At 46.0% G+C, this 71,763-nt stretch overlaps 1 protein-coding gene across 2 annotated transcripts; it reads right to left on the bottom strand.

The window, feature by feature from the left end:
- Window positions 1-15,510: 15,510 nt before the first annotated feature.
- CD82 (CD82 molecule) lies at window positions 15,511-55,115 on the bottom strand. 2 transcript variants are annotated; one of them, XM_042038541.1, is made up of 9 exons: window positions 55,018-55,115; window positions 35,338-35,419; window positions 29,907-29,979; window positions 26,437-26,561; window positions 25,210-25,284; window positions 20,416-20,523; window positions 18,554-18,745; window positions 18,181-18,264; window positions 15,511-17,670 (listed from the first exon to the last, which is right to left on the bottom strand). In XM_042038541.1, the coding sequence occupies exons 2-9, from the start codon at window positions 35,398-35,400 to the stop codon at window positions 17,593-17,595; spliced, it is 798 nt and encodes a 265-aa protein (XP_041894475.1). In that variant the 5' UTR covers window positions 35,401-35,419; window positions 55,018-55,115; the 3' UTR covers window positions 15,511-17,592. The 2 variants fall into 2 exon arrangements, with proteins under 2 accessions (XP_041894475.1, XP_041894474.1); XM_042038540.1 differs by lacking the exon at window positions 55,018-55,115 and adding an exon at window positions 54,721-54,822.
- Window positions 55,116-71,763: the final 16,648 nt, after the last annotated feature.

The raw sequence follows: 71,763 nt of genomic DNA, 5'->3' as shown, positions 1-71,763 counted from the left end.
AAACAAGAGAAGGAAAACAAATAGTCCTATCTCACTCAACACCACCAGAGACTATAAAAGAAGGGAAGAGGGTTCTCCTGAGCTTGGTACATCCCTCTGCAGTGGGAAGGTCACAGGACAGCTTTTGAAAGTTCCTGACCTGGAGGCCTTCCTGCTCTTTGAGGGCCTCTCTTTCCACACAGTACTATTCCAGAAAACAGAGACCACGTCTCATAGTTGCTTTAAACACTAATTCAAGATCAAGGTATTAGAAAAGCTGTTAAATGTTAACAGGAAAAAATGTTTAGTACTTCTGGGAGTTTCCTTCACTTGGGAGGGGAAAGGTTAAATTAGTAGGTTCACTGATGAAGAAAAACCACTGTCGAACACAGCCTAAAGGATTATTTTACTGCTAATCAGTGGATTTTATTGTAATCTGAATTAAAAACACGCTGCTGGATATCAAAGCACAAAGGCTTTATCGCTGAACAGGGCTATCTGCAGTAGGGACCACAGGAACTGAAAAACAAGACTTCAAATGTAAGGCTTATTCGATTCAATTAATTCAGCCTACAGAAGAGAAGTTTTAGAGGTGACATAATTGCTGAATATAGGGATTTGCACACAGAAAAGCATTTAATAAGCGGAGGAGGCAAGCAGACAGGCGTTTCAGTCTTTCTGTCAGAGACATAATGTGAACCAATAGTTGGAAGTTCAACAAGAAAAGTTCTTTCTTATTTAAATAAGTTGTAATTTCTGGGAAGTCAGAACTACTACAGCATAACAGTGGAGGTCACCCTCTTTTGTAGTCCTTATGACAAGACTGTATATCCTTTAAAAATACACACTATCTGTCTTCAGAGGGAAAACTGCAAAGGGTGCGTTCAAGCTGGCTCCTTCGCTCATAAAGTCAAGATACCTCTGTGGGGCATTCACGCTTCAGGACAGACAGTGAATTCTGGGATGGGGCTGTTGGCAGAGCAGCCTGCAAGAGCACCTTTTGTATGGCTGCCAGCAAGTGGCCCAGGCGTTACGTAAGCAGCCAGCGCCCAGTGCCCCCAGCTACCCTTGCACACGTGAGACAGCAGCTTCATGCCACAAGGGTCTAGAAGGATTTTAAGATCAGTTAAGAATAACTCGCCCAATGCAGGGATCACGTATCTCCCTCTGAAACATTTGGCAGTGGCTAGAGACAGCATACCAAAGGAGACAGCCTCCTGAGCAGGCACAGTCTGGCAGGCACTGCATCCTTGGCACAGGCTGAGCAGCGCACAGGGTGTCCTTGGAGGTCTCCCATGCATGCAGCGACCAGAGCTGACCCTACTTAATTTATGAGCTCGTCTGAGATCACAGCCTCATGTATAATGGCTCCAGGCTCCATTGAAATGAACTTTATTAAAATAAATTCCAGCTGCTTGGAAGGAGTTACAGAAATGACAAAAAGAAGGCAAACTCCTCCATTCTCTAACTCACTGACAGCAGAAAAAGAAATAGTTACTGAACACCAAGCAAAATTCAGCTGGCTCAACTGAAGGGGCATGAGAAAAAGATCTAGTCAAAGAACAAGCAATTTTGATTAAATGGGATGGTTACAAAAGCTAACTTAGAACTCCCAGCCAGGCAACAGACTTAAAGCAAAGAGACAGAAGGACAAAGGGTCAGGAGGGCACCAGATAAAGCTTCTGACTGAAGGTGGGATACATTTTAATAAATCAGATTCATTTGCAAGGGGTCTTGAATGCTTGTACCTTTCCTGTTTTGTCTGTTCCCTGGCCTTTGGTCTGCTGTATTTCCTTCCCCAGGATGCCTGTGGGCTGTTAATGGAGAATATTAGGGAGCAGCACCAGGATGTACCTCACTCTGCATGTTGTTGCCAGCAGCCTACATGTTCATTATTGTCCCTGTTTGGTAGATGCTCTTTTTATCCTTGCTTGGCTCCTGGGGAATTTCAAGAGGATGAAACTTCTAATGAAGCCTGGCATTCTTGCCCGGCCACAACCAATCAGAATTGCAGTCTGGTAAGGATCTCAGAAGAAAAACTCCAGTTTTCTGTCCTTTCATGGGTCAGCAGTGAGGAGATTAGATCTAAACCCTACCAGAGGAGCAGAATTGCTCTCCTTTATCATAAGGTTGCCAGGAAAAGTGCAGTATTCACAACTCAGATGCTCAGAAATCTACTGCAGTGCATAGTGGGGAAGGATCTGAACAAATGGGATTAGCTGTTGGTTTAGGTGGGAGCTAACCTTCCTGTTATGAACTAGTTACATTTATAGAACCTACAAAAATGGGGTGTAACTTTCACCCCTCAGAGCCACCTCCCACTCCCACCTCATGTCTTGGCACTGAAAGTGCCCCTTGGATTTCCAGTATGAGCACCTAAGCTGTCAGGAGTTAGGGGCATGAGACATTAGCAGTGCTTATGTGCCCTTGTCCCCATTCCTACCCTTCTGCTTCCCAGCAATGAATTCTCATGACCTTCTAGCAGATGTCCCCAGTTTTAACCAGCATTGCCAACAGCCTGCTTTCCACAAGAAATTCTGGAGTGTCCTTACAGTCATTTACTGATAATGCTGGAAATAGCCTTTTTCACCTCATGTCAGGCATCACGGACACAATAATCAATACTTTACCTGAGGTTCCTAGATCCAAGACACCTACAGTGCAAAAATAAACTAGAAGTCTGGGATCTAGTTAGTTTCAGTGAAGTGGAAAGAGCACACCTCTAGTACAGTCAGCAAAGCAAAAACATTTGCCAGATAATCCCATAAATGGGGAAGAGCTGCAGATCTTCAGCAGTTTAATGGCCACTGGGGGAAGGATGTCACACCTCAGTAAGAACAGGTTCTACTGAATCAGATGAGAACATTCTCGTTCAGCAGTAATTTCACTTAATGTCAGCTCTGTAGCCGGGGTTTCATGTGAATACCGTAGCTGAAAGCCATTAGACTTCTCCCTTGTGCTATCATCAGCCACTTTTGGCAAGGGCTGTTAAATGGAATAACTTGCAGAGTGAGCCAGAAATAGGGCCTGTGGAACAGATTCTTCAGATCACAAATGCTAAACCATGGAAATGTATTGGTGACAAAGAGGGTGGAGGGGAAAGAGAGAAGTTTCCACATACTATTTTTTTCCCCCTATCACCACCACACATGTGGTCTACACCCCAACATATGTTAGCAACAAGTGTAGCCCAAGAGACATTCCAGATCTTACTCAAGAGATGAAACTTGAAAGAACCAGCCAAGTTTGAGATTAATCAGAGGGCAGGGTGACAGTGTGTGTTGCGTGTAATGGAGTCACCCATGCTTAGATTCTGCAGGCAAGGGGGCACAGAGACACCAATGGCCCTCTAATCTATAGTCTGAGGCTCTCTTCAGCAGCCACTGAAGGGTTCAGCTCCTAGCTCAGATTAGGTTTTCATCTCTGACTAGGCTGTCAGTTTGGGCACCCCAGGTGTGTTCCCAAAGCTAGAGGGATGAAGCATACTTTGGGGAGCACTTGGCTTTGAAAGAAGGTTCTTTGAATTTTATGGCTCCTTCCTTTCTTGCCTCTACTTCTGCCTCTCTCCCCACTACCACTGGACTGGTTTACCAATTTTCACAGAAACATTCTGAGCATGAAAGAAAATGTCTCTTCACTTAGCTAAATCCAAAGTATGCCAAGATAGATGGTTGCTGAAGAGTGAATACCATGTCAGGCCATGTCAGATCAGAAATAAGCAAGCTAAATGTTTTTAGCAAAAAAGAAATTAAATACAGCAAGAGGGTTACTGTGGGACACAATGCTCATGCTCATACAATTCTAAAAATTAAAGTTATACATACATGTTCAATAGATTTAGGCAAAATAAGTTTGTAAGTCCGATAGACTTGGAGACTTATATCTTTAAAATTCCTGAGAAGATATTACAGAAAATCGGGAATACAGATATATGTACTAACGCATTACTGGTGACATAAGTTAATTTAGGGAGACCTACTAGGAGAATGAGATAGTTTATATAAATGTGTTATTTTATTTATCACAAATGTTTGTGTACTTGATTTAAAAGACAGCTAAAGATTTACTGGGACCTGGGATATAGGCTGGGGAATTTTATAAAGCTATAAATGAAAAGGGAGCAGAAAGGAGAAACACATTTCAATTTTATATACCCAGTACTGAGACTGGAACCAAATGCAGAGCAACAGAACAGTGCTCCCAAAGAGCCACAGCTCTGTCACATGGGGGCCTGGCAGGTAACATATGGAATTGTTAGATGCAAAATGACCCACCAGTTTTTGGCTTCAGTAGAGCTCTTTTCCCAGTGGAGTAAGTGCAGTAACTAAATAAAAATTCATGGAATAGGCTGAATGATGCAGGTCCATATCTTATCAGAGCTGGTGCCTGTGTTCAAATGATGAATTAGTTTTGGCAACTGAATTTGGAAATTTATTGCTGTTTTTATTTTTCTTCAGTGGAGGAAAGACTAGCACTTGGAAAGGAAGCCTATAAATCTTAACATTAGAGAGGGGAAAGGGCAAGGTGTTTTACATACACACAGGGCTAGATGAGAAATTGTTTTTTCTAGACACAAAGAACAATGTGCAACAGATTTCTTTTGAAGATTTTTCACTTACTGAAAAATAGAAAAAATATTCAGTGCACATCCCCTTTGTTCTTTTAATTCCAGGTTTGATTAATTTTCACCAAAAAATATGTAGGCATTTCAACAAGAATAAAAGCCTATTGCTTCTTTTATGCAAAAAAGTGATTGCAGATTTTTGCCAAAAAGAGGAAATGACAACAGAAAGCAAACCCATTTATCTCTTTGGAAGATGATATAACCAGACTTTTTCTGGGATGAGAAGAGTTTGGGAATCACCTCACCCTTAGATGAAGTATCTGACCCAAACAGTGGTTTGCTACTCTCCTCTATGGAGCACAGATGGGGAATGCACAGTTCCCATGGGGAAATAGCCAAGTAGAACAAGGCTGTTGAAAGGGTGATGGGAGCAGCACTTGTAAATGATAAAAAATCCTGACATCAGTCGAAAGTAGTCTGAGGAGCCCCAGCCTGCATGGGAAAGAACAAGAAGATGCAGCAGATATTTAACTGTTCTCATAAAACTTTCCATTGGCTATTTGCAGTGATTCCTCCTATCCCCAGGCAAGATGAACAAAATTGCCTAATTAAGTCCACATCTTTGAATGTCCCAATTAAACCAGCTCCTCATCTTCTCTTGCTGAGAGGCACCCTGCATTCCCTCATTGAAGCTGGTGGCAGCATTTAATGTAGTATGCTGAGAGCTTATGGCTAAAAGTTTGAAGCTCTGAGAATCTCTCCCATGCCCTTGAATTTGGGATGGAGCTGGTAAGCAGCAGGCTCTAGAAGGAACATGGACACTTCGGTTTGAAATGAGCTATTAAGGAAGTTCATAAACTCTCTCGTAACAGCAGGTGACGACAAGAAGCCCTGGAGGGTAACATGGGCTGGCAGTAGCTTCAGAAGAGGTTTGCCTCTTACCTTGGCAAGCACAAGGGAAACTCCCTTCTCTGCCTCCTGTTTCCCTTAAACAAAAACAACTCCCCTCAGAGTATTTTGAAAAGGAGAATTAGTGCACTAAGATGACAAGGCGTTCTGCAACATGGGTCTGAGGAACTGCTTCCAAGAAAGAAATCCTCATACACACAGATCACAGGAACTTGAGCCCTTTTCATATCAAAGCAACATGCTCAGGGGCCTTCAAAGTGCATTCTCCATTCCAAGGCCTAATGGAGTTGGAAACCTTCAAGGAATGAGAAAAGATAAATTTCTGCCAAGGAGTCCTACTCCCTGGGTTTTTAAGAGATCAAAACGTTTCAAGCTGCTAGTTCTACAACTAAATATAGGATAAAATGGGATATTTTATCCCATTAACAACACTGCCTTCACACTCCTTTTTCTTCAAGTCCCTAGTTTAAGAAAGGTTAGAGCAGTGGGACGTGAGGAAGGGAGAAAAAGTACTGAAAGGAGAAAAACTGCTAAAAGACAATGCAATGACATTTTAGAAAATGGAAAAAACTGAAATTAAATATAATTGTATCACCGGAATATCAAAAATATCTGAGTTATTACAAAGCATAACTCTTGATTTCCAAGGAGTAGAATCAGCACTCTGATATGCTGTGTGACTCATAGAAAAAGCTTCAACTTTAAACTGTAGGATAATGGCGACAAGATCAACAGCTGATGACTCTGCAGCACCCCATATAAGCTGTTCCAGTGTGATTTCTACATCAAGACGAGATCAGCTTGTGGCTGAGGTAAAGCCTTAGATCATGGCAAACTTTTTTTTTCCCTGATCTTAGTTTTAAATCCAGTCCAGCAACCACTTGCCACATCAAGCGTCATGCACTTACCAAACCTTCACCAGCCTCTCTCTTAATACTACAAATCCTGAATAGCTCCCCAAAACTCCTTTTAGCTCCCAAGCTCTCCTGAATGCTGCCCAGCCCTAGCCTCACCTAAGGCTGTCCTGACTGGTACCTAAATATCCATGGCCCTTCTTGGAACCAGCCTTTATTCTTGCCCTGTAGGCAGAACGATAAATCCCAGCCCTAATCCCAGCTGCCTCTCTGGTGGAAAGACACCAAGCAGTTCTGTCACCCGTGCCAAAATTCAAAGCAGCCTTATGACTCTGTGCTCTCTCTAAATGCTGGAGTTAGGAATAAACTTGCTCCATACTAACTTGTATTCACAGACCCATTTCAATGGGCAGCCATCAGTAATATCCCAGAAACTACCCCTACTCTGAGACCTCTGGACTTTAGCAGACCACAGCTAAGACCCGCATGAGGTGGTTGCAATGAACAGTTTTTACTGCAGTACCAGAGGGCCTGCAAACAATAATGAGGCTGTTGTGACAAACACCCAGCTGAACTTGCAGGGAGACCTATTGCAGAGCTAAGTGAACGCCAGGGTTCAGGTTGGATTTATAATTCTTGTTCCAAAATACAAGCATGAAAGAGTTTCAGCCAGACTCCTACATGGAGGTTTGCAAAAGTAAGTGTAAACATGCCAGAAAGCTCCTCCGAGCCATGATTAATTGGAGGGATGAGGTGCCTCAACAGCCTTTGACTAAAATTAGGATTATGAATAGGAAGTAACTAGAGCTCCTTTTGTTCATGAATCCCAGAAATTTGCACAAGCAGGCAGATAGGGCTCCCAGACTTGTACTGTACTTGAGCCTGCAACATCAAACTCTTTTGAACACTGGATGTATAGCTGGGGTTAGACTTTACTTTTGGAAAAGAAGTACAAGCCATGACTAGTTCTTATCACGCCCTCAAAGCTTGCAGAAGAACAAGAAAACAGCAACATTTGAGAGCATAATTTAGAAGACAGAAGGTCTCAGCAGTTATGATGGAGCATCAGGGTGTGCAAGAAAACTGAGGAGAATGTGAGTTGTTTTTACCTAACAAAAGACTTCCATGGATCATGGGAAGAACTATGTTCAGTAGGATCTGACAGCTTGCACGGACACCACGCTGTGACAAAGCCTAGGCCTTGGAAGGAATCAGACTGCACTTCTGTCCCCTCTGACCAAGCAACAAAGTGCTGCTAGCAGGATGACCACAGCTGCTGGTTTTTCAGGTACAGTCCTGGAGCACTGCTGTGCCGTGGGTGCTGAGATCACAAAGACTGTGCTAGACCCTCTACCCCAACTGCCACCAGAATGTTTTACTTACAGTTTATTTACTGTCTAAACCTAAGCTAGCCAATAGGTTCACCTTCTCATCTCATTTCACCCCACAATCATAGGTTCTTTTTCCAGTGTTAGTTTTTCAGAATGGAGCAGTTAGAGGTGTTCTTATATCTGTTCCATCCCATGGCTAACAAATTTAGCCATATATTAATAAGAATTTCCAGTGCCAGAAGTTTTCCTGAACTAGAACCTTCTTGCATAAATATTCACCCTTCATTCTTAACTCATGTCTCACTTTATTCCAACGAGCAAGATGTTACTGAAGCCAAAGAATCCTATCAACACCAGCCTTCATTCATTCCAGAGGAAAGGGCAAACACCAGCTTCAGCATTTTCTGTCCTTGCAAGTAACTCTGCAGAAAAAACCCAGGGCTGTTAGAATTGCATTCACACTTTATATTCATTACTGTAAGCTACACTCTTCAAAATTCTGGATAAACCTGATGCAGCATGTCATGGCTGCTCCCCTTGGCACATCTCACAGCAGCCCTGCTATCCGGGCAGGCTTAGCCTCAACAGCACAAATACAGGCCCTTAAAAGAAAAATGGGGACAGCCCTTCTACTAGGGCCTGTTGCAGTAGAACAGGGGCAATGGCTTTAAACTGAGTGAGGGTAGATTCAGATCACATATAAAGAGGAAATATTTTTACAGTTTTAGTGTTGAAACACTGGAACAGGCTGGCCAGTGGGGTGGTAGATATACCTTTACTAGAAACATTCAAGGCCAGGTTGGAGGGGCTCTGAGCAACGTGATCTGGTTGAAGATGTCCCTGCTCACTGAAGGGCATTGGAGGTAGTAGACCACCAATCTAAACTATTCTATGAAGATTCCATGAAATATACTCCCCCTAACCCCCTAACCAGACTATCAAGACATTCACTGCTTCTGTTACCAGTCTGCTATAAACAGGTGAGCTTTACAGTTTTAATAAACTTCTATTTGTCCTTGCATGGATCCTAACCATAACCTTCCACTGTCAACGAGGCAGGCTTTCCTTTACTGATGGAATCTGACAAAAGCAGCTGTAAGCACTACAAGCCTTCCAGTATCCTGAAACATGCCATACTCTCAACCTTCTGGTCCGCGGCTTTTATCCTTACAGGAAACATCTCTGCATACTATGAACCAATTACATGGGCTACTCTAGTCCTCTTCCTGCAAACAACAGCTAGCAAAGCTCTTATAAGGTCCTGCTGGCAGTAACGGGAGGATTTGACAGAAATTCTCCTAGTCTGGGAGAATAAAGGGTTAAGCATGAAACAGTTACTCTTGAGATTTCTTCATTAAGTGAGATGCTAACAGACTAACCTTTCCCACCAAGCTGATTTCAGGGCAGAGACAAAGAGACTGCTTTCTCCTCTAGTTCTGCCTTACCCTCCCCTTTGCTGCTGGAGCATAGGAGTCCTCAGCATGGCTTGCGAGGAATTCAAGAGGAGAGGAGAAGATCTCATTACCATTTTGCTGCCTATTAAAGAGTGAGACAATCGAGCTGTGGTAAGAAATAAGTAGCTGTATGCAATTACGAGAATAGCCAGACATCTCATTTCATGTCAGGCAAGACTATTGCCTAATAGGAAGACAATATAATCCTGCTGTTGCCTTGCTCAGATGAGAGAGACTTGAGCTAATTAGCTCCCACTATAGCCAGGCATGAAATTGCCAACTTTATTTTATGATAGCCATCTGAACTGTGATGTGTTCTCTGCATCTTCTCATCCCAGAAAAGCTGGTGTAACCAGCTTCACTACTCTAACAAAGTGCAAGCTCCTCACTAATGGCCACAGTGATACTGAGGGAAATCTAAGAGAAAACAAGAGAGGGCTCCCAAATTCCAGACATGTCCTACCAGGGACCAAGGCTCCAGAGCAGAGGCATCTTCCTACCTCTGCTCACAGAGGTGAGGAAATTCCTTGCAGCCAAGGGCCTGGACCTCACAGTATTCTGCAGCCAAACTTTCTCATCAAGTTTTGGCATTCATCAGCCAAAGCAGGAGTTGCTGGGGACTCAAGGAAGAGCCAGCAAGCGTGAGAAAGAACATTCAATCTCAGTGTTACAGGAGGCAGGAGATTGTTTTCATAACATCTGTGGTGAGAGTGCATAAAGCAACAGACAGACTGCCAATACTTGGAACTACTCAAAAGGCAACTCTGGCAACCTCACTGATTGTTTTATAAACAATTGGTTTCAAACTGGTCCTGAAGTTAATGGGAAAGGCAAGAGAGTCACTTAAGGATAAAGGTGCTGTGGTTTCTGCATTCCCTGCTGACTACTTCCACAACAGCAGCGCTGCAGTGGAGTGCTCACGCTCAGGCACAGAAGTTGTGTCCGTCCATCTCACACTGCTGGCAAGGACCAGTGCGGCTAACCTCAACAGTTGAGCCACCTGCTGCCCTGCCTGTCTTGTAAGTCCCAGTCTCCTGAGAACAACTCTTCCAGAGAAATTGGCTTCCTACATCCCCTCCAGGGCTGGCTGCAACTCATCCCGCTGCCCTTCACGGCCAGACCACAGCCTGGCATTTGCTCAGCAAACCAACCTACCTGGCCATGCTGGCTGGCTCCTCAGGGCAGGGTGCTGCTCTGTGGGGGCCATTCCTGTCATTGCCTTGTCAGGGCAAACCCCACACCACCACTGTCTGTCCCAGACACCTCTCCCACCTCCAGACCATGTGCCAAGGCCTCCCCCTCCTCCTTCTGCAGTTCCCTCCTACAAGTACACCTCACCTTCCAGTGGCTCCCACACTGCCCCAGCCCACCTTCCACACCACCTCACTTCCACAGGTTCATACAGACCTGGTACTCATGTATTTCCACTTAAAAAACAAAACAAGACAAAAAAACCCACTCCAAACCTTCAAAAAAACACCAAACCAACAAACCACACACTACAGTAGCAGCGGCTGCATCATTTCAGTGTCTCCACCAGCCTCTTCCCAGCCTCACAGCACACAAGCAGACACATTAACTTCCACCAAGCACCAACATGATTCCAGTGACACACCTGCTGCCATGCAGGCACTGAAGTCAAACCCTGTGCAAAACTGTACTTAGTTCCCACGTGACTGGCAATGCACTGGTTTTGAGGAAAGGCATCCACTGATTTCTCCAGGCAGCTTCTCATACACCACATGGAGCACACCTCAACTGCTGCTCTGTCCTACTTTGTTCAGCAGCTCTGAAGAAATGCCCACACGGCTCTAGAGGAGCCTCTCCAAAATACAAAGTGCTCAGGTGTCAGTCTCTTTGCCCAAGTAAAAAGTGACAGGATGAGAGGAAACAGCCTCAAGTAGCACTGGGGAGAGGGGAAGAAGGGGGATTAGATTGAACACAGGAAAAATTTCTTCACTGAAAGGGTTGGCTAGCATTCCCCAGTCTATCCCACCTCAGAAGACTGATACACCCTGGTTTTAGGTCACAAGTTTACAATATAGCTTTATAATCCTATTTTGTTCAATTCCAAGTCTTTTACATAATGTTTACTATGAGGTAACCACTGAAAAAGCAGAAGAAATCCCTCAATCAGAAGTTATTCAACTATTTTCAGTCTGTTTAAGCAGAAGAAAGAAAAAAACCAACAAAACACCCCTGCACTTTGATTTATAGGAACTTACACCCTCTAGGGAAAAATGGTTTGGCCAAAAGAATTCCCAATCAGTGCTTACCAGAGTTAATTACAACATCATATTAAAAGAACAACTTCTTTTCGAATACTTAAGAGTATCGTGAAACAACCTCTGCCAAAATTAAAGGTCTGCACTGTACTGGGTTATTGTTCCAGGCTGTCTGCAGACATCACTGCATGAGTTATACTATTCTGACATCATTTTGCAAGTTCAGTGCACAAAGCACATGCCTGTACTATAACATGACAGGACCTCACATTTCCACCCTAGTAAACCCTAAATAGTTTCCAGAAGTGCTATGTAGAAAATACCCAGGAAGCATGCTGGGTAAGCCATTCAGATGATCACATGCTCTGGGATTCTTGCTGTCTCTGAAGAACTTCCATATGTCCAGTCTGTAACTCTAAGGAGGGCAAAAAGAAGGAAAAAGTTAGTCTGGTGCAGAGTCCTCTGATCTCTAGCACTGTCACAACTGTCGCTTTGGAACTGGTTACCTGATGGTGGCAGACAGATTCCAGAAGAACTGCAGACTGAGAACTTCCAGGAAAATTGTTTGGACAAGAAGAGACAACACGGAGAAGACTTAAGGTTATGAACAGCAGATAAATGCTGGCCAGAGACACCTGAAGGAAAAGGTCTGGCATTCCGGTGTCATAGTGAGGATCTGGGGTCCTGCAGGAGGCCTAGGTCTGATGTTGGTATAGTTCCTAACCTGGTGAACACTCTCAGAATGAAGAGCAGAATCAGAATAATCCCTGAGCTGCTGCCATTGCTCAAAGGAACATTGTGAAGCAATGGGAGTTACTAACATCTGGACCCTATAGGTGGGAAGGAAAACGTTCTCGTTTACTAAAGATAGGGCCTGTTGTTGTTATGGAAGTAGGTTTCCATACTTTCTGCTTAACTCTGGATTGTTGAGGACAGAGGAGTTACTCCACGACACCACTCATCAGTGAGAGAGTTACAGGAAAGAAGATGCCAGAGCGAAATTTAATTCAAGTGCGTAAAAATACCATCCTTGGAGCCTAAAGCAGGATTTTCCCCCTCAGATTCCATACCTTATAGAGCATCTATGTACTATGTGGAGTATTATCCTTCTCTTAAACCCCTATTTTAAATGGAGGTAATATTTTTTGCCCAGAGAACTGAGAATAACTTTTCTCCAGGTACACAGCATCCAATATTCTTCTAATCCCTCCCCACAAAAGCCAAACAGCACACAAACCCCAGTCAGTTGTATTATTAGGAGCACAGAGGAGAGAAAGCAGGAAATTTATACCTGTGCGAAGAAAGAATTCATGGCCAGGGTTACAGAATTTACTTAGGAGAAGGTAATTTCCAATGTTTGGCAGAGAACATTCCTGCCACAAGGCAAACAAGTTGCATGAACTCTGCCAGCACACACCTGCTAGAAATTGTTTACAATGGCTAAAGCACACTTAGTACCTTACTAGCAGCATTTTACTAATAGCTTTGGTTCACTAATTGCGTATTTTTTGCTAAGGGCCTTTTGCCAGTTTACAAATGTTTGAGGACTTCCATGCTGGTAGATTTTTACACTGACAAGCTTTTAGTATCAACCTGGTTTAAGATGTCATTCAGAAATCCTGGCTGCTAGCTGAGGTTTAATAAAAGGCCAAGACTAGAGCAGAGTCTCAGAGGCTAATGGGATAGAGCCAGACCATGAATAATTGAGGCTATGTTCTCCATTTATGGCATTGAGTGGTAGCATTTGTGGGAATCCCAGGGTCCTTCAGCTTTTCGGCAGTGAGCCCCTGTGGCTGCCTGTTCCTCTTTCCCCAACAACGTCACAGAGGCTGACACCACCACTTGCAGTCTGGCCTTTGGCAGCCAGAAACCAGGCTTTTCTGAAGTCTACCACATTCAGCCCAAATCCTGAACAAAGCTGGCAGGCACCAGCCACACCACCACACATGGGAGAATTACAGGGAAAAGAACAGCTGCCACATGTTAAATTTGAGTATGTGCCATACAGAAAACAAGATGCACTGCAACCTATACACTTACCCATAGCCACACTAACTAATGCAATTCCTCTTCCCTCTCCAGAAGAAAAAAACACCTCATGGAAAGAATTATAGCAGCTCGTGAGTGCTTCACGATCACACAGAATGAGGAACGTCACCAGTTCATTACTAGGGGCCTTGCTTCAGGCCACAGGGCGGTCACAACTCTACTCTTGCAATATTAATTATTGGCCTGGGACGGCTATAGAGCAGCTTATTGGCTAGCACAAAATGCTTCCATGTGCTGAGCTTCTGCAGAGGCTGGCGCTGTGGGCTTTGCTAGACAAACACTGCAGCTCCCCAGAAGCCTGAGTGCTAGTTTGATTTCTAGTTCCAGCAGCAAACGTTCACCTCTGGAGAGCAGCTGGGAGCCTGGCCCAAGGAGCAGAAGCAGATTTCATGCTCTCTGAAGGTCTGAGGACATTTTTCCAGGGATCTTTTTTAGATCAGATTTATAAGTATTCAATACTCTCTCCTTCCCCACAGACTGCCAACTCAAAGGAATTGAGCATGGAGGGAAACAGGAAAAAATGGGGACAAGGAAAGAACCATGAGAATTGCCTCATGCTGAACTTCCAGAGCTAGGTAGAGCAGAAACACAAGAAAGAAACACAACTCTCACAGTAGTGGAAGATGTACAATAAAATATCTGTGTTCTTCTCCAAGAAATGGAAGGGAAAATTATCCCTAAAAATATCAAGCATGTAGCACAAATCGTTTACAAGGAGAATACATTTGTAATTACAAGTTATTTTAGCTACCCTGCTGCCAGGAGTAACCGGGAGCAGAAGGAAGCGATCAGTGTCATCTTCTCGTTCCCCTGGGACCAGCCCAGGCTGGGTTTTCTTGGTGGAACACCTCCCTCCAGTGGCCAAAGGCAAGTGGTTTCCACAGAGCTCGGGCAGTTGGGGGACCTAAGCTGCGGACAAGCAATTGTCCTCACCTTCCCTACTTTCTCTGTCCCGTTCCACAACAGGCTGAATGGAAACCAGCAGCGCCCTTGCCTACCTAGGAGCCATCAGATCAGGGCTGGCAGTTTTGCCAGGAAGTGGCGCCCTGGGAAAGCATTACCAGCTGATTAAAGCAGGGTGCTCCGGGAAACCAACCAGAAAGGAGAGACTCCCTACGAGCAAGAACCAAGATCTCCTCAAGCACAGCCAGGACAGCCGAAAGGAACAAGTTGTACTCACAGCTAGGACTGATCATTGCACCCTACTGTGGCTCCAGGATCCATTTAAGCCCCTCTTGCTCTGCACTCATCTGGTCAGGGTTACTGAAGTCTGGACTTAGAGCAGTTGCCACCAGTGTTTGCTGGTAACACTCCAGTACCTTCTCTGCAAACTTCGTTCTATTTCTTCAAACATGTATGAGGACTTAGGTCATGCTTATTACTTCCAACAGCAACAGCTGTAAAATTCATTAGCACACTACCTTAGGTTCTTCTGAGCCATTTTAAATGTCCAGGTGCACCAACATGGAGCAGGATCTGAAGGAATTTTGAGATCTAGCTCACATCCATTTCTCAGCCGCTTAGGTAACAAAAGCAAGATTTATGTATTTGGTCTATCTGCTTCTCAAGAGCTTTTCAGTCAAGATCAGCATGTGGGGACACAAACTACTGAAAATGGCTATCTAGCTTTCTTCTTCCTCACAGTGGCAGGGCAGGGGCTGAGGAACCTTTTTTTAAATAGCAGCCTGGAGGCAGAATCCTACTGAAGGTGAGTAGGAAAAAATTACATAGTTAAGCTAGCAAGAGCTGTATGCACAGTGGGCATAGCAGCAAGCTTGTATTTTATCAGAATTAGTCCTCAAGGTTTATGACTGCAGACTGTGCAGGTTTGAAGCAACATCTTCAAATACTTAGCTTAGGAGATAGCAGGTAATTCAAGGAACTACCACTCATTCAGCTCACCATAAGACAAACATACTTCATAAAACAAGACAAAGTTTCCTTTAGAATGCAGCCCAGAAAAATTGTCACCTCCCTCTGCTGGGCAATATCTTCACTGTCCACGCGGATCTCACACATGTGCCCAGACCAGCTTTTTGATACCTTGAACAAACAAGATGTCAGTAATCTGTATGTAAAGCAGAAAGGGGCGGAGAGGAAGCAGGGGGAAAACACTTCGATGCACAAGTCATAGGCAGAGATACATATTTTTTAGCAAAGTCTTTATTACAGAAATATTCACCCTCTAGACTTTTATATCTGTACATGCATTTCTTCCAGTAGGAAGATATTGCTAAAAACAGACAAAAACAAAAAAGGAATTCCCAGAATGGGCTCCTTTTTACTTGCTGCTCAGCATTGGCATCTGTAACTGAACAAGAATCTTACAAATAAGAACACATTATAGAATAGACTTTGTGTTACAAAAGCTAGCAAGCTTTACTGCTAAGGGTGCCTTCTGCTATAGCAAAGGTCAGCTTGAAGGATCTGTGCAGGAAGGGGCAGATATCTCAAAATTGCAAAGCCTTATCAGACCTCCATAAAAACCAGTTACCCAGTCATAGCTACTCTCCCCAGTCACTGCTCTCTCCAAAGATGAGGACAGAGCAGGGACCCACTGCTGGGGCCCTGATCCCCTGCACCAACCTTTCTTCCCAGAAGGAAAACCAAGTAGGTACTGAAACCATCCCTTGGAACTGCTGTGAGTGTTACTACTACCTGCCCCACCCCTGACCAGAGACAGTCCTGGAACCACCTCTGTAAGGCAAAGGCTCTCTCACCAAGTACCTTGTAACAGGTCCCTGGTAAGGACCACCCACTTCTCTCCCATACAACTTCCTGATGTCAGGGTGATTGTACCATGTGTAACAGCAGGAAATCTGCTGTGCCTCGGACACCTCCAAGAGTGAGGATTTGCACCCAGCTCTCTTATGTAAGCAGTTGGGGCAGTGTTTCATGTGCATTTCCTACTTTCTACTGGTCTACACCACTCTTTGCTGCTGGCCACTGGTAGAATAGAGCAAACGGCCCAGCCATTAGCACAGAAACCTGCAGCCTGCACAACTGCAGAACCTGCTACTTCTCTGCTGCAGTGCTGGCACTTGAGGCAGAACTCAGGATGCAGCCATGGCTCCAGACCACAGTGGAGTCAGAAAAATGGACAACTGAAATAAAAGCAATTTGTCTTTACATCCAAACTACACAACCTATACTGGGCACTGATAGCAGTGATATTTCTAATATACAGCATCAGCAATCCAGTCAGATCCCTCCATACTGATATCTAAACCCACAGCTAACAAATTTTATGTTCATGAAGGAGCAGGGGAAAAATCAAATTAATTGTAACCTCTATAATGTTGGCAACCCGAGAATGCAACCAGCAGAGCCAGCCTGGGGCTGAGTGCACACTATGCAGCAGTCTCTGAAGTACCTCCAAGCTGACAGGAGCCAGCAAAGCAGAGCTAGGGGAGAGGAAAAGGTAAAGAGGCAAATGGGAGAAACATGTAAGTGTCAAATCCAAAACCCAAGGGATCCATTCCAGCAGTAGCTGAGCACCACCACCACAATCTGCCAGGTCACACTAGGAATAAATAGGCAGGCTTGGCTCCCTCCCGGTGGCTTCTCATCACGCTCAAAGGGAAGAGCTCCACTGAAGGCAAGGCATAGCTGACTCCAGAAACAGGAGAAGCAAGTGTGACAGTAGCACTCTGTATTTCAGATGAGAACCTAGGCTGGAAGATGCATAGGACGAGCTGAATCAGGTTAACTGCAAGGAACGAGAAGGTCTATAAAGCATGACTAGTTATCACCACAAGTCAGTGAAGCAAGTGAAGCTACCAAAGCACTGGAATCTCAGCAGAATTCCTAGCTCATGGGACTTCAGGGGGGAGGTGAAAAGATGTGCAGGAGAAGAGCAAGGGGGAGAAATGTTGCTGTATGTTAGGCCCAGTGGGGTTGTAGAATGAAGATATGAATAGTATTGTTTAACATGGAGCAGGCAGCAAAAGCATTGTCCCCTCAGGTTAATTGGTGTCTCATGTGATATGAGACAGTTTAAGTTCTGCTTCTTGAAGTAGAAACAATCCAGAGGCAGGATGCAGGTGGCCCAGGGGCCCTATTGCCAGAAGATCAGGCTGTGTTGCAGCTCTAAAAGTTCTTAGCAGAGTGGTATCAGAAATGGGATGTCACAGGAATAATGGTCAATGGTTGGACAGTCTGGGTATGAGGCAGGAATGTTCTGTTTGCTCCTTTCTCTGTGGTGCTGTAGCTCTGGAGCCAGCCAACTCAAGACTTGGGCACTTTGGTGTAGTCTTCGCTGTGTATGTTCTTGCAAAGCGAAATGGACAGTATCATCCCCAGCAGCTGGAATAAGTATGAAGAATGGGAACAAAATCAGCAACCAGACAGGTAAGGTGGGAAGAACAGGTGATACAGGGGAGCAAAATACAGTGAACATCTTTTAATGACACCACACAGGTGAACAGAGTTGGTCCGCAACGCAAGGCAAATGCAATAATTGGAATGACAAAAGTTTGGGCTTCATAAAGATGTGCCTTCATCTGCAATCTATGTCATGGGCTTCTTAAGGCAACAAGTGGGATTTCACTAATATGGGATTTTGCTTGCCTCGGTATTCTGGTTACAGAATTGCCAAGAGTCAGATACAGCAGGAGGAACTACAAGCAGACAAGGCTTTGTTTGATTTTTAATCCAATCAATAAAAGCAGAGTTCAAAGGTCCAGGCAGACACAACCAAGAGCTAGAACTGCACTGCCATTAAAAACCAGGTGTCAATCACTTGAGAAAACAGCTTTGCCTTTAAAAGAGTCTCCATGATAAGACTGTATAGGTTCATGTCAGGAAGTGACTTACCTCTACAACAGCAACACCAGTGCAAACTCCAAGAATGATACCAAGGTTGTCCTTCAGCCACTGCTCTACACCATCCATGCATCCCTATAGAGGAAACATGGCCACAAAGAAGAGGTATGATTCCAAATATCTCAAAACTGAAAATCTGTAACATATCTTTGCACACAGGAATTATCCCAGTTACATGCTATACCATGTTTCATGGAAGCTTTTGCAGAAAAGGGCAGGATCCCCGTCACTCTGTCCCTCTTGCCCCAAATTCCCCAGGTACTTCAAGCAATAAGGACGTGAAAGAAGTGCTCTAAATTTTCAGGGGAGCAAAGACAAGGCAGCTTCAGTGGAAGCTTCACAGGGCCCAGACATGCCCACTCACCTGCTCATGAACAGGCCAGTCAGCATATGTTGCAGTGCCATTGACAGGGTCATCCAGAACACAGAAACCTCTTCCTTCCACTAAGTCCTTAGATCTATTGGAGCAGGAGCACGGATACTCAGTATTGCTTTTGTTCCTAAGAATCTCATTATTTTCCCATTCCTCTGCTCCAGTCCAGCCACAGCAGGAAATCTAATAATGGGAAAGAGGTCATTACAGTGTTACACTTTGCACTGGTAAGATAGCTGCACATGAAAATAAGCAGGCAGAAGTACTCAGGAGCTCTCTGTGAAACAAGTCATTTGCACACATTTTGCACAAATTAGCTGCATTAAACACCACCCCGGTTACCTATGTATAGAGCTGTCCAGAAGACAGGGACATTATTTCCTACTAAAGAGTCACTCTGCTAGCAAAACAAGAGTTAAAGTGCCCCGGGTCTCAGCTGTGGCCCCGCCGACAGCAGCAGCCACCGCACGGTGGCGTTCCCATGCCACCAAGCCCCAGCACATCACTGCACGCCAGTGCCCACCTGGATGTAGTACGGACCAGCTGGAGCACGGGATGGGGAAAACTTTCCATCCAAAGAAACACTTACATTCCTACAGAGCCACGTGATAAAACCCTATTTGCTGGAGGGGAAAGCACATGGGGAAGTCTAGCAAGGAGTAAGATCTTAAGCATGGATCACTGTGCTTGCCCAGTGGTACAGAGCAGAAAGGCTGTCTGTCAATGTCAAGGAAGAAGTTTAGGGAAAATCCTTTTCTGCTCAGAAAGGAAAAGTCATGTTTCTCTTATAATAGACATGAGATACAAACAGCTGAAAACTCACACCAGGACAAGCATTTGGTTTCCAAAAGAGTGTTGTGAAGACCCAGCCTCCAGAAGGAACTACCTCTCCCTCACGAGAAGTTTGGACTTTAACTCCAAGACTGGTTTACAGAACCCCACCCTCTTTCAAATGCTAACTCCAATGTGTGAGACGACATAGACCCCTAACACTCGATCTCTCCATCTCTGCAAAACATTTTTCTTCTGTTCCTACATAAAAGAAGGACTCAAGAACAAGCCTCTCTCCACAATAGACTGAGGCTTCTCTTGAGTTCACTAACAAGGAGTTGCAACTACAGTGACAAAACACATAAATCATTCTCCAAGGAGGAGAAATACTGCAGGTCAGTGTTTTGCAGACCAAAGAACAGACAGAAGACAAATGCTGCTACTTGTACTTACTACACATCAGTCCCATGTTGGGTATGTATTTAACCACAACAGCCAGCCAGCTCTCAAGCTTGTGGTTTGGCAGTAAACAGCTGTCATGACTCCAGAGTGCTTGAATATTCTCTAGCTGCTCAAGTGCTGACCCTGATGCTAAAACAGAAACCATGGGCAGTTGGATGGCTCCCAAGAATGCTGATACTTGCAGAAGAACCATCACAATAAGCAAGCAACATGTACCAAGTAGTAAGGCAGGTGGTGCTGCTGACTTGCCTGGTAATAAACTAGGGACTTTTTGCTACAAAAATCATGTGAAAAATGTTTTTCACACATGTTAGTATTCAGGAGGCCCAGCAGAACAAAGAGAAGTGTTGGAGTACCACTTGACAGATTGGATACATTAGGCCATGCAGCCAACACTACCTAGTTCTAACACGCAGCATGCAGGAATGGCTCAAGGTCTGACATAGAAGCAGCAAGCCAGACCATTTTCTAGTCTGCAGGCACCAAACCTCACAGGCCACTTTGTAGATCAGCCAGATCAACATGCAACAGTTGTTTCTCTGTCCTCAGCCTAGCTTTAAAGGTCATTGCCTGCACTGGCAAATAGCATCATCTACCTCTTGCTGCCCCCCAGGACTCACCTGCATCTGCACATAGTCCCACGCATCTTGCAAGTTCCTCTTATCTTCATTCAAAGGGTCATAATCTTTAATCAGATCCACAACTATGTCGGACAACTCAACTTTCAGCTGGCAAGAAAAAAAGAGGCAGGAGAGCTAGATTACCAATTCTTGTAGCCTTTTCTTCGGTGTTTCAGGTACATATGTAAAGCTACAGTCACTCATAAAAGCTGACTGCAAAACGTTAACAAAGTACAGGTAAGAACAGCAGCTTTGCTGCTGCAACAGCCAAAGCACCAGCAAGTCCTTGTGTGGGCACAGGGAAAGGGTACAAACCTGATGAGCAATAAGGAAACAGAACTGGGTATGGTTATCCTGCTAAGACACAGGCTGAATGACTAACTGCCCGCCCAGACGAGACAGATGTGCAAAGTAAGTGCAAGCTGAAGGACAACATTGCCTTAAGGACTCACAGGTCATGTGTTTCTAACCTCGTACTGCAGGCAAGACCTTGGTCCAGAATCTCAGCCACTGCAGTTCATCGCCACTGCTCAGGGAAGCTGTGAGCCACTCTGCTCCTGAATGCAGATGGGTTTTCTGATATACAGCTGGTGGAAACTTGCCTTTTTCACAAGGTGTTGATCTACCTCTCCCCAAACTCCCACAACTGCTGTTTCTATATTAGGACAGGAAGTATTACAACTACCTAAACTGCTCATTAACAGTCTTATCACAATGTTCGGTGTATCAAGTCATCCCTTCACCACCATTCCTTCTCCAGAGGTATTTACAACACCCTTCAGTTTGATGAGAAGTGCAAGCCACCACCTGGCAGACTTCTTCACCTTTTTCCTTCCCACCTCCTTCTGAAGCTCTTCTTAACCAGCCTGTACATGAGGACTGTTAAGGACAGACCCAGATTAACAAGAGGTTGGAAAAAAGTGTCATTAGACTGCCTGAGGGATAGGATAGAGTTATATCAGCCTAAGGACTATGATGTTCCCATCCCACATATTACCTTTTTGACTGTGGTGCTACAGCATATTTCAAATCAGTGGAAATGGGTTTTCTCTTCTCTTCTACTATCAGGCATTTTCAATGACCATGACAAACACCAGGACACTCAGTAAGAGGATGCACTGCCTACCGTTAAGAGAAGCTTCTCTATATCAGCAACTCTTCTTCCTTGGAAAACTGCAGCTCAGTTCACTGGGATCAGCTATGTCAGGCCAGACAGATGGGAGCTGCATGATCTTTCTTCTCATGATGTCTAGCTCTTCCCCTTTTAATTACTTCACTTCCCTTTTTCCTTCCCTTCAAATCAAGGCAACCTGACCTGGTTCTCACTAATGAGATTGGCCTTGGCTGCTGCCATAAGCCTTATCAGTTACTGAACCTCTGAGTTGCCACCCTGACCCCTCCTGCACACTGCTGCTCCACATGCAGTGGGAGGCAAGGAGAGCTGGGTTGGTTTTCCTACCCTGGGCCCATCTAGCCCCTTAGCTATTGGGTCAGATGGAGCCTAGTGTCACTTCTGCAAGAATCCCAGAACCCCACCACAAGCAAAGACAGGACGTGAACCTGATGCCCCCAATCACAGCTACATAGGGAAGCTGTGTGTCTGCTCTGCCCTCACTCTTACAAAAGAGCAGGCAAGAAGTCTTGCAAACAGCTCTTGTTTCAAAAAGTGAGGCATTTCAAATGAAAGAAAAAAATCAGGCATTCCTAGGTGTTTCAGCAAGCAATCTGAGAGAGGGGGAATGTTATGCAAACAATGGCACAGCTCTGGAGAGCACACACACAGGCAGCTTGCTTGTGGGTTTAACCGGCAGAGCAGCCCAAAGGGAAAACACAAGCACCTGCAGCTGGTGCAGAGGGAGCACCTGGCAGAGGAAAACTGAAGAGCAACAACCTAGAGAGGCACAGGGAACCGTTGGGCTTTCAACGTCTTCACCCATTTAAAGCTATCAGGACTCAGTACTGTGTGAGATATAAATGCCTCAGGAAATGGCTACCACTGCTTTCAGGGCTTCTTGCTCCTTCCCAGCTCTAGCAAGCACACTGTCAGAAAGGCACAATGCCACCACCTCAAAGAAGGGGCACCTAGATCCTAGGCACCACAGGCACAGCTCACTGACAGAAAGCAGCAAGGCTGTCAGTCTCCCCATCCCATGGGGTACTGAAGCAGGGGATGGGGAAGGCTGAATGCCAGAGGCAAGAGCAGATCTTCGATCACAGAATGGATTGCGCAGGCTTCTTCCCCTATTAGACACTGTCAGTCATCTATCCTGTCCCTGTCAGACACAAGCTAGATCCTTCCCTCAGCATTTATTAGCATCTAGGCTGCACACAAAACTAGGCTCAAAAAACCAGGAGGAACTCTCCTCTACCTTGTCACTTCAGATTCTGAAACTCATGCATAGTCCATAGCACCAGACAAGTCACTGCATGCAATCACACAGGCCTGTTTGCTGCAAGCAATAGCTAGCAAGTAGGGCTATTCCCAAAACACCACTGTTCTCCTTTACTCAAGGCACTCAGAGCCAAGCTGCACAGAACTGTGTGAACTAGGCCAAGAGAGAACTTGCCCAGGCTCTGTTTAGGGGCTTGTGAGTAGGTGAGTATCAACATTCAGTTCAGGTAGTAGAGTATCATTTGCAACATTTATGATGTTACTATTTTGTTGTTCATAAAAAAACCCCACCTCACAGTTTCAGTCATCAGCAAATGTAGGGAAACTTATGTTGCATCAACATCCTCCCAGAAGTACTGGGCAATTCCAGTCTGAAGGGGCATTCCTCCAACAATGCCCATGGGAGAGGCAAAGCAGCAGCCTCCCTGTCAGAGGCCCAGCCTTTTACAGTTACACTAACTCTGTTTCAGTTTACTTTCATATTTCAGTGTTGGGGAGGATTTTGACACCAAAAAGGAACAGATATGCCAACAATAACATCAAGTGAATCCATACAAATAAATACTTCAGTTACAAGTGAAGGAGCGAGTATCACCTTGTTACATTCTGGATCCGAAATCCTTTCCTTCACTCCTGCTATTCCTTGTTTTCTATCTAACCAAGTTCCTGAAGTCAGAAAGAAGTAAACACAAAGAACACAACAGATATCTAGGGACTGGCTGTTGAGCAGTTTCAGTGTGCCTCACTATGCTCCAAGCTGCCCTGGGATGACGTACAGCCAGCGAAGCAGAGCAACTCACACAGCAGCACTGAAGCGCAGCCCCAAACCTCTGTGCTGGAGGTTTCAGCCAAGACCTTCCTCAAACAGTTTTTCTTAGTGCTCTAGGCAGGTACTTTGGAGGATCCCTGAAACAGAATGGCTCTAGAAGAGCTTTTCCATTAATTTTGTACATTAGGGACTGAACAGGAACACCCGTTCAAAGCCCAGCTTCCCTGACCATTCTCCCAGACCTGTACAAGTGATGATCTCAGTCACTCCGGCTCCAACAGCTGTGCAGAACAACCCCCAGCACTTTTAAACTCTCCCTGGTCTGACTGAGGTTTAAGTGAAGAGCTACAGCTTAAAAGTTGGAGTTTTCTAGAGTAGATTGGCAGCTGGAAAAGAAATGCTAACAGAGATACAGAATTTCCTGATCTGAAGTCACATTTCCCCATTGCAGGGGAATGGCCATCCCCCCACCTCCACATCTGCATTAGTCAGAGCTCTGCGTTGAGAATCGTCTTTACACACCAGTTTTAGTCACTGTTTTAGTTTCTCCCTCAGCTTCTGCCAGCCCAGAGAGCAAGCTATGGTCACACCACATTTGGCAAGGAACCCAGCCAACAGCTGCTCACAGTCACCACAGTACAAAGCTCAGATCAGATCTGCTGGTGGCACGTACCTTCCCCCTGCCCCCAAACTTCTCCACCAGGCCCCATCCATAACTTCCTCAACCATTCTACTTTCTGTAAGCATCTAGCTAAAGGGTTGGCTTAGGAGAGGCAAGCACAGCCAAACAGTGGTATAGATATACAGTTATGTAGCCAAGGACAGGGTTACCCACAACTGGTACCAGAAGCCAATAGTGACCCCACAGCTATAACTTGTTCCTGCTGCATAAATGTGGCTCCCAGTTTAGCTGTCAAGTAGCTGAAGGCCTGACCAGGCACTGCCTTGGCTAGGAAACCTATAGCTAGGATGGATTGTTGCAATGCACTTAGGTAGCTCAAAAATTATTTCCTTTTACACTACAGAACATGTTGGAGCTCTAGAAGCACACACTGTGAAACTGCCTTCCTGACAAAGGAATCCACTTCAAAATATTAAACCACTTGGCTTTAAGCTCCAGCTGTAGAACAGGAACCACCAGATATCTGGGTTTGCTCCTGGGGAAAGAGGACAGCTCCTCCAAGAAGAGTTCTACACACTGATACAGAAAGACAGAAAGGACAGAACAAGGAGGAAGACCAGTCAAAAAAGCGCTCAGGCTGGTAACTCCTCAAGGCACCAGTGATGGCAACATGGTAGTAACCACTGCTACTACATGCCCAAATAATTGTCTACAGCAGGACCAAGAGGACGTGTGGTCTAAAGCATTCCAGGACTTTTTTTTCCCCCACTGTTCCCACTACCCAAAAATAAAGCCTGCATACCAAATAAAGCTTCATAATCCTTGAGAAAGCAGCACTATGGAGACAGATACAGAAAAATCAAACAGCAAAGCTATTAATCTGGGGTAGAGAAAAGGAGAGTCCAGTTATGCCTGCTAACAGTACAGCCCAGTTTGGAAGAAAGAATTTCTAGATGTCACCCTTCTCCCAGGCCAAGACCAAGGAAAAGACACACAGTAATAAAGACTTACTGTTTCTCTCTGGAAGTAGATGACCAGTGCAGCAGCAATCTGAGTTAAGAGGATTAACATGAGGCAGGTGAAGTACTGGAAACAAAAAACAATAGATGATCACTCTCAGTCTTTAGAAAGGTCTGTACATAAAAGTTAATAAAATTTCATATACAAGAGAAATTACAACATTGAGCTAACACCTCTTTGCCTGCAGACAAACTCTGCTATCAACAATGCTTTTCCAGGAAAAGGCTTAAGTACAAGCACCAACATCAGACCAGTGCAGTTCAGCACTTCTCCCATCAGGCCAACTGAAAGGCTTCAGGAGGGAAAGGGTTTACAAGCACTCTCTGCATGTGTCACTCCAGCTAGGACTCTCTCTCCCACATCCAACTCCATTCCCAGACCATTGTGGGCTCAGTCAATCAGTTGGACTCTGCCTACCCCAAGCCTCAACAGAAAGAAAAAAGAGTCAATTTTACAAACCTCCTTTTTAATTTTTTTTTTAAATCAATTACCTTTCTTAAAAATTGTATTTAATTTGTTTGAGGATCTAAATTTAAGATCCAGCAGCAAACTGCTGAGGTTACTTTTAAGTGGTGGCAGTTACTATTGTTAGACTAGGAGATGCTCCTAATACCAGGGCACACAATGTGTGCCATGCTTGGTTTCCAATACAGATGTGCTCTGAATACGCCAGAGTCAAGTAGCAGGCTGAGATGTATGAAGCTGGTATCATCTCACCCATCACGGACAGAAAATTTCCTAGAGATTAACTGTTTGAAGAGAGGTCCTGACACACAGGACATTCCTAGTTGGGTCTCTCTTGACTCTTGCACTTTCCACAGATCTAACACAGCAGGACACTGTCACTCTTCCTCTTGTCTTTCACTGCCCTTGGAACTTGCTCTTCCACCATTGAGAACGCAGTGCCAACTGGGAAGTCAGGGTGAGGGGGACAGGGTACACTTCTCAGCTGGCAGTCCTCAACCCCCTGTGTGCAGAAAGTGTCAGTGACATCCTCTCTCATTCAGAGTTACGAGCTCATTATCAGTAATGCCTGACGAGCTCTGCTGCAGTCTGCTGACGGCTGGAGAACTTAATGTGTGCAAATTAAGAACTAGATCCAAGTTGACCTAGCAGAAGTAACATCCCCAGGAGACTAAAGCCCCATCTATAATCCAACAGATATTTTGCAGGAGAGGTATTAAAGGCTGGCTCTAAAAGAGGCATGAATACTCTCACCAGACCCAAGAGACATCGGATTTCATTGACTGCACCAAGACAGCCCAGGAACCCCATCAGCATGGTGAGCGCCCCAACACCGATGAGGATGCATGCACCAGTCTTCAGGGAGGGAGATGACATCTCTGTAGGAGCCAGGAGAGAGAACAACATCAGCTACTGACAAAAAATACATCTGCCATCACCATTTATAGAACTGCCTCCATATCTACGGATAATGGTCTTTGTCTGCTACAAAGAGACTACATAGAGGTGTGACAAACGTGGTTGTCTTTTGATGAAGGTAAACTTAAAAGCCATCCTGCAGGTCTACAGAGTCTGGAAGACTCAAGGTCACTCCAAACAAATGGACCTTGTTTGGAGAAAGTTTTCTCCTTACTGAAATTTTACTCCCTCATGAATGTACTTTGAGTAAGATAAAAGATGATCTACTCCACAACTACTATTTGCTTCAATTCCCTTTGCTATCTTCAGAGAAGCTTTGTTGCAAGTCTTAAACCCCCTTTTTGGACAGCCTTTTCACTTTTAATACACTATTTCTTGTTGTAGCCATCCTGTTTTCACTTAGCCACTTACAGTCAACACAGAGACACACTAACTCTGTGGAGTGAAACATGAAGCAAGCTACAGCTAGTGTCGAGCACAGATGATGTGACAGGTTACTTAGCAAGTCAGTGCTGAATGGCTTGTGGCCAGGCACTTACAACAGGCTGTTGCAGCACCTGTGCACAGCACCCTGCAAACAGATGCTATTCCAGGATCAGAACAGATATAATGCTCAAATTAGCTACTTTTACAAATCCTCTTAGCTATCCCCTGCTATTGTTTGTAATGTCTGCACTTTTTAATGCTCAACAGTTTTTCAACCAAGTTTAGGTCAGACTATTTCAGACGTGCTGGTGCTGTCAGCCCTCTCCCCTTAGCATTTAGTACTGCAAGCAACAGAAGAAAAACTCTTACATTTGAGTTGGTCAGCAGACTATTTCTTGCAGAATAGGATTGGAGAGAGCAATCACTACGGCACAAAATTTGAAGAGATACTCTGTCTAGAAACAGTAACTAGGAACCTCATTTATCATTAAGAGACATAGGGAAATCTGCAAGCTGTGGAGTGTAGGGGAATTCTGTACGTCCAGTGATTAATAAAAATAACATTCTTAGACCTCAGCATTTAGTTTCCTGAACTAAAGAAGTCCCAGGAGGCAAGCTTCCTCTGAGCTCCTCCTGAAATATGTTAAAGGAGGATAATCAAGTCCAGGCTGATGCTTTCCCCCCAAATATATATTTCCTCCTACTTGTGATACCTGGCACAAGCCACCAGCTTCCCAACTTTTTTCCCCAAAATATGCTGAACAGAGGAAAGTTCAATTATGGAGAAATGAAGCAGATCCATTTGCTACACAGATCACTTCAGCCTTGATTAATTTCCAGGCCAGACTCTCCCTGGCTGGACATATGCCACAAACCCCAGGATCCTGCTTCCTCACCAGTTCTGTGACTCTTGCTGTGCAGGTTACGTGCTGATACTGCAAAGCATTTACTGAAGCAGCAGCCTTACAGGAGTGGCCTTCACAAATCTACCCTATTCCCTCCCTCAAAATCAGCTCAGCTATCACACAAGTCAGTGTTCAAGTGCCCAGGCTGCAGCACCTCCACAGTGCTAGAAAGCAGTTGCTTCATCAAATTCCCATTAGAAGAAAGAAAAAGGTATTTCCAACTCAAAAGCCCCTTGGAAAACTGACAGTGTCAGGGGACAGGAGCCACACTTGCAGTTCTCATCTGCGATAGTCTTATCTTGCAAGAGAAGGCTCTGAGGGTGTTCAACTCCTGCTTGTTTGCTGTCACTCCGTGTTTTTCCCTGCGCTGGGCAGGCAGCCAAGTAAGGGAACAACAGGCTCCTTTGGCAGCAGCTGGAGTGCCCTCCCTGATGCCTAGGTTACTAAAGCAGAGGGAAAGAGGGGCAAGGCATGGGAAAGGAAGTGAGGGGGCAGGGAGAGAGCTGATACTGGAAATCTCCAGGAAGGAAACTAAATCCTTAAATGCTCTGTTAGCAGAGATTCCGAGTAAATGGGAAGAAACGGAGCCAAGTTTAGGGACTTCTCCCTCCACAAGTGGCTGCAACAACCATCAACCTGAGGGAATCAGCTGCTGACACACTGGTACTAAGCCCACCTCAGACTGTAAGGGGTACTGCAAACAGCCAGGCCACAACAGGCTCCTTTTAGCCTCCGTGTATTAAAAGTTGTTTCTGCTCATGCCCCTACTTTATTAACCAACACCCCTTGTTGTGCTTCTTGACCTTCTAGTGCTGTAAGAGCAAGCCAGATGCCACAGCACAAAAGCAGAGTAAGGAGCAGTATCTGCATGTGTGGTATTAGCAGGGGTGTCTTCTTCACCACCCAGCACCTTCCAAACCAGGCCAGGGTGCTCAGCAGGGCCTTGGGAGATAAAGCCCTTTGCAGAATCAGTGTCGTTGGGAACAGGGCTACGAATGCCAGTACTGTTCATTCCCCACATGCAGGCAGCCCTCTTGTACTGTCTGAGGCTGCTGCCCAACTCAGCAATTCTGGAGGTAGTGACAACAAGTAACCAGAGCCACCAAGCAGAAAAGTTTGAAGTGTTTCTAGGAAAAAGCTCAAAGGAAGAGGATCTTGTGAAAGACAGAGGTGAGATACTCATTTGGTGAAAGGCCACTTACAGTCCTGTGAAAACCAGCTTAGTTTTTTGGTTTTTGCAGAAAGCAGACCCTCTGTTAAGACTCAAGTCAAAGTTTGTGGCTGACTTTAGGGAAAGGAAGCTAAGCCCCTTGCACAACACAGAACACCTCTGATGCCCACGGTAAGTCTCATCAAGTGTATATAAGAGTATGTTTTAGAAGTCAAAGCACTAAAGACTTCACATAGCCACACCCCCCAAATCAGCATCCTCCACTGCTTAGGAACAAACACAGCGTCTACTTTCAATGTACATAAAGCACCAATAAAACCAGGTACTTACTTTCTTTGGCATTTAAAACATTCAAATTGAATATAGATCATTACAGAAAGAAAGCAGTGGAAGCATGGAGGACTCGCACAGCAAAACTGCATTAAGGCATTGGGGGCCTTTGCCCATGATGGTAATAAGGAAACCATTGTGGAAACACAGAGCATGCAGTGAAAATAGGATGAAATATTAGCCCCTGTGTTCAAGACAAAATATCTGGATTGTTGGTTGAAGAGGCAATGGTCTCACTCAGTCTGGCCCTGGTGTTTCAATCCACAAGACTAAGAGGAATGCTGTGTCTCCATGATTGCTCCCTTTCACCCTGTTCCTGATAACAATCTCATCTTGCTAAACACCATGTTACTGCTCAGGCCACAGACCATGCACAAAAGTATTGCTATTCCTGACTACACCATGGTCAAACACAGCCCCCCAGAGTAGAGACAACTCAGAAAAAGAAGGAAGATGAAGAAACGCGGTCTTACGTAGAACCGCAATGAAACTGGTTTTGTCGGCCAGGATCCATATTCCAAACCCCAGGATCACAGCACCCAGAATCTGAAAGAGCAAGAACAAAACATACATGGTTTTGTGTAAATTATAAGCTTAGACAAATAAGAGGAGGCAGTCACTATTATCCATACTTCCAGACTAAAAACAATCATTCCTTTGCTGTTCCCACCCATCTCCCCTACGGTACTCCTCCCAGAGTAAACAGGATTAGCACAACTCCAGGAAGAATGCCTCAGGCAACTGCACAGGAGCCCCAGGATCTGCTTGGCAGTTTTTCACACAGTATTTTCATAGCACATGATGTTGTATAGGAGGACCATTCAAAACAGTCTGAGGAAGAGACACCCTGCTGCTAGAACACTGTTGTCAGAAGCAAAAGGTAAGTGCATTGCTTCTGTGAAGAACCAAGACAAGACAAACACATATGATTTTAAATATTTTTTTAATAGACAAACCCGTGACTCTAAGGGCCAGGCTGGAAGATAGCTGACAAAGGATTAGATATCTGGCACCGGGAACCTCTCCAGGCAGGAAAACTTTGGCTTGTCAGGCTCTGTTACAATGCTATGGCCTCAAACCATGAAGACAAAAATCCAGCAGCGGGTTCCCTTGAGCAAAATGCTTCACCCCTTCCAAAGCCAAGCTCAGGCATTTTGGATTGGCCGCTACTTTGTGCCAGAATACCTCAGCCCCCCAAGCCAACACATCTGAGCCCCAACAGAGTCAACAGTTACGAAACATTAGCCGTGGCCTCTGCCTTGCTCACCACACAGTCTTATCTAGGGCAAGGATTAGCAGAGCAATATGCCCCTCTGAGGACTCAGCTGAATCCAGACACTGAATTCAGCAGTCAAGCAACACACTCATTTTCTCATCTCACTTAGAAAGGTGGGGGCAAGCATGCTCTGTTTTAGCTTTCAAGTATCAGCAAGTCTTCAGGTTTGGTAAGAACCTGAAACTTGCGCTGTTCAGCCAACTAGGATTGGAAAACACTTGTGCAAAGGTCTAAAACAGGCTTTGAAGAAACAAGGAGCAGACAAGAACTGCAAGTGAACTCCAAGAAGCTGTTCTCACATCAGCAGGATTTCAAGATAGGATGAAGTGAAATAAAGTAACAGGGCTAAAGAGAGATTGCAATTCTGTGCTTCACTAGATAATGTTCTAACACTTGGGAGACAAGGAAAACGCCAAACCACCACCTGAAGCAAGCTGGCAGAGGGTTGTATGGACAGGCATTGGCTCAGCAGTTTGAAAGTTTACGCTAGGCTTCAGCTCCTCATACAAAGAAGCTTTTCTGAACAAAGATAAAGCCACAGCCTGAAATAAGCTGCTTGCAAGCTGTCTCATCTTGGCAGAAGGTGCAACATGTAGTCAGCTCTGGGGACAGCTTTAGAAAGTCATCAAGCAAGTTCCCACCTATGAAGAGCACAGTGACTCAGCTTCAGAAAGCACGTAGCTGTTGTATCCCAGAAAAAAAGAATTCCCCCTTGCCTTTTGTCCCAACATGCCACACCCGCAACGCTCAGTCTGCTGATCAAGCTAGAAAGGCCCCTTGAACATGCAACAACCAGGACACCTAAAAAATTTCTCTCAAACGTGGTGGTATCAAGAACTGCTGAATAGACAGTTTAAGGCAGTCTCACATTTAAACTATAGTTTTAATAAACATTTGTCTTAACAAAGATGCAAACTGGACTATATGCGACATCCCTTTTGGTTCACTGACCCTGAAATGTCACCTAAGTTTTGCTGTTGCTGACAAAACACAGAAGTGCTGCTGAGCAGAATTCCTGGGAAGTTATTTGTTATGAGATGCTCAGACTATCCAAGGCCTGTTTCCACTCTGATCCTTGCTCCAGTCCACAACTTGTGCATATGCCAGGAGCTGCTGCAGAAAACACTACAAGGGGAAGGCAGGGAGACAATAACTACAGGGAGAAAACACTGTCCCATTAACAAAAGTATATTTACTTTCCTAGGAGGATAGTATCTCTGCTCAGCATCTTCAGGAGTTTACATTGCATAGCAAGGCTGCTTCTGCCACTGGCTTGGCTTCAGACCCTCCATAGAAAAAAACACATCTGCTTTCCATGGAGTTTAATTCCTCTGCTCCACTGCTGTAAACTTCTGAAATGGGGAACACATGCCTCCCCTCCTCCCTGGGGGGGTGGAGGTGTCACCCCCAGTTTCAGCAAAATCTCCTTCTACACCCAAGCCAGAAAGATGCAGATCCCTCAAGACAGGGTCAGCAGTTTCCCACAGAGAGCTAGCCAAGAGGGGCTTGGAAAAACTAAGCTGTGATAGAGCTGACTCATCTTTCTGGAAAGAACATCTGGGGGTTCCCAGCTGTCCTTGCCCAGCACTGCTTTCCTTCATGCTCGGATTGTGTGACGTAACACTGAGACTGGCACAGGGACCAACAGAAAGGCTCTTGCTTTAGGTGGTAGCCTTCTGCTGCATTTACTGAAGGGTCAGAAGTAGGACAGACAGATATATTCCAAACAAATACTTTCCAGAGACTGTTAAACTTGTCTCACAGACCTGTTTTTCCTTTAAGGAGAAGCATGTGCTGCAGCACATGTCTGCTAGCCAAGAAGGTAGACATGTTAAATTCTGATTAGGAAACTAAGATTATACTCCAAACTTATCTGCTATCTTTTCTAGCAAGCAGGCAGGCAATCCAAGTAACCTTCTTCCCTTTAACCAAAGCAGGTCAAACCCTTCCCTGAAGTTAAGGCTCCAAGACTGCAAAATACCACTAAGTCCCCGAACTACTTCAGCTATAGCAAGCGACCTTCTCACAGACCTCAAGCTGTAGAGAAGTGCTATTTCAATGACTAACTTCTAAAAAGAGGCACCAGCATGTCTCTAAAGGCTTCAATCACCAGCAAGGCTGAAGAACACACTTTAGCCAGCAAGGGCTGGCCTGCACAAGGTACAATCACATAGGCTCAGCTCAAGGTCAGAGCAGACACAGGGCTCTGTCAGCAGCATAGTGCTCACCTTTGCACAAGCACTCTCTTCACCAAAGCTCAGCAGCTTCAGGAAATCAGCACAAGGTATTCAAAACCTGTCTGTGCTGACAGCTCACAGCAATACAAGCAGTTTCTCTGCTAGACTAATATTGCTTTACCACACTGTACAAGCTCAAGAATCACCAACTACCCTCCCCAATTCAGACCTTGAACAACAACAATGGAAAAACATCTCAGGTCAACTACTTCCTATGAGAGGGAGGGTGTAATGTATGCCACCTTCCTCAACATCTGGCACATGCAAAAAGCCTGCCATCAGTCAAGGCAGAAGCACACTGAAAATCTTCACTCTAGAGAGTTATCAAGCTCAGCCAGAACGCAGTGGCTTTGAAGACCTCACTTTGACAGAGCAGTCCGAGGGGAAGACAGTGCCTGTGCTGCACAGCAGGGTTAAAGGGCTCATTTAAAGCAGCTTCTCCCTTCAGTCAGCACAGACCTTCTCACAATACATCCTACCCTACAGTTCTTGCTCTCCAGGCCCAGCTCAGTGAATCAGATCAGCTTTCCACAAGACAGAGGGGGTCTGGGTGCTACACCAGAGGAGCTGGCTTGGAGCAGGGTGTGCGCAAGACAAAGAACAGCTACTTCCAATCACTTGCCACCCAGACAGGAGTTCTCAAACATCTCCAGGACCCAGAGATGGATTCAGTACCTGCCATCCCCACAGTCTTGCAAAATATAGGAAAGTGCAGTGCGGATGTGGGTCAGCCCAACAAAGCAGTTCAACTCTGCCTCCCAAGAGCACATCTATCCCTACAGGCTGCCTGCAACCATGCCCGGCTCAGCAGAGCAGGGAGAGACAGCCAACGTGGAATAGAGATGTCACAATGACCATTGACAGCATACAGCAGAAACAGTGGCAGTGTTGTATGGTACTGTAGTATTTCAAGCTGTCATCTTCCTCCTTTCCTACATGCTAGGCTGGCTTTCTTGGAGAGAACTTTCTCTACACAGGGATTAGCTAATGAACTCAGACCGAGGTTTGGGCATAAAGGAAAACCAGACAGTGCCCAGCTACTGGGCTTCAGCAAGACTCAAACACTGTCTTAACAAATACAGCTCCCAAGGTAGACTGGTTGTTATATGCTGCCTAAAATTTATCACTTCAACAGAGGAGAGAGACTGGATGCTGATCTCTGCAGAGGAGTCCTGCACTAGTAGGAGGACAGGTTTGGACTCAGATGATTTTTCCTATCTTTAAAGTGGACTAAATCATACTCAGAAAGACCTAGCGGCACTTGAAATACCTCTCCTCTCCCTCCGAAGAGCCTTCCCCATGGATGCTCTGAACACCTCTGGCTTCAGACCATAAGACTGCAGTTAACTACACTTAGGATGGAAGTAAACACAGAGAGCAAAGAGCGAGCACAGTAAGCCAAGGGAAACCAGATCCAGATGTGCCTCAAGTTCATCCTGTGTGCTACCAGCACAGTGTAGCCATGCAGGAAGCAGGAGTGAAGCTGTGTTCAGGGACAGAGACAGAGACTAGAAAGCAGTGCTCACCTTATCATGATTTACTTCCCTCCCTCCTCTCCCAGCCTGACCCTTCCTTTTCCTTACACACTGCACAAAGGATAACGATATCAGACAGGCTATTTTCTGGCTGACATGTGGAAAGCTGAAACCTTGCACTTCCCCACTACACCATTCCACTGCAGGAAGGCATCACTAAGAGTACCATCACCATCCACAGGTCACACAATATCTAAGCATCAGAAAGACACATGCAAGAATGTGTGTGGCCCTCCCAGACCCAACCTGTTCCAAAAGGAGTTCACCTTTTGCTAAGCCTCACACTTGAAAATGACTGCAGCCAGTGGGATGTTTTATTTCCCCAGACAAGCCTGTCCCAGTCTCCCCCACCTCCCAACTCCATTTCAAACAGGAGACTTGGACTAATTCATCTTGTTACAAATCAAAACCAGCCGCTGGGACTCAAACAAAATTAGAGTTGTTCTTTGAAGCCTGCCTGGCCTATTTAGGAGGGCACTGCCATTACTTGGCAGGCTTTGTAGCTTTGTTGCTCAGGGACAGTTCAGCTGCTGCTCCAGATGTGTCAGAGAAAGTAGTTACAACAACTCTCCTCCCAGAAAGAACCCGTAACTCCTGCTTTCTCCTCCCAGCACAGGGAGGGAGCTGTTTGCACTGGAGGCAGCAGGTGGGTACTGGGAGTGGAGCTGCTTGGCTTACCTGAGACACACACAGCAGCTCTGACATCCCTCAGCTTCAGGGGTTCCCCTCCCTCCTTCCAAAACTGTGGCCATTTTATTTAATGAAGAGACTAGGCCAACACCCAAAAAAACCCCATCTTCCAGCTAATTTTGGTCCAGGCCTTCCTTCTTACTCCACAGATGCTCACAATACTTACAAGGAACAGGAGATTGAAAAGGAAGAGGAAGTACTTGGTGACTTTTACGCAGCCAGACCCCATCTTCTTTCACTTGCAGGACCTAAGGGGAAAGCAGACAGACAATGCGTTATGTTACAGACAGGTCCTCTGGGCAGCTTCAGAGCAACACCCTAACCCTGTGCAGAGCTCTGGATCATCTGGTGGGTCTCAGAGCACGTGCACAGACAGCATAGAATACCTGAGTTGCCTTTTCAGGACAGCAAAGCAGGATACCACCACCACTGCTGCCAAGATCTCCTAGAGAGTGACACAGAGCTATCAGCAGTTATGGAACAGATTCAATCACAAATACACTGCTAATTCCATCACTATTTATATGGACTTTGCAATAGTGGCATTAACCAAAACACCAACCCTAGCTACCACTGGTGGTGGAAAGTGATGCAAGCCACTTCAATTCCCTGACAGCAGTAAGACAGATGCATGGAGCTTCTGTAGCAACACAGATTATTAAAGGCAACAAAGATTATTAAGGGGCCGGAGCTTCTCTCTTATAAGGACAGGCTGAGAGAGTAAGACCTGTTCAGCCTAGAGAAAAGATGACTGAGAGGGGACCTCATCAATGTCTGTCAGTATCTGAAGGGAGGGTGTCAGAGGATGAACCAGGCTCTGCTTGGTGGTGCCAAGCAATAGGACAAGAGGCAACAGGCAGAAATGGGTGCACAGGAAGTTCCACCTGAACATGAGGAAGAACGCCTTTGCTGTGTGTGTGACCACACACCAGAACAGGTTGCCCAGAGAGGGTGTGGTGTCTCCCTCACTGGAGATATTCAAGAACCATCTGGAGGCAATCCTGTGTCATGCACTCTAGGATGACCCTGCCTGAGCAGGGAGGTTGGACCAGATGATCCACTGGATGGTCCCTTCCAGCATGACCCATTCTGTGGCTCTGTCAGCTTTCCTGCTTCTCCTTCCTCCCCAGACTCAGTTATGTTTCCTATATAAACAACAGAGAACTTTTAAGTTCCTTAAAATTTGCTCTACCAAGCTCCTTTCTCCAAACAGACCATGCCACTTTAAGAATCACCAGCCAGAGAAACAGCAATACCAGGCTGGGGTCACCAGTCTGGCCTGGGAAGAAACAGCCCCAAGAGAGAGCAAGGTCAGCAAGGTTCTCTTCTGTCAGCCTGGGTGTACCAAGGATCACTGGAATCCAGTACGTTCTTTTGTTTCAATCAAAGGCTTTTGCTTAATCCTATTAAATATTTAGGTTAACTCTGGAGCTAAACTGGTATGTGGGCCTTGTTAACTGGCTAGCCTTCCCAACAAGCAATGGTCACCCTAAAACTACCAGGAGAGAGCAGAAGTCTGAACTCTGTGGCTGAAGTTGCTGCTCTAACTTCAGGGAATGCCATGGCTAGAGACTGTGCTAAGCCCATCACTGCACAGCACCTAGCAAGATGTTATTGAGATGGGAAAGCAACACAGATATAAAATGTCAGCCAGCTGTGCTACAGACTTATCTCAAAAAAATCTCATCTGTATAGCAGTCATCACACCTAAGGAGCTTACTACACAGCCAGGTTAGCAGCATGTGAGTCAGATTTTCTTCAGTTAACTCGTCAGATCAGAGGCGACAAAGCCAGCAGCACCCAAAACCAGGTCCTTCAAACGAGCCATGGAAAAGCTCTGTAATAGTTTCTGGTCCATATGTACACCAAATACCAAACACACAGCATTCCCATATCCAGTGCCCCTGGGTGCAGCCACCAGTTATGAGCAGGTTCTGTTCCAGCACAGATGCACTCTACAACAGCTGCATCACTACCAACCTAGGAAAAGTGAATGAAGGCTCTCTGCTGGCAGAATTCCTCCTTTCCTCTGTGGGAGAAACGTTCTCTCAGGCCACTAGTCCTGGAAGGTACCAACACCTAAGAGAGCACTTGGAGAGGATAACTAAGATGTAAATTTTCCCATCCAGCTGGCTTGCTTCCTGGCTTCACCATGAACACATCTCCTCTTAATAGCATCACAAACTGGAGCCTGGCAGTCTAACCAGAACGTGAAGGCAGCCAGATCCCTAGGCAATGATGAATTTCTGTTGTGGGGGTTACAAATATTTTTCTCCTCTTTAACCTAGCCAAGAACTAAGCTAGGTAACAACCTCCTGCACAACGCACTGGACTTCTTAACTTAAGACATCCGATCCCAGGTGCAATCCTCCTCATTTTCAAACTGGAGGGGCAACTCCCAGTACTCACTGACTTGCTTCCTAGCACTAAAAGCCATACGCTGCCTATTTCCAACTCTGCCCACACTGTTTTCATTAGTCAGGAAAACAGAGATTTGAAGAACTGTTAGGACCTTTATAAAAGTTATTTCAGCTAATTAGGCAGTTAAGCAAGTTTACTGTGGAAGAAGATATGCCTGAGGTAACAAGAGTAAGATATTGCTTGCAGAGCTCTTCTACTCCTAGCTATTTGTTAAAGACATACCATCTTCAATGTTTATTAAAAACAAAACAAAACAAACAGCAAACCCCAACTGTGCATTACAGCACTATGCACCATTCTCTTCTTGCCACAGGGCAACACATCTCCTTCATAGCTCCTAGACACAAAGTAATTCAAAGCACAGTTTTCAAGTCAGAAGAGAAAAAGCAAAACCTTTGAGCTTTTAAGATACTTTAGAGCTCCACTGAAGTATTAAAGATTTTCCACTTTTCTGTTCTTTGCAAATTAATTTATTTTTGTTCACTACATCAATGAAACTCCTCAAAATTCTATCTTCTGAAATTATGCAGTCACAAGACTAGCAACACTGTCATACAGTAGAAGCAGCAGCTCAACAAAATTTGAGATAGGTCAGGTTTAGAAGCAGATGAGCTTGGAGTTATCAAAACCAGGCATATCCACAGGCCACTTGGCAGCAAAAAGCCAGCTTAAGTACCATAGCCAGAGCTGCAATCAGAGCTGCCCATTTGCCTTCTGAAGCTGGTCAAGTTTTGAGCCTTAATGTCCTGCAGCAATGCATGCAGAGGTTAAATACATGAAGTTTTCAGTTTTCAAATTCCACTGATTGTCCACAATTATTTGTTTTTTCCTTTCCCTCTCCACTCCTACTGCTTTGACCATTTGAATTTTCATCTCCAAGCAGCAACACCCATTCTTTTCAACAATCCTGTATGTACACATCCAAGTTTTCCCTGCCATTCTCCAGACTGATGCCAGCTTTGCAGAGGATTTCATAAGAGACCATCATCTTTTCTCCCAACCTCTCATTCTCCATCTTGTAAAGATATGCAGGATTATTTATGCAGTGTGTTGCTTTGAAGCACTACTGCCATAAAAACTTGGTTGCCAACACAGCCTGGTCAGCTGCTGTATAGTTGATCCGGGGCCTTTCTCAGCCCAGGCTCAGTCCCAGGACCTTCAGGGAGAACTAATTCCAGGAAGGCATCAATTGATCCAGAACTCAGGGGCTTCCTACCAGGAGGAAATGGAACAGATCTGCACAGGCTAGACTGGCATCAGGGGATGGCTTCATGCCCCCTCCATGACCTCTAGTTCTCAGGCCTGTCGTTCTCCCAGCAACAGCAATGACAGCAAGACGTGTATGTGGAGCAGGAATATAAAATCCAGGACACATGTGCCTGAGGAACTGCAGACAGAGCCCTGCTTTGTTAGTAACTGCAGAGGAGTCCCCTCACAGCTCAGAGATTAGCTTATTTTTGTCACAGGGGCCTGTGAAACTCCCAGCCCCCCTCCTGTAAAAGGTGACCCCAGAGAAGGACAGGTGATATGGGGAGAGTTGAATACCTCTGCCTTCCGACCCCACCACTGGCCACAGAGGCAGGAGGGGGAAAATTCATGCACAGACGTTATAACCACACCAGTCAAGGGGCAGAGAGGCTAAGTTAATTTTTAATTGCAATTCTGCTCTATCCAATTAGATCCTGTACTGCCTCCACCCAGCAAGCACTGCATGCTTGGTGCTCAGTGAAGTTTATGATATTTGGCCCAGGCTAGAGCTGTACATGCCTGGGCCACGCAGCTCTGCTGGGAAGGGCTCAGCCCTCCTCTGCAGCACCACCCCTGCGCTCACTCTGCAGGTTTCTCCCTGATGAGCTCTGGCAGCTGAAACACCTCAGCTGCCAAGTTACTGTACAGCACAAATAAGGGGCTCATTTATGAGTGCGATGAAAGAAAAGGAAGAAGAACCAGAAAGCAAACCAGAAAGCAAACCAGAGCAGAACAGCTGTGGAAATCACCATCTCAGTAGATCAACAAAAAAGTGCAAAGTTCATGCAAACCCTTAAGGACAGCACACGTGTTCCCAAGAGCACTGAGCTCTGACAGTCAGTCCGAGTACTCCAACTCAGGTAAAGAGGTTTCACATTTGACTGCATCTACATAGCCTGAGGATGCTATCCTATCCCCCCTTCCCCAGATCCTCTTGCTTAAGGAAAGGAAATGATTGGTTACAAAGAAGCTGCAGGTTGATTCTGTGTACTTTGACCAGTTGCGCTCCACCACCACCACCCCTCAGGCTCCAACACCAGGGGACATAAAACAAAGGCAGACCCTACAGGATGCCCTACTACCAGCTTCTACCAGGCTAGGATGAGCTCAAACTAGCACCAGATTTGGCCTTCACAAGTTATTTCCCTTGCCCCCACAAACACCTCGACCGCCCTGTAAGGCTGGCATGCTGGCTCAGTTCTGCTATCCCTCCTGCCTGCTCAAGGAGAAACTTCCAGTTTGACAGATGCAGAGATGCAGCAGCCAGCACTATCAACTAAAGATCTGCAACATACCCTAAGGCTCCTGATCCTTCTTCGCATCTTGCATCTGATGTGGAAGGTGGGATCTTTGGGTGAAAGTCCAGCTGGTCCACTGAAGCAAGCACCAAAGCAGCCTCAGCTGACCTCAAGCACCATCTTCCTCACTTACCTAAGTCTTACACATTGCAACAGGTCATTTCCCTCAAGATATTACAAGGCTGAACACTTAAAATATCTAAAGCTGTCCCTGATCTGGTCTCACCACCCTGTCTTTTCCTTCTCACACCTAACATTGACCAAAGTTAGCTGGGTTCATTCGCAGACAGATTGACCAAGAAATCCTGGAGATGGAGGAGCTCCCACTGCTGTACTCGGGTTGCATAACCAGCTCCCTCTGCCCAAAGCAACTAGCAGGTGTCCCTAGAAAGGGATCAGCATGCTGCTGGTTCCATAAAGATGTTTATCTCCACAGTAATTTGCATGAGGTTGAGGCCATTTTGAAGGCCAGTGCAGTTACTTGCTGCAGTATTATCCCAACCCAGAAGCCAGAACCAGATTAGACCTATAGCTGGACAGAGACCCACAGAAGCCAGCACGCTAAATAAGTTGCTCACTAAATGGTCACTTTCCAGCTCCAAGGCAGACATCCCCATGCAGGAGAGACTGGGGAAGGGGCAGCTCAGAAAGTCATGGGGCAGAGGAGGAAACAGGTTATTTTTTGCAGGATTCTGAGCCCTTGCACCCCAAGGGCCAGCTGCTTCTCTGTCCATGTACATGTAGAACAGACATTGGGCAATCACAAAGTCTCCTGATCATGACTGATGGGACAGGACAGCTTCACACAACAGTACCAGTTAATGAACAATGACAGAGTTACTAAGTCTCCTGTTAACCAGGTACATCTCTGCCCTCAGGGCAGGGACTGTAAGATACAGCCCCATTACCATACAAAGAATATCCTAAGGAGTTCATCTTGTTGACGTTAATATACAAAGGCCTTGGACTTTCAGTACACCTGGGAGGTACATCTTGTCTCTGGCAAGCAAATAACCACAGAGCTGATGAATGACCCAAGTCTAAATTCACTGAACTTTCCTTTAAGCTTCACTGAGATAATACCAGCTGTGTAATGACCTTGAAAACGTAAACAAGATTATGTTTGTTGTGGAGATTTTCCAAATAGCATCTCTTCACAAGTTACAATGGAAGGATTGAGGGAGAAGCTGGATCCTAAAAATTAAGGTGTATATATATATTACGTATTTTCTATATATTTATACGTGTGTATCTCAGTGATACATGGCTTCTTTTTGAAGGAAAGTGTCAGTACAAGGTGGAAAACTATTTCTGCATAATACAAATTTTGAAAACAGAACAAAACAGCAGACCCTCTCTTATTCCATCCACTACTAGAGACAGTTTCTTCTTAAGCAGAAGCAATTGTCTTCAAGGTAGAGGAGATGATCTGAGGGCTAAGAACAGAGAGACCAGCTACAACAGCCTGCAAACTGCAGAATCACAATTAGTTGTCAGCAAACTTTGAACTACCAGCACATACATGTACAGTGAGACCCGAACAGCATCTGCAAGACATCTGCAGGACAGAGACTCAAACGTGCATGCAGTCCCTCCGCATTTGCTATTCCTGGGGCAAAGAGAGCAGACTAGAGCAAGGCAACAGCTGGCTGCAAGTACTGCAGAAATACCCTGGAAAGAACAGATTTCTCAGAACAGTTTCTGAGGAAATTCATCAGCTCACACTTGCTCCTGGTGAGACATTCAGCTTTTCTGTCTGACTTCTGTAGTCAATATACTGTTGTGTGAATTATCTGACTAGCAACTGCATCCTCCAGCAAGATCCTGGATTAGAAAGCACCCGTAGGACTACCTACAACGGCTCAGATTTTTCAGTATGTTTTATCACAGCGAGCACATGTTGTGCATCTTGTAAAAAGGAAATGCGTATTTTAGAAATGTACTTCTGATGCTCGACAGGAAGTGATCGGATATTTATAAACCACTATCATATCGCTAAAAAGAAACCAAGTTCGCAGCTCAGTATCAAAGACCAGCAGAGGTTTTAGAAGCGTTTGTTTTCATCTCAGTATTTACAAGCAGTGCAATAGGTTTTGAGAATATCTGGCCTTCACACTTCAGTTTGAAAGCCAACATTTAAGTAGGTCTTCAGTCCCTACAACTGGCAAATTGAGAAAGTTCTTTGCTATTTTCTACACACTCATGCTTGCATAGCATGACAGTATTTGCAGGACAGCATTTCTACGATTTAAGCAGAACTTTCCATGCATCAAGACCAGAGATACAACTCTGCCAAAAAAATGGGAGGAAAAAACCAACCCAAAACCCCACAAACTGTCCCAGAAGTCATTTGATTTTCTTCCCCGTCCACCCGCCCCCCCCCAAAAAAAAAGTAAAGGAAATTAATCAACTTACCAAAAATAGCAGACAGAAGAAATAACCAAAAGTACAGTTTAGTGGACTTTCTCTTTTTAATTACCACGTATTAGAATGTTAGGTGTGCAACAAGCTCTGCAGGTCAGGTCCAGAAAGAGGTCTCCACACTAACTAAAGCCAGCGTACAAAGCAGTAAAAATGCAGAGTTTTCACAAAACTGGTTGGGCAACTCTGTCACTTGACTACATTGGCTCTTTAACAGCTTCAACAACGAGACCAGCTCAGCTTTGTTTTCTACACTTGGAGCTGTCAGGCTGCAAACTTAACCTCTGAAATGGATGTGCCCACCAGCTCCCACACCTGTCAGTGGCACCAGTGTGTCAAAAGCAGTCCCCTGCTCTGGCCTGCCTCACACCTCCCCACAGAGGAGCACCTGTGAGCAGGACCTGCACTCCGAACTGCAGCAGGGTGACCAGCACAGAAAAGCAGCACTCTGCTTGTGCTCAGGTAAGCTTCTCCCCAGCATGGTTCTGCAGCACAGGGGATGCTTCAAAGTGTTTCTCCATGCCAGTCATCAGCCTGCAAATAACAGGTGCAAGTACATGCACAGGACAGACTCCCCTGTCTCCCTTCTCATGCAAGCAATGCCTTGGAGGTCAACGAATCTCCTCCAAGGAGTTGCACAATATCCCTCCCAATGCCACTTGGCTTGGAGATACCTTCCTCAGACCCAGCAGCTTTCCCCTCCTGCCAGAGCACCCAAAAGCTACCACAATCCACTCAGGAAGAAAGCCTTTTTTTCTATTTTATGAGACAGCAACAGAGACTGTGAGACCTAGGTAGGAGCCAGGTAGTATAACTGATTTTTATCTTTTCTGCCTCCTTTTCCCATAAAATGCAAGAGGTCAAGGTCGAGGACTTTTTACTGTAAAGTTCCCTTTCCAAACAAACTGGTTTTCAGTTACTTCCATTTTCTCAGACACTAGGGTAAATAACTAGAGGGTGATTAGATTCAGCACGCCCATGACAAACATGTTTCTGAGAAGTTACAGTATCTGCTTGACCTGGGAAATGAGGTTTCCTATTCTCTTGATTATTTTCAGGAATTAGCAGAGAAAGTAGTTTTACTTCAAGGGCAGGAAGTTTTCCCCAGCTTAGCAACTTGCACAGCCCTTAAACAAACAACGTCTCTCTCCACCTCCCCTCTGCTTATTGAGACTTCAGACTACATGCCTCCAAAGACAGGTGGATGGGGCTGAGCAGAGCCTGGGCACCAGCACCCAGCATGGGAAGGAAGCTGAGCTTACCCAGCACCATTCCCAGTAATTGCAGGTTCTCCTGGAGTACATTTCATAGCTGAAGCCAGACACTTCTAGAAGTCAAAGCACCAGAGACTGCCTCTTCAGAAGGGCATAGGACAATGAGCACTCCCTTGTCCTTCTCAGATTAACCCTCTGGAGACACCCTGCCAAACTAGCCAACTCACCGCAGCAGTGAAGTCCCTTGCAGCTGACAGACCAGCCCACTGGAGAATGGAAGTCTTCTGGCACCAGGATTCACCTTAAGACCTCTCTCCCTGGAGTACATTCACATGATCTCAAGTGGCAGAAAGGAAAAAAAACCAAACAAACCAAAAAGCCAAAACCCACCACAAAGCAAACAGAAGAGGCCTCTGGCTTGTTATTCCAAATGACTGTGAAGCTTTAGAATTAAGTAATCTTCCTTGAACAACAGAAGAGACAGGTTAGTAGTCTACTTTAATCATACCACAATGCTTTATATCAGATCCTTTGCTGATAGCAAGGCACTGATCTCAAGAAGCAGAGGCTTTAACCCTTTAGCCCACAGATCAAGTAGAGCTGGAAGAGTACTGCAAATCCATCATGACTGGAAAGTGAAAAGAAGTCCCACTGGCACAGGAAAGTGCCTCAGGCCACAAGGGGATTAATCTTTTGGCTTGTTACCAGAAACAGTCCCTCTACTATTTGTAATCTTAGGAAACTTGGGTTTTGCCAAATAGATCATTTGCTAATACACAATACCTGAACCACTCCTGTGCCCCTGCTAGTATGTTGGCACTGCTACCTGTGACTCTGGAGCACAACAGGACAGATCAGCAGCTGTAACAATCTCCCCCCTTCGGCAAAGTCTGCCCTACCATCACCATGCACCTCCAATCTGAAGGCCCCCACTGCAGGCTGACTGCACAGGAATCAGAAGTACAGGATTCCTGCTAGATTCTCACACAAAGTATCTTGTGATCTCTCCCTGATCTGCACACCAGGGAGGACAAGGGAGGCAGGCAACTCAGCCAAACCATTTGTTACAAACAGACGGGGCTAGCTGAGCCTGGGGTCTCCAAACTCAGTGGCACAGAATCACACATGCTGTGGCAGCAGTGACACAGCCACAAAAGGTTACTCCCAGACCCAGCCTCTGCCCTAGAAGAAGCTGTACTTCCACCAGACCATCCCAGGGTCACACCAGACCTTGTGCCCTGCTGGAGCACGGTCTGCCTGCCTGCTGACGAGAGGAGCATTGTCACAGACAGTCTGAGGATGAACATTTCACAACATCCTGAGTTTCACGCCCCAGATGCCACTTGACACTACCAAAGGGTACGAACTAAAAGAGAAAGCCAGAACTATAAAAAGCTCCTGAGGAAGGGATTCTGTCTCAAGCAGCCCCTGTTTCCAAAATGATGACATACAGAGGGCAGGAGGGCAAGAAAAGTCCTGAAGTACAGAACTTTAAACCACAGATATTTTGAGTCATTTCCTGCTATTCAAAAACATTCACCTGAACCACATTTTCCCTCTCCAACATCACGGTAAATCATACAAATAGTTTCACATTTGTAACTGGCAGCACCTGGCCACAACAGCCAAACCCCTTGCTGCCCTGATCACTCTGAGGATGCAACTCAGAAGCTATTTCAAACCTTGCTCTGGAACAGACAGTCCCCACAGGGGCTGCTGTACAGTCTCCAAGATGTACGGCAGCATTGTCTTGCACTTTTTCCTTTCACCTTTACAGAACACTCTCCTCATGCCAAGCTCATCCTACAGGAGAAAGTGGAAAAGAAAGCTACATTGTACAGCTGCTGTGAGGAGAAAGCATAGCACAGCATGAGCTGTTCCAGAAGCTGCAGCGAAGCTGCTTTGTTCCCAGTCTAAGCATTTTAGGAAGTGAAATGCCACAGTAAGAAATCTCAGCAGACAAGGCTGGAAAACAAAGGGGTCCTCTAGAAAACACTTAGCCAGCTGAAAGAGATACCCAAAAACTTTTGCTAGCCCTTCTGTGAAGATGGCCCTGAACTCCAAGGCAGGCTCCAATACAGAGGTGTTTTACTACCCTGATGATTGTTACCTTACCATGCAGCAACCCCAGCAGAGTTAATTGGAGCAATACAAGAACATTAATCAATGATAGGCCTGCCACCTGCAGTTAAGGTCACTCCTCCAACACCATCCCCAAAAAAGAAAATAATCAATCAGTCCTTCAAAGTAATACATGTGTAGGTTCTGGACAGAACTGTTTCAAGCCAAGAAGAACAGACATGTGGGATAGGTTCCCTAGGAATTTGGCAGTTAAAGTAGACAGCAAGACTTTGAAAAGCTGGGTCTGTTTTGGGAAAAAGAGGGGCCTCCTTGGAGTCTGCAGACCTATGCACAGTGGTCTGGAAAACGGGTTCAGCTGAACCTGAACCAAGAGAGGCTGGGTGGCCTTTTCTACTTTCCTGAAAAGGTCTCCTTTTCTATATTTAGAGCACAAATATTTCAGAAGACTATTTGATGGAGGAATGCTAGAAGAATAAGATGGAAAAGAGTAGTTCAGAGGTATTTATTTTAAAACAAGAAAGAACCCAGAATAACTAACGTACTAATAGTCCAATGAGCCTCAGTGCAGACATAAATGCTCCCATTTCAGAGGGGAAAAAAAAAAAAGTTGTCTGTTTCATCTTTAATCAGTAAATCGTGATTGAGGCTAAAACTACTTTTTAATAGGATTGCAGACACAATTTTTCTTACTTTCCTCTGTCCCGCTGTGTTGTTGTCTTTCCCTCCACAGTCCACCTGGTTTTACTTCACATCAGCTCCACAATTTTTTCAATCAAGCCAAACTTACCAATCACCTAAAACTACAGTAAGGGGTCTCATGCATGTTACCTGGGCAGGTTATCGCTGTGACACATGGCTCCCTGTGCCCCCAGGATACACGCCCACCTCTCACTAGTGCAGCAGCTTGAAACCCAGCCCAGCAAAGCCCCACTGCATGCTCCTCCTCTGACAGGAGGCTGCCAGCAGGAGAACCACCCATCACAGGTCACCAGGGCTCTCCACTGAGATCCTGGGTATGGGAATAACCATCAGACAGTAACACAGCTGCTGACCTGGCTCAGCTCACACACGGCTGCACAGGCTGCTCTTCCTGACAGCAAACACCCTGTGGCGAAGGCTGTCTCTCTTCTGGGCAAACAAGGAGCAACTGTTTAGGTTCCCGTGGGACAGCACCGGCCATCTACTTGTATACATGCCAGTGGGTCTTGCTGGTAGCTGACAGCTGGGATAGGAAGAGGTTTCCTATCTGCCTGAAGCTACACAAAGCAGGAACCTAGTGTTTTACTACAGGATCGAGTCTAAATCACTGCCACAACAGCCTCTAAAGCTGCAACTTGACAGACTGGTAATGAATGCAGAAACACTCAGGCTCCGACGCCACCAGCAGGACTGCAGCACCAAATCAAAGAAGCCTTTGAGGTCTTGGACTCAGGAACCAAAGCAGCTTGCCATTCCTCAAAATAGCCCTTCCTTGAAATAGCCTCTTCTGCCAAGGCAGCAGCCAGTTTGATGCAGTTTTTGACATTAAAAAATTCCCATGAAGTTTTGGCAACTGCATTTATGTCACCTCAGTTTCATTTCAGGAAGCCGTGAGTCACAACACCTCCCCCAGGGAGCAAGGGCAAGAGGAAACTGTGACATTTCAGGTCTTCTCACACCAGGCAGGAGAAGCACCAGCAGCTGTGGGCATCACCTCCAAGCCCTCAGGAGCAGCCAGGACCACCCCCATTTTAGCTGCACTGGCACAAGGTGTTCTCACCCTTGGAGGATCTGGTGCGAAGGAGCTGCTGAACTCTGTGCACGGGGAGCAGCCACCCCTGCAGCAAGTCCCACGGAGGGGCTGGGGCTCACTTGCAAGGCTGGTCTATCACACAGGACTCCACCAGCCTGCAGGAACTTCTGTTGTACTTGCAGCCTCTCCCCCCACTCCTATGCAGTCTCCCCACACAAGTGCAACAGACCCCTTAGGAGCCAGGGAAGGGCTGTGCCTTTACCTTGTTTCACACAGCTCACCAGGGCTTCTCCACACAGCAGTGGTCTAGCACTGTCCCACACAGCAGCTGCCGAGCAGAAGTCTTCTGTAATTAAAAGAGCTTCCTTGGGGAATTGGCAGATTTACTGCACAACTCAGAGCGCTCTTTAGTTATTCCATGTGTATCTCTGAAAGCCTGCATTAGAAAGGGACCTGAATGCAAAGAAGAGTCCAGCAGCTTCTTAGGCTGTTGGGAAAGTACATTTAGGCAGCTGGAGTTTTGTCTGGTTGGGGTTCCTCTCTCCTCTGGAAGACTTCAGAGGTGAGCATAATTAGAACTCCTGCCTGCCTTTTAAGCCCCAGTTTCTTCAGCCATGCAGCACAGATGCTGCAGAATAGTTCCCATATCGGTTTCGTCAGAGGAAAGTTCAAAGCAACCTGCAGGTCAGCAGCAGTCTGTCTCCTTAATCCAAGTCCCACTCTGCTTCTGTGTTTTACAGGGAGTGTAGCTCCATGACACAGAAGAAAGGGAGTGAGGGGACGAGAGACCAAGGAAACACGCTGCGAAGTTGAGGACATTCCAGCAAAAACCACTCAAGACTGACTCATCACCAGCAACTTCAATCCACAATGACACCCACGACAGACACATGACCAGTTCCATGGCAGGCAAGAGGATGCTTTGTGCCACACCATTGCATGAAAGAAGCCCCAGAACCAATGCAGCTCCTAGAAACAGAGACTAGACAGGAGTAAGGGAATAAAAGTAGGTATTTATTTGAAAGGCCTTCAAAGGTACCCCCTGGGGAGCCAGAGGCTACTGCCAAGATGAACGACAGGTCATGAGTTCTTCACACTTTTATAGGTTTGGTTCATTTGCATATCAGGGTAAATTCTCCAATTAAAGCTTCAGTTTAATGATGTAATTTCCCCTCCACTTGCCCCGCCTTAGAGGCTCTTTGGTTTATACTTTTTGGGCCTAGGACGGTCTGGGTGTCCTTGGAGAGCAGGCCCGGAGAGGCTTTGCTATGTCTACCTAGTATGAGAGAGCAGAAATTAACAGGCTACAAGAAACTTCAGAGTTACACACTAAGCAGTACAGTGATTTGAAATATATAAAAGTTAAAACCTAAGGCATCAGCCCCAGACATGGTGTACTATCACCACAACAGCCAGAACAGCACCTTTTTCTGCAAAGAGTACTCTGCAAATGAATTGATTACAAGCTGAGAGGAGAGGAGCAGAGCAGTCTGCACAGTGACTTTCGAAAGCAGGCATGTTAGCTCTGGAGACCAAAGTCCAAAAAATCCCCTGATACTGCCACCACTGAATACAGAACTTCTTTCAATTTCTTTCCACACATATTCTGAGCAATGTTAAGTAAGCCATTTGCAGGACCAAGGAGAAATCAGAAAAAAAATTATGTAGGAAGCAAATAAGCCACTCCCAACACAAATATTTTTTCCTCTATTACTAGAACACTTAGAAACTGAAATGCCACAAAAGGTATAGAAACTTCCCTGGAAACGTCTTAACTAGAGCACTGAAGCATTTTGTGTAGTACTAGAAATAATCTAGTTAATTTAGACTTCACAACTGATTCCCAACAAAACTGCTAACCATCCATCACAGGAAACATACCAGCTCTGGGCATTTAGGATTTGTTTATTCCTATATTATGGGAAGACAGCAGCAGCCCTTGAAGTCCTAGTCAAGTGCCAGGATGCCCTTTCCACACCTGCCTTCCATGGTGCTCCAGATGCCCTGCACTAACACAGCTCAGGTCATGGTCTCACAGCAACCCAATGCACAAAACCCCAGAGGCAGCTCACTCACACCTGTGCCAGTCTGGTACACCAGCCCAAGCAAAACCAACATCCTGGAGCAGGCTGCTTTTAAAACTAGACAGACAAGGTGCCACATGAAGCCTCTCCTGCAGAGGCAGGAGCTGAGGGCATCAAATTCCTGTGTAGCCCCCTGAACACATCCTGGTGATGGCACAGAAACCTCACAGATCAGAGGCAGTGACCAAAGCAAGGTGCTGGAGAATATGGTTAGATCCAGTGACCATAACACCTTTTCCAGAACAACTGTGGGAAACAGCCTCCTTCATTCCCAACAGGCAAAGCTACTTTACAGCATGCTCAGTCCCTGCTATGCAAACCCCTCTAATTTCTTTCCTTCCCCTTTCCCAAACTACCTCCATGGCAACGGCTGAGGAGCAGGATGGACCAAGGGCAGTTCCCAACTCCAGCTGTGGGAAGATCAGATCAGCTTAAGGTGCGTGGCTGCAGCTCTGACAGGTCATGCATTCTTTTGCTTGCGTACAAGAGACTGAAGCAGGCTTGTTTTGCCTACAAAGGGAACTCCCCATTATGTAACTTCAAATCTTCAGGCTGCTGGATATCCTAATGTATACAGTTTGTCCCAGATCAGCATTTCTCCAGCACACATGCCCATGGGATTATCATCATACTGGGAGAGATCAGCAATCTCCTTACAGCTCAGTAACAATTTTGTAGTAAAGGGTAAAGCGCTTTCACAATGCACCTGCCTCAAGGCTGTGCTGCAAAGAAACTAAAATCAGCAGCCCAGCAGCATCCTTAACAAATTCCACCAGTGTGGAATTCCCTTATGTGCAAGGCTCTCCCTCTGGTCCTTCTCAGCGCCTGAGCTCCTTAAAGACAAACAGAGCACTTACCACACCAGCAACTTTCAGAAATTAAGTACACGCACTGGACTTTTGGTTTGACTCGCTTTTAAATGGTGGTGTCCCAGTAGGTGGTGTCCCAGTTCTGAAGCTCCATCAAGGAGACAAAGAACTAGAGCAGTCAGCCAGACAGCCTGTGCACGCACCTCTTCCCACAGGACAAAGCCTGTCCCCAACTTAGTCTCCTTCCCTTTCTCCCCTGTATTTACTTTGGATGAGCCACAAACCACCCAACTTCCCTGGCTCTGTGGTGTTCAAAAGGACACACGCTTGGATTCAGAGTCGGCAGTCTCCAATCCCTGTTCCCATCCCCACAGGCTACTGTTTTGTTCCCTTTTCCTGCTCTGATCTACTAGGCAGTCCCTTTCGAAGAGCTGCCCACAGTAACGCCTCATCTTCCTTCCAGAAAACTAGCTAGATCTGAATCTGTCAGTGCACACAAGGAGTGATTTAAGCAATCTCCACTACGCAGTTCCTTTGCTTCACTTATCACCCCATCTAGACTGAAGTCAGTCATTAATTGCTTCAGTGTTTCCAAAGCCCTGATAGCCCAGAAAGCTTTCAGCAAACAGGCTCTGCCACAGCCAAACAGCCGTCAAGGAACTGCTGGCCCCGACTGTGCCTCCTGTGTTATTCCTTTTACCATGCCAAGAGAGCCTGTAATTTTTAGCCTTTCCTCCACTTCATTCCCTCCAAGACTAGAGAAGAGCCAAAAAGAGACAGAGGTGGTTAGGTAAGGATTGCATCTCATTACACAGTTGCTAAAGGAAAGGTGGCTCACTCAGCCATCCCTTCACATGAATGTCATTAATCAGGAGCCTGTAGAAAGCTCCAATCCCACATTCCGCCAACAGATGCATTAGTGCAAGTACAGAGTTTATTTCTTTGCCCATTGAAGCTGACAACCACATGGTGGGGGGCAGGCTACTGGGCCCAGCTACCCCTTTTTGCTGCACAAAAGGACTCCAGATCTCTGGATGGCGTGAACCATGTTCAGGGACAAAGGAAGGCAGGGAAGGAGAAGAAGGGGATACAGATGTCATGCTCCTATTTTAGAGAAATGAAGTTAAGGCACTTTAGGGTGAATGCCATAATTCCTGACAGTAATAAGTTAGTTTTGGTGCACGTAAGTTTTTCCACAAAGGAAACTGAGAAGTGAGTGCAAGAACTGAGGCTCCGATCATCCCGTTCCACAGGCCCACTGGAAACATTGCTACCTCCTCCAGCCTTCCAAGTTACTCAGAGCCCGAGCCCCGGCAGACCCACCCCCTCTAGCACCTCCCACTCACCAGCCAACGAGACCAGGAAGAAAGTGGCTGCCATGCCACAAGCACCATTAGAGTGGAGCAATAATTACTGCTTCAGATAGCATGGGGCATGATCCAATTCCCAGCATCACCCTGGCATTCCCATAACAGACCCTATCCCATCAGTGCCCAAAGGTCTTTGTGGCAATGCCTTTTGCCTGCGCTGTGTGCTTCCTGCTGTAACAATGCCAGCAGGCACCAAGAACCATAGCCATGGTTTGAGTTGAAAAGTGCCCTGGGGCCTGTGGTTACCAGAGGTCTGCAAAACTCCCACTTGCATCTCTCTGACTTAAACATCTACTGGACGAACACCTGCAGTCCTGGATGGACCCCTCCTGCCTTACAGCTGTGAAACCAGGACACAGAGCAACAGGAGTGATAAAACCTTTCCTTGGTTACAGTCAGATGAGAAATTTCATGTGAAACTCCCCCTTGCACTTCACAGAGCTTGACGCAGAGTGGTTTGAGTATCAGGGACAAGAAAACCCCCATGGAGCTGTGGGAAGTCCTCATTAGAGCATTTCCTGCACCAGCTTACAGTTGTAGGTCACACTACACCTGCCTCTCACCCGAGAACTAAAATAGAGACAATAACAGTGATGAAGAGAGTCCAGATGAGCCACATCATTAAAGCCGCTAAATCCTCTTAAGGGAGGAGCTTCCATGCAGCAGGACAGAGATTGCCCACAGGAAGGGGTCTCTCCAGGCACTCGGCTTGTATCTTGCTCTATTTCTGTCACACGCAGGTAAGAAGCTGAACAAACATTGCAAGACTTCACCCAGCCCTGCAGCACAGGCATGAGAATGTCATCTCAGTGATTCCCAGAGCCCTTGGCAAGGATGGAGAAACACAGGCTAAGAGGGGTTCAGGTCCAAAAAGGCTACACCAAGTGAAGATATGTTGGCAGCAAGATCCTTCTATGAAAGGGGTGTTAAATAACACAATGCTAGGAGCGAGGAGAGGCTAGTTTCTTCTCTGAGCCACTCCAAATCCACACATAGGTTTACAGAGCAGTTGGCAAAGGTTCTTTTCACTTGTGTGGTCAGCTGAACATGAGCAAGCACCCATGGATTTTCTTTTATTTTTTTTCTTTTTAAAGCACAACTGCAGCTGTAGGAGTTCCTGCTCCAGCCAAAGGACCAAAACCAAGTGTAAATGTTAAAAACCACCTCACTGTTGCAAGAGGTTCTGCTATGGAATACTATGGGTCTTCCACTGCCCATGCTGTGACACTGCAGAACAGGTCACTGACTGTACCACCCTGTGCCCTTCTGCCTCATTAACACTTTCTTCCCACTTAGTGCTCATGAACTATTTAGTAAGAGCTGAGTAATTTGTCATTTTTACAGTCTGTCATATGCTTGACATCACCATACAGCAGCACACTACCGAGACTGCTCCTCTCACTAGACACTTCCATCTAGATTTTCAGAGCAGTGTTTCTACACTTTGACCTTGTGGTCCACCAAAATGATACTAGCCACAGGCTTCTGCTTGACTGTTCTCATGCAGCGAGCAAGCTTCACAACAGCAGGTTCACATCTCAGGCTTTGAAGGGGATTTTTCTCAAGCCCAAGATGTCTGAGAAAGTAAAAAAAAAAAAAAAAGAAAAAACATGGAGAGGAAGTATCACTGGAGGCAGATTTCAAGACAGCACTCTCCAGCTGTTCGCCCTTGCTTGCACAGAAACACAAGGTTGTTGTTAGAAGCTAACTACCCAGAGGCCTCAAAAGTGGTGGGATGTGTTACATCCCTGTGAACCTCTACTGTCAATAGCAGCTCAAACACCTCCAAGAGCAGCTCTTCTCCCCAGCCACTACCTCTGAGAGCACTGCAATATAACACTATCCCTCCCTCGCACAGCTAGTAAAGTTTCAAGCTCTCAGCTTATACACAATATGCTAGAGCTCGTCCAAGACATAGGAACACTTTGTCCTAAACTAGCTTTACAGTTTATTGAAGCCAATGTTTAGATTTCAGGATGATTTGGTTTGGGGTTTTGGTTTGTTATTTTTTTGTACCAAACACTCCATTTTACATTAAAGTGCACACAGCAGAGCTTTAATGCTCTGGGGCAGAATCAGCATGCCTGGAGCGTAACAAGCCGCCATCCCCTTATGCCCCTTATCAACAGATTTGTTACCAGTCACATTACAAATGGAGTTCGCAGCCAACATCTACCAAGCTGCTGAACTGCAAGCACTACTCTGAACTGCTCACAGGGCTCTTAAAAGAGGGCAAAAGGGACACGGCACGCTGGGCCAGCACTAGATTTCTGTAGCGGTAATAGGGTAAGATCGCTACAAAAGCATTTAATCCACATCCTGGAAATCAATCAAGACAGAGCCGACTGAAGCCAGCCGTATGCCCAGTCTTATCAGCAGGCAGCAGAGGCACCCGGCCGATCTCCCCGCACAACAGCAACCCGCCGAGCCCGCAGGACCCGCTCCTGCGGGCACCGGGTCCGCTCCACCTGGCCACGGTCTCTCTCAGGTCACACACCAGCTACGCCAGGGACCACAGCTCAGCCCCCGACCCGACTGTGGAGGGGCGCGCCTGAGAACGTCCAGCAGCGGGGACCGGCGCCCCGAGAGGCTGCCCCGGCCCCGCACGCAGCCCCGCCGGGAGGGACTGCCGGCCCCCGCCGGGGCTGCCGAACCGCAGCGGGGGCTCCCGCCCCGGCCACCAGAAAGCCCCGCACAAAACCCCCGGGAAGTCCCCGCCGGGCACGGACCCCGTCCCGCCACGCCGAGACCCCCGGGTGGAGAGGAGCGGGGTGTCCGGGCGCGGTGGAGGCAGTCCCGGCCCGCGCCTCCCCCTCCCGTGCCGCCCCGCTCCCCGGCCTCTCTGGGGCGGGCGGCCGCAGCGCGCCTACCTGCTCTGCTCGGCGGGCTGGGCACGGCTGAGCTCAGCGGAGCACTGCCCCTCCGCCGATGTGGCCCCCGGGGCGGAGCCGGTGCCTGGGCTGAGCCGGCCCCGGGGCGGGCCGCCGGCCCCGACCCCGCCCGGCCCCCGCCGGGCCCTGCGTAGAGCCGTGCGCGGCCGGGGCCCCGCCGTGCTGCGGGCCGTGGGCTCCTGCGGCCAACGGGGCTCCGCGCAGCGCCCGGCACTGCCCGCTCCGAGCCCGAGCTGCTCGCTCCTCAAACCGAGTCACGCGTTTTCCATTGCCCACCTGCGAGGCCTCGGCCGCTGCCTCCTCCTCTCCACCTGAGACCAAATCTCCCCGCTCCGCTCGGGCAGGTGGCCAGGCAGTGCGCTGGGCCCTTTGCCCTGCTCGCTGCACTTGCCGTGAGCCCGTCCGCTCCCGTGAGCGCCCTATCTGGCCCGTACAGTAGGTGCAACAAGCGCGCACACACACACACTGACACCCCTTAAACGTGTAAGGCCGCTCGCAGCTTGTCCAGTCCTGCGAGACCCATGCTGTAGCTCCCTGCCCAGTGAAAACAAGCCTGATGACCCACCGACGATTTTTCCAATGGGCAATTTCGCTGCCCGAGTGAATCCTGCAAACATCACCCGGGCTGCACATTGTTCCCCCTCCAAACCCCGTTAAGCTCTTGTTTGCCCCAGTGCCTCCAGCACTGTGAAGATGATGAGGTGTTTGCATGCTGTGGCTGCTGATTGCTCTGCTGACCACTGCCACTGCATTGTTTCCATGGGCTTCTCTGTTTTGTGTAGTGTATCCACTGCGCAGCAGGCAGCAAGCTCGAACCACCAGCTCTTTGTTCTTGGCACGTGGCATAATTAGCCCAATGGGATCCTGCCTCTTCTCTAGTGGTAGAACGCAAATAAAAATAAAAGTGATAAGGCAATCTAACAGTAACAACAACGTGATCCTCTGTAAATCCTCATTTCAAAGGTACTAAACCCAAACCCATCAAGCCAATCCTAAAATGAAAGCAGATCAAGAGGTCTCTCACCTTTCTGAGGAGCAACATTCCTCACTTTCATGTATTCTGATATCCTAGCATGAGGAGGACCAGCAAACTCATGCAGCTCAAGGTCCCAGTCCCATTCCCGGGGAGCAGCAAAAACCAGTTTGGCTTTTGTACTGAGACAGGTGTACAGTGGCCCCCTTACTCTCTCCTAACAAGATACCTCTTGGTCATCTTTCTGTGTCTGAAGGCTGATTCCTTACTATGCCACTAGGCTTTGAAGAAAAGACTTCAAAAGGTCATTTTCTAGGCTACACTTTATTCATTGCATTTACTTGACTTTAGTTTTTGCATTTAGAGCCCCGTGCAGTCCAGACCTTTCCCTTCAGCTCCCAATCATTTCCTCTGACACCAGGATTAACCACATCCTCCTTCTCTTTTTCAGCAGTGGCGCTCAGCAGCCTTCCCACTAACCTGTACTTTATCCTGTAGACAGCTTTTTTGTCAGGACGAGCATGTGGTCATGTAATGGGCAAAGCCAGGCCACATAACAGGTCCTCCATCATGCATGTTGGATAGCGTGAGGCAGGAGGGGGCCCATGGGAGGAGGCTGCACCTGGAGAGAAAGCGTCACTTGCATGTGGCACCCTGGGCTCCATGTCCTCCTCCATGCCACCAGCAGGTAACTGCAGACTCATCAGCTGGCATGAGGACTTGGCTGGGGAGAGGGGGTTGAAATGCAGGTGCTGAGGCAGAAGAGGGACAGGAAGGTGGAAGTGAAATGACTTGCTCTGCAAGGGGGTTTTTGTGGGTGTGGTCTCACCACCCCTATTTCTGCAGCTGTTCACAGCAATACCAAACTGTCTATTTTTGCTCAGATTCCTTTCTCATACCAAAAAAAAATTGTAAGGCCCATTGTTAGTGTCTAAGACAAGGACAAATTATGCATGAGAATTATTTGGGGCAGTATCGGAAAACTCATCTACAACCAGTCTTGGGGACTGTTTCTTTCTGGAAATCAGCAGCACTCCAGCATCTCTTTTCAAGCTGAACTAACCTTCATTAAAAACAATCCTATTCTCAAACAAAATATTATAAGTACTTTTCCTTTACCCCTTCTCTCTCTGTTATAGGTTTTGTCTTTAATTTAAACATCTGCTCAGGCTTATGCCTGTATCTGTAAGCCAGAATCCTTACCTATAAAGACACAAGTCTCGGTGGGGCAGGTGAAATAGCATCTGCCTGTTCTTATATTTAGTCTTCCTCATCTGTGTGCTGGCAGATTATCCAAGCCTACAGGTACTGAGCATGTAGCTTGTTTCTGATTCCTACAAAAAGTGTCCTACTTTGAGCGAGGAAGCCTGGGCTCAAAATATTTTCCCTGAGGATTAGTGCAAAGGCTGTTCCTTAAAGAAAATGGGTCTTAAATAAAAAGTGATTACAAGGTGTGGTGCAAATGGATTGTGCCAGCAGCTCTGGTGCCTGAATTCATTTGTGTCAGAGGCTTTGAGAATGGGATACGTGTTAGCAAGGGCAGGGTGGGAGTATGTATGCATCAGTGATTGCATGTATGGCTGGTTATGCTTGAGTGCCACTCGGATATGAACCAGTGAGTCTAGAAAAAGCATTAAGTCTATACCACTGCGTTTGCTGAGAGAAGGGAATAGGTTTTAAAAGAGAGCTTCCAAAGTGCCTGTATTTTATTAGAAAGTCTGACGTGAATCATGCTCTTCTGAAGGCTTGCAACAGGGACTTGGCAGCAGAGGAGGAGCAGATCTACTGAGATGTTGCAGCTAAGCTGTGCACAGATGGCAGACTAAAAGCCCAAGTATAAACAGCATCTTTTACAATGTACACATTGGGCTGGATTCTCAGCTAGTGATTAGACAAAAGTGCTTGTAAGAAAACACCCAGGCTAGAGAAACCCACCATTATGTGGCATGTAAGGCCGAAAACTGAATACCATTTCAAAGGCAGCCAGAGATCAGCCAATGGGTCATTGAGCCAAGCAATCTGTTTTTGCCTTGGCCCATCTTCATTTCAAACACAAAAACCATTCCCTGTCAAATGAATACTTTCTTTTTAGGAGGAATTAATCTCTGTACCAAATCAAGTCATGGCCTATTCTGTGGGTAAACAAGGGAAGTCTGCACAGGAGTCCAAGTCCTTGCGATGCAGCCTCGTACAGGTTCTGAATCATTGTACAAGGTCTGTTTCCTCAGGCACAGGGGAATACTAATGCCCTGCACAGAGCTGGCTGGCTGTGCTTTTATGGCTGCTTGCAACCTTGCCCAGGGTTGTGAGAAGCTGCACAGTTCCCACTGCTTTGCAATGGAAAGCACAAATATGGCATGGGTGGCTGCTAATTATGGGTGGCTGATAATGATGGAGGCAGCTACAGTCCCCTCATTCTCTGTTGGTAAGCCCATGTCTGTCTGGGTAGGGGCCATTCCTGGAACAGTCAGATGCAAGCAAGAAAGTTTCCATCATTTTATGTACAGGCAGCTCTTCATGTCTCTCTGAAGCTGGGATGGAAGGTCTCAGGGTTGTTTGGCTGCAAGCTGCAGAGTGGAAGGGACCAAACTTCTTTAGTCTCAGAGGATCTCTGAGAATAAAGGGTCTGAGGTTCAGCTGGCACAGGTTGCTGCCCAGTGTTGCATGCACCAGAAGGAGGAAATTAGTCTTTGGCATTAGGGAGAACAGAGAAACAGGATTTCTAATGTTTGTATATCTATTTCCCTTAAAAAGTCTTTGAATTGGCCACACATTACTGTGACTTTAAGAGAGGAAGGATTTCTTTGCTGATAGGACCAAGACATTGAGTGGTCCAGGTGATGTAGTGACAAGGGCTGTAATTATTAGTACAAACTGCCTAACTTTAAAAAAACATGTTCTTTCAAAGTTGCTTTGACAAGGAGAAAAGACTTCAAAAATAGAGCAAAGAATTGCTGTGCAGGGGAGGGGATGGGGGTGTTTCTGTTTAAACTCAAAGTTAAAAACAAAATAACCAAACAACATAGAGTTTATGGTTAGTATCTGATAGCACAGTATAAAAGAGAAAGAATGCAAAGCACAATTTAAAATTACAGATTTTGTCAAGTCTAATTTGAAGTGTGTTCATGGCACCGTAAGTGGAATCCTCTTTTATTTACCCCAAGCTGTGATTTACTATCAGATTCATTATATACAAAGAATAATGGTTAGAGTGAACAGCCATAGAAGTGCAGTGGTTGCTGAAGCTTGTGTGGCAAGAGGGGACTATTTTTATTTATATTAGAGGAAGACATGTTTATCGAAAGGTATGCTTTCAGGACTAAAATATTTTTAATATTCTGTGCTTTAGGACTACCAAGTGCACGGCAGCTTTAGTAAACGGATCTTATCTTCCTGATGACCAGTTGCCCTCCCCTGGATGAAATGAGAAATGCAGGCAATTGAAGTTTTCCAGAAGCTGGACTTTGATAAGCTAAAAGTAAACTGTTCTGCCAGAGGCACCGTATGTATAACTGGGAAGCAGATTTGTCTGTAGTTGGGTTGTTTTGGATCCTGGTATGGGTCCCTCACGGCTGACTATTACAGAGGTGACTGCACTCCCAGACTTGGTATTTTGTGAGAAAATGTTGATCCCCTTCAATAAGTGCTGGAAAATCCAGCACACAGGGATGTATCTTCCTACGCACTAGATTTGGGACTATTGAACTCTACATTTTTGGGATCTGTTAAGCAGTAGCAAGTATGGAAGCCTGTGCCCTCATACCTGTTGGATATCTATCTGACCCTTGAGATGGGAAATTTGCTGGAACAAATCATCAAGATATGCCATCCTGTGCTTACCATAATTTCTCCCTTTTAAAAGAAGTCCTCATAGAAACAAATCTCAAAAGGTCTGGAGCAGGTCACAGATGTCTCTGGATTAAGAGTCCATGACTGTTGCCACAGGCTTGCTCATTTGAGGCAGATAAGACAGAAAATTTCTTGATGGGTTTCAGAAATGCCTCCCACTCACTAAGGAGCTCTTGCTTGTTTTGCTGAGCCCATGGGCATGCCTGGGCTAACACCACTCACAGTGGAACTTCGTGAAACTAGGTGGATCTAGGACTTAACCCAATTTTACAATCCTCCTTGTGCCTTTTGCAGTCATCCTTGATGACCAGAAATTAATTTCAAACGGGTGGCATTCAGACTCAGTCCTTTTAAAAACCTGTAGATATGGATGAATACCTGAAGAACTTGACTGTTTTCCTGAGGCTTCTGTAGTAGACACCAATTTTTTTTTTTGCTTCCTCTTACATAGCAGTATCCTGCTTCTTTAGGTGTGCTCTATTTCCTTGGAGATACAAGGTGTTTTGTTTGTGTCTTTTGCAGGCATGCTGATTTTGTCTGGGGTAGAGTTACTTTCCTTCCCAGTGGCTGGCACAGGGCTGTGTTTAGGATCTGTGCTGAACGCAGGGTTGATAACAGAAGTGTTTTTGTTACTGCTGAGCAGGGCTCACACAGAGCAAAGGCCCTTTCTGCTTTTCATGCTGCCTCAGTGGTGAGAAAGTTGGGGGTGCATGGGAGGTTGGGAGGAGACACAGCCAGGACAGGTGACCCCAACTGACCAAAGGGATATTCCAGACCGCGTGGCATCATGCTCAGTATGTAAACTGTGGGGGAAAAGGAAAAAGAGGGGACATTTGGAGTGGTGGCATTTGTCTTCCCAAGTAACCATTGCATGTGATGGGGCCGTGCTCTCCTGGAGGTGGCTGAACACCTGCTTGTCCGTGGGAAGAACTGAATTAATTCCATGTTTTGATTTGTTTGTGTGCCTGGCTTTGTTTCCTTTTTTTGATTAAACTGTCTTTATCTCAACCCAAGAGTTTTACAGCTTTTACCCTTCCAATTCCCCTGCCAATCCTGTTGGTGGGAAGTGAGCAAGTGGCTGCACAGGGCTTGGTTGCTTGCTGGGGTTATTTTGAATCCCAACCTCTTGTTCAAAGGGCAGCAAGGATATCCACTGTTCTTCCAGGAGCCAAGTACAATCTTGTTTCTAAAGGTAGATTGCTGGAGCACAGTAAGTTTCATCTGTAAACTTCTTTTGATCTAGTATTTGCAGACTGAAGTGATATTCTGGATTTTATGTGCAGCTTTGCACTGTGAGGTTACAAAATGCCAAATCACTATGAGATTCCTTGCCTCCCACAAGATTTGAGCTGTTTTCCTTAATATCTTTCCATAACAGTCCTCCTGAGGTTGGGCTGCCTGGCTAAGTATATGCATTTTTCTGCACGGTAGGAAGAAGGATCCAGAGTGCTGATAAGATTGCTTTCCTCCTAAGTTCGTAGCTTGAATGCAGAGCTGAATGCATCTGCCCTTGTCTTTCAAAATATGAAGAAGAGAATTGACACTAGAGAAACATGGACTCATCTGGGCAGATCTCATACACGATTCATTTCTGGCACCCATGTTGACCTAGACCAGCTTCATCTGATAGAAGGCTGAATAAATGTTTTTGAACATTCATCTATATCTTGAAATTCTTTTAACTTTCTTTTACATTGGACTGAGATGAATGAACATTGCTGATCCCCGTTGATCTGAGTGAGGGGTGTGCCAGGAGAGATGCTCTTGCCTAGGCAGTATTATTTCCACACCCCACAGCTCCAGAGACTGGTGAGAAGTCATCCTTTTCAGTCCAGTTAACGTGAACACTTCAGGAAACCCGAGGAAGGAGAACCCAGTTCAAGGTCTGCCCAAGCAAATGGGAGCATTTGGGAGCCGGTACTGGCAGGCTGGGTATTTTCTCAGGGAATTGTGCAACACTGGCACGATTTACCTGAAGGAGCAAGGCGAGAGGAACAAACAATCCTATGACACTAATACCTCTTACATAAGCTCAGATCCACAGAAGTATTTAGAGACTTAATTCCCTTCAATTTCATTTATTAAGGCATCCAAGTTCCTCCTTACTATGTTAACCCTTTTTAAATCTTGCATTGGAAAGAATCTGTTTCCTGCCTTTACCTCACTCTCTTTTCTCACACAGATGCAAGTTTCAATGACCACATGGCCAGTGAAGTGCCCAAATGCACCCCTGCATCACCTACTTAGGCACATAAAGCTGCAGCAAACCACACGGAGGAATTAAATCCCTGAGGGCCGCTGGCAAGTTGCAATTAGTCATGAGTCTTTCTTCCACTTGGTGTCTCCCTTTAGTCTCAAATCTGGGGCTAGATCTCCAATAGTGCTCTCCTGGGGACGAATATTTGTTATTTGCACCATATAAAGCACTCCTAAGTTTCAGTGGTGCACCACGACTCCCCTGTGATTAGCAATATGGAGAACTCACAAAATGTGGGACTCCATTTCTCTCCCCCCCAGCTGTATAGCTTTGCTGTATGCTTCCCATCAGTTTTGAATGTTTTTAGGAAATTCAAATACTTATTTTTAGTTACTGTTTTACTTTGAGAAAGTAATATATTCATTGTCTAATTTGATTTAGTTTTTGTTACAGAGAGCTAGGGCTGGCTTGACTCACCCTCTAATAAGTACTAGAGAAGTTCACAGTCATTCAAGAGGAATACAAAGTGTTTCTTCACTGAATTAATGAAATTGTATTTTTTGAATAATTTCAAAATAACACCAAATAAGAGCACACTCTTTGCCCTTGAGCAGAAACAGAAAAGGCAAGGGATACTTCTAAGCTTTCTTCATATTGTAGTGGAAAGCATTCAGAGAGGGGGGAGGCGATTTCAGCTTTTTTGCACTAGAACCCGATTTCTTTACGGTATATAAGAATTACTTGGTAGGGAAATCCTTTTCAATTTATGTGTAGTGCAAGCCAGTTTTTCAGTGACAAAAGCTACACTGGAACTCTCTGTTTTAGAGACTTCAGATATTTGCAACTACATGGAAAATGCTGTGGCTCATAGCATAAATGTGCTAATGTGCTTGATTCACTTCTGTTTCTGGGCCTTTTCTGTTCTGCCAGTTCCTCTGAGATTAAATCTCTGAGAGAAAGTTGTCCAAATCTAATGTGTTTGGCAGTCCCCTCAAATAAAAGCTCCTTTCTCCAAAGACTTCTTGGTGTCTTGCTTAATTCTGATCTGGAGACCTGGAGACTAGACTCTCAGCTAGTATAAACGAGGGAAGTATACCACATAACAGCAGCTGAGGATCTGGAAAATAGTATCTACCAATAACGTCTTACTTCATGTGGGTTCTATCCAAATAATTCACTAGCCCTCCTGTGGGAGAACAAAGCACTGTATATTTCTTTTTACGAGCTGTTTTGCACATAAGTGCTCTTTGCAGGCCTAGTACATCTTCACTGAAACCAGTGAGAGCAAGTTGGCAAAATCTGTGTGCAGCTTACTTTTAAATCCTTTTAAAATCACAGAGGAATGTTCATCAGATTGCAGATCCCCAATGCAAAATAACTTTTGCAAAGTGTGCCAGCGTTTTCTTAGAGCAGATGCTGAGATAAATATCATCCTTTTGCTGTGCTTGCGTGGGGTGAGCGGGGTATCCTCGACTTTCACGGCTGTGAGACACTGGGTTTGGATGAGGATGGACACACCGTCTAGCAGCTGCTTGTCCCTATTACTTGGACAATCTTACCACAAATTATTGACAGGATTCCCGTTTCTCTGTGGAAAGTGGAAAAATAGACATCACAGAGTTTTATCTGAAAACCTTAAGTGGTCCATCTCTTCCATATAGCACCAAGCTGGAAGATTTCTGTATCAGGCTTCATCTGGTTAGCTGGATTTTCAACAACCAGTGTTTCTAATAGTCAATCAGTCAGGGGTTTGTCCACAGACACTTCCTCTGACACAAGAAACAGAGCTTCTGTCACTTGCTGTGGGTGAAGACTTCCCTCTCCAGAAGATTTTTCCCTCTTCCACTTGCAAGACTTTCCCCACCATGCCCCATTTCACTCCTACCCTTTTGAGTTGTCTCAGCAGCTCCACTTAGTCCCTGGTGCAGGGGTGCCACAGGGGTGGTAGCACTGCAGAGGAGGCTCTGGAGCAGCTATAAACAACTCTTTAATTCTAGTCCTCATGCCAAAAACTGACTAAGGCTGCTATGAAAGGGATGTTAGATGTGGGAAAGCAATTTTCAAGCCTCAGGATCCTGCTTGCCACCAGCAGAGTTTCCCCAGCGAGAAGAGGCAGAGAAGCATATTCCACTCTGTCTCTAGACACTCTCCACCGAGCGGCACTGAGCAATCCCATACATCAGGCCAATATCAAATGCAACCACAGAGGAGGCTTTCCCTTATCTTTCAGGACAATTACCAAGCTATACATCACTTGAGCAGTCTGGGAACTATGGGAGATTGTGGTTTCTGGTAAAATGGGAACATTTTTTCATGGTTAGCACTAGCAATGAAATTTGTAGCCCACCTCCATCTGGGCTGAGCCACGGGTGATCATTCTTGGAGATGAGCTTCTCTCAATGTCAAAGGGCAAATAAATAACTAACTATGTGTGAATGTGCATTTCAAGGAAAAATCATGCTTTTTTTCCTTCTCCCTTCCCGCCTCTCATTTTGCCTTGGAGAAGTTACGGTTTTCCTCAGGTCCTCAGAGAGGTTGAAAACCGTCCAAAATGTGCTTCAGGAAAGTGATCGCTCAAAGTGAATCAGTTTGCAGCGTCTGCTTACCATCTGTGTGCCTTTAGGAGATTGTCACACTTTCGGCTGGCTTCATCCATCTCCCTAATTCCTTGGTTACAGTCAAAACAGTTTTAAAAGGGTTCAGTTCCCACAGTGGGAAAGTAACTTGGATGCTGCCTGCTAGCATCACTTCACCCAGGAGCAGCTGACGCCTCTTGGAAAACTTTGAAAAGCAAATTTCTCTTCTGAGTCAGTTCTGCTGATGTAGCTTCTACTCTGAGAATTACTCTGCTCTCCTCTGTTTCTATATTTGTAAGGGCACTTGTATGAGAAGAGGATCCTGCTTTCCTGGAAGGATGCACTGCCTTCGGTGAAGTCAAGAGCATCCGTGGCGGTGGTTCACCCACTCTGAACGATCTGAACTGGTTGATTTTCAGGCAGAAGGAGTCTGATATGATGAGCCATGGCTTTCTGGTCTGACATGTTTTGAATTATTATTCCTCCTCTATTACATTTTTCGTAGAAATGCCCCAAGCCACTGACAGGCTTGGTTTAGTAATAAAGAAATAATCGTCTCCACAGCAATTAATGGGATGCCAACAAAGATGCTATGTGGCTGAGTCATCTTTGTGTTGCAATAGTGCTGCCCAGCTAGCCACCCTACGGGATTTAGCAGGCCCAGACTTTTCAGCTGGGATAACTCATCTCTTGCAGTCTCTCTCAATAAGCTTCAGTAACTAGAGGGGTGAAAAAAACGCCCTTTTCATTGCAGAAGACAACTGATGGTCTCACCACCTAAAGTGCTGACTGCCCCAATATGTATCTTCATCAAATTTGGCAGTCAGTAAGAAGGTTTGGAAAAAACTGTCCTTTCATTGTCTGAGACCTCAACGAACGATCCCATAGCACCCACTGATCTGTCACTAAGCTCAGACCACTGGCACATGGCTGGATTTTTAGCGCACATCATGGCAGCTAAAGAGGAGTTTGATATCTGAGTAATCATGGAGGATCAGAGCCAGGATTAGAAAGGGAGAGGAAGCAGGAGACCAAAGATCAGTTTACTGTGAATGAATGATTACACCCTACTACTTGCCTGCTCTCTAGAGGGATAATTGCACCCACCCTGCTGATGAGCAGCACCAGCTCTCTGCTGCCTCCATATCACAAGCAGGAAGAGGTATCTCCACAGCTTTTCTTGCCTGTTCTCATCTTGCCACCTCTTGCTGCAATGTGAAAACAGTTTGATTTTGCTCCTTTGGGCCATCTTCTGTGCTAGATCCCTCCCCACAGGGCAGAGCTTTAGTTGTCTCACCCTAAGTTCAGTGAGGCTCTCTGCATCCTGCTCAAGAGTGAATTTTCCCCTTTAACTGAGGGTCTCCTCACTCACCTCTTCAGTAGCAGCATTTGTAGACTGGCTTTTAAGATATGACATAAAAAGGCAGCTACCAAGCTGTCCAGGTCTCAAACCCTTATGTCACCTATTGATAACTGGGGCCTCTACCCAGAGTTGGACACAACTGAAAGGACAGGCAGCATGTTGTATCCTGTGCTTGAACAACAGCACCATGCTCCAGACAGATTGGGTCCTTCCTAAGCAGCAGCAGTAGGTGCCTGGCCCTCTCCACCCTAAGGGCGACTGCGTGACTAGGAGCAGGGAAGAGGCCACTTCCTGGTGGCCCCAGGGGATGGCCTGATTCATCCTGGCAGTGTAGAGGTCCAAGTGGACATTTATAGCACAACTCCCCACAAGGGATTTATGCCTTGGCTCTGGCACTGTGGCAAGCTACTAAGTACTGTGAGTATGGTATAAATTGGTTGGATGAGAGGCACAAAGCCAGAGCTCCAAGAGCAACATGCAGGAGGTCTTGCTGACTTATGTGTGTGGCAAAATGATGGCTGAGGAGGCTGCTACTAGAAATGTGGGTATCACATGTGTTGCTCTAGTAGATGCAGCATCATGTAAACATTTAAGAGTTAGAGCTCTTAAAATGGTATTCTGTAAGCACAGGGTTGTTTCCCCTGTAAAAAAGGCCATCTCTGTTTTGCAGTACCAGAAGAAATGAGTGCATCTCTCCACTCCTATTTCACTTGGCCCTGATGTACGCTAAGGCAAAACCAGGAGAGAGTGGAGAGGGAGGCAGTAAAGAAGAAAAATATGATTGCACTTCCAGCATGCAAAGAGTTTGAATGTTGTAGTTTCACTTGGATCTTGAAGCACACTGTGCACCCTAGCTGAAGGCCAGACACCTTTGGTGTGTTTGTCAGTGTCGGGCTGAGGAGGGAACATCAGTGTGTGGCATTAGCTAACTATGTTCCTTTCTAAATTCCCTCTGCTGGCCTGAGGATTATTGTGCCACAGCAACATGATCCCAAAGCCTAGCAGGGCTCATGTGTGCTTCTTGGCTTTCCAGCACCTCATTTCAAAGCGTGCTGAGGGGCTATGATGGTGGAGGGGAAGGCTCTGGTTATGATCCCGTTGAGAGCTGAGTGTTACCAGAGGTCATGTCTGCTGATGGCTCTCGCCTGTGTGGGAGAAGCCACTTGGGTTTCATCCAAACCTTAGACTCAACAACACTGAAGCCATCACCACATCTGCTTGCACAGCTGCACAGCCCCTCACTGGCAGGCTCGGTGGAGAGAACAGTGCTGAAATATGGTGCAAAGACTGATGACACTGTCTTTTGTGGAGATAAAGGGAGGCTGATCCCTTTCATCACTGCTTAAGCAATTGTTTCAGATGTCTTTGCCTTGCTTTTGTCAGCATGGAAGTTGGAGGCCCTAGTGGCTGCAGGACAACCTTTGCCAGAAGGTACAGTTTCCTGGATGGGGGGGGACAGTTCTCACTCTCAGTTCACCGGAAGGCAGCCCCACACTGGGGCATCTCCTTCTGCCTTGCCCATACTAGAAAAGCCTGGTGTGCAAGGACTCCCCTGCTCCTGTCCATTGGCGTGTCCTGTGAAAAGAAGAGCCCTTCAGAAAGGTTTCTGCTTCGGGCTCAGGAAATGCAACACAAACCAGTGACACTTATTCCCATCTGACCCCCACAGTGGTCCTGTTCCTAAACAGAGGCCCAGCTTCAGTGTTCCCCTGCATGCAGTATGGCAGCCAGGAGTGTGGCTGCAGAACATCAAAGTTAATTAGCATCCAAAAGCAAATAAATCAATCAATACTTTCCCAGCCTCCTTAGAAAATCTCATTATTGGGAACCGACCCAGGCAGCGACTCCCAGGAAGAACTACAGAGGAAGAGATCCTCCAAAGCTGTAATTTTTAAGGTTGTACCAGTTGGAGAATAATTACAACCAGCAAAACAATGTTCACATCTCACATTAATATAAAGTAATGACTGCATGCCTGTAGCCAGCTAACCACAGAACTGAGAAGAAACTGTCAACTCTTCTGCCCTGCCATAATACAAAGCATCTTGGAAATGCTAACAGCCACTGCACGCCAGCCCCTTGTCATCCCTCCTTCTTAAAGACACAGACCGAGAGCTGCTTCAGTCTCTGAACGCTGCTTGTACAGGAGATGTCGTCACCCATGAGTTTCCTTTCTGTCTAAACTAAAAATGAAAACTAATATGTTTATAATTTTCAGTGAAGCAGAATTTTAAGATAATCTCAGACATTTATAAAAGCTATTGTTTCAGAAAAATACTGCTTCTGGTTTTGGAAAAGTGTCAAATTTCAAAATACCATTTTGTCTTCCTTCCTTTCTACATTATATTTGCTATCCTTTTTATACTACTTCCAAGTGTCCAGCATGTGTTTATGGTGAAGTGCAATGAAATAGTGGAAGCAATAAGAACATACCAATAAATGAAATGATAAAACAAACCAAATCAAATAGTATTTTTGAAACTCCAGCATTATTATTATTATAGCTGGAAAAAAACCTATTATTAAGTATTTTTCTATGGGAATGAAAATCAGAAATCAGGGAGTATGAAATCATCTCCCTTTAGACTGAGATAAAAAGTGAATAAAATATGGCCAGAGTATTCTGGAGATCATGATCTAGAGAGGACACATTTGTTGCTGGTAGCATATACTGAAGGGATTGTTATCAGACTATCTGCCATCAGAAGGAGACTTCTGTAAGTTTAGAGTCAGTCCCTACTTTTGGTAGTGGAGGATATTCATGTTACCATCTTTATACATTAGATTCATTAGCTGTCTTAAACAAAGTGTTTGGGAGGCCACACTATTTTATCAGAAAATTCTTCTGCTGTGACTTGGTTTGACTCTCAGGAAATCTTTCATGGGTGGTGCAGTCCACTTATGCTTCAGTACCCAGGTTCTCATGCAGGATCTTGGAAGACTTCCCTTTGCTCTCCCTCATCTATTGTGTCTTTAGAGCTATCAGGAGGACTAGTAACACAGTTTCTTATTGGTTCTTAATGCTTAAATGAAATAAATAACAAAAGAAAGAAGAAGTCAAAGGGATGTGAGGGCAGAGATCATGCCAAAACCCATGAAGTCAGCAGAGCTGGCAAGGGTTCATGAAAGATTAGAGAACCACCACTGTGGTTTTAATGGAGTGGAGTAAATCTAGTGGCAATATTATTTCAACAGCCTGGGTGCAAAGTTTTGCAAATGATATTTTGCAAAACAGCCAGATCAGCAGTGATGGAGTAATAGTTTTAATTTCCACTGGCTGGACACCTGCTTTACCTCCAGGAAAGGATGAGCTGGAAGCTCTTTGTAAGCCTCTTGCTGTCTACAGGCCCAGGCCCTGGCCTGAGGGGAGGCCAGCCAGCATCTTGAACTGCACAAACAGGAGTATCCCACTTGGCAGCCACTGAGGACATTCCTTGGCTCATCTGCAGAGCTTAACACCAGAGGCATTCATATTGTACTTGGGGCAGAGATTGCAGGACAAGGCAACTTCTCTGCATCTCTTTCGTCCCTTTGCACCCTTCAGACTGCCCAAACTTGCCTCATGTCCTAGTGCAAGGCTGTCACCACTGGGCACAGGAAGGAAAGAGCTCACTCCTGTGCTGATCTGCTGGAACCCCCTGAGAGACCAAAGGGAGGAACCTGAAGGGGAAAAAGTGGCCTGAGAAATTGTACTTTTACTCTGTGCCACTTTGAAGCCACCCCCAGAGGTCTGTCAGCAGCTGACATACTTAGGATAATCTTTATGCTTCTGCGATCCAGTTCAGGGTTGAAAAGCAAAATACAGAAGGTGTGTGTCATCAGCTCCCAGCTGGAGTCTCACCTTCTTTGCTGGGGACAATTGCAGCAAAGCAGGGGCTCTGGCCCTCATTTGCAAAAAACAGAGGAGTTTCTGGGTGTCCTGTTCCTTCATGGCACTAGGCAATAGGCAGTGAATCTCATTTATCTTCCACGAATCTCAGAAAGCCTGGCAACTGCACCGACACCATCTTGCTCCAACTGAGAACTAAGGAATTTCGCTGCAAGATCCATTCGAAACCCGCTTGAGCTTTCCAAGCCCACTGTTCCCCTGGGGTAGGGGAGGCGGGGAGAGAGGCTTGTGTTGATTAATATTAGAAGAAACTCCCCTGAAAGAATGATAGATCATGGCTTGGTGACTCCAGAATCTTTTCTTGTTTCTTTCTTTGATGGGAGGAGGGGGAACTGGAAACAAAAGGCCTAGGAAGGGGGGAATGGAGGGAGGGGTGTGTTTTGAAATCTGCTTCCTTTTGGCCACGCTTGAACTTCCAAGAGCCTGGTTTTGACTGACATCCCTAGGAAATGGGAGAGAAAACTCCATGCTGAGCCGGCTCTCTGCCCAGCAGAGGAAGGAGGAGGCATCTGGCTCCAAGGAGATGAAATAGATGCCTTTAATGTCTGTCAGCCAGCATCACAGAGGTGCACTTGGGTTTTTCAGCTGGAGCACTCTTTTGCTTCAGGCTTCCAGGGACTCTTTGGGGTCCACTTACCTGGGTACTGCATCCACGCTCACCTGGATGGCTCCAGGTGGAACAGTGGGGGAAGCCCAGACACAGAGCCACTGTGCATTCACAGCTCGAAAGGAGGGAATGGAGGCACTGTTGCAAAACCTGGCTTTGCCCTTCCTAGCAATGCTCTGTGCCAGTGCAGGAGGGGTGGCAGAGAACTGGGACCACCACCCAAAGCATTTCAGAGACATCCAGTCTGAGAATGCGGAGAGGAAGTGTGTTAATAAGGGTATCATCCATGCCATGCAGCTGCCCCCCTGCCTGCAACCCCAGGGGGCCAAACATTGGCCCATATGTGGGGCACATGTCAGAGCAGAGCATCACAGGGAAAAATGGGAAAACAGCCCTGAAAAGGGAAATCTGCTGCTCGTGTTGCATTGAGCTGGGATGGGAGGGTGGGAAGGGAGTTAGGGAGAAATCAGGGTAAAAGGCTGTCAGTATTATCTAAAACTTGAAAACTGCTGGTGAGACTACAGAGGCATTTGCAGGATGGTTGTGCCAGGATGGATGCTCAGAGCAACATATGGCAGCATTGTAGTTCTGTCTCCAGAGAAGTTAGGAGGATGTGTCCTGTGTGGGCACTCACAGAAAAAACCACCTTTTTTTTGTGAGTGGCTCTACAGCATCAAAAACACCTTTTTGCCTTCTAATGCCTCTCACATCCATCCCCCTGGATATATTACTGAATTTGAACTTGGCCAAGCCATGTGCTTACTGTTGCTCTCTGTGTTAGATGTCATGAGCTCTTTACCAACAACTAGGAGCTTCTAAAAGGGTCTTGACAATTTTCCCTGTCTGAGTGCATAAAATTCTTGGCAGAGGACTTTTGAACTTTCCCCCAGCAGAACTGAAAGCCTGATACTTTTTGCTGTATCTTGAAACATTTAGTTGTTTACATCAGCTTTTGCTAGTTAGATGTTTTTTATGAAAGGAGGGAGAGAGGAATTCCCGTGTTTCCTTTGCCACTGAGCTCTCATTCCATTAACTGATAGGCATCACTAGGATGTAGGAGGTTGGGCAATGGAGCTGCCTACCCACGTTTGATGATGTGCCCATTTCTGATCATAAATGCTTTTCTAAAGCTCACCCTAAGTAATAGGGTCTAGCAAGCCATTAACAGAACATGGTCAAACCCTCTTAATGAAAAGTGAGGGAAAGACAAGTGGACCGGATCTCGGATCTGCTAGGGAACTAGGACAGCATAAATGCTGCTGCAATTGGGCAGTTTGGGATCTTATTCACCTTTCTCAACCACAGAGGTGTTTTCTTGGCATTCTCCTGCCAGTGTAGTTTTGGTGAGCTTGTATTTTATCATGGCAGTTGCATGACACATTGTCATGATCACAAGTCACATCAGGGTGGCTTAAGGAAGCCTCTGGTCTCTGTCTGTCACTTGTAACACACACCTTCTTTAGGTTAGGGGAAAATTGGTGCCAAATAAAAGGAATGAAGGTGGTTAATGGCACAAAATGTTGATACTGGCAGTCTCCCTTTGTGCAGATGGCCTGCTGAAGTCCACA

This window comes from Corvus kubaryi, unplaced genomic scaffold (assembly GCF_017639235.1).
Source record: "Corvus kubaryi isolate FWS band 111438036 unplaced genomic scaffold, C.kubaryi_AGA036_p1.0 37392, whole genome shotgun sequence".
Classification (NCBI taxonomy): Eukaryota; Metazoa; Chordata; class Aves; order Passeriformes; family Corvidae; genus Corvus; species Corvus kubaryi.
Note: the sequence above shows the minus strand (reverse complement) of the source record. Positions and strands in the feature narration are given on the sequence as shown.

What these genes read in the sequence shown, in the direction of transcription:
- CD82 (XM_042038541.1), bottom strand. Translation starts at nt 35,400, where the DNA reads ATGGGGTCTGGCTGCGTAAAAGTCACCAAGTACTTCCTCTTCCTTTTC. An exon ending in TTTTCAATCTCCTGTTCCTT is followed by an intron (nt 29,980 to 35,337) that starts GTAAGTATTGTG and finishes TTGCTCTTTCAG; the next exon opens with ATTCTGGGTGCTGTGATCCT. An exon ending in GGGACTATGTGCAGATGCAG is followed by an intron (nt 18,746 to 20,415) that starts GTGAGTCCTGGG and finishes TCCCATTATTAG; the next exon opens with ATTTCCTGCTGTGGCTGGAC.